This window comes from Amia ocellicauda, chromosome 14 (assembly GCF_036373705.1).
Source record: "Amia ocellicauda isolate fAmiCal2 chromosome 14, fAmiCal2.hap1, whole genome shotgun sequence".
NCBI classification, from domain to species: domain Eukaryota; kingdom Metazoa; phylum Chordata; class Actinopteri; order Amiiformes; family Amiidae; genus Amia; species Amia ocellicauda.
Window position 1 is genome coordinate 35,257,098 of NC_089863.1, and position 67,912 is coordinate 35,325,009.

The 67,912-nt window shown below is 44.0% G+C and overlaps 20 non-coding genes and 30 pseudogenes across 20 annotated transcripts; all 50 read left to right on the forward strand.

The window, feature by feature from the left end:
- The first annotated feature begins 24,967 nt into the window (after positions 1 to 24,967).
- On the forward strand, positions 24,968 to 25,086 carry LOC136768965 (uncharacterized; annotated as a pseudogene).
- Positions 25,087 to 25,304: 218 nt separating this feature from the next.
- Positions 25,305 to 25,422, forward strand: LOC136769530 (uncharacterized; annotated as a pseudogene).
- Positions 25,423 to 25,640: 218 nt separating this feature from the next.
- LOC136769615 (uncharacterized) lies at positions 25,641 to 25,759 on the forward strand (annotated as a pseudogene).
- A 215-nt stretch (positions 25,760 to 25,974) lies between these two features.
- LOC136769267 (5S ribosomal RNA) lies at positions 25,975 to 26,093 on the forward strand. The gene has a single exon (XR_010822224.1). It is a non-coding gene; the product is annotated as a 5S ribosomal RNA (ribosomal RNA).
- Positions 26,094 to 26,309: 216 nt separating this feature from the next.
- Positions 26,310 to 26,428, forward strand: LOC136769072 (uncharacterized; annotated as a pseudogene).
- A 221-nt stretch (positions 26,429 to 26,649) lies between these two features.
- On the forward strand, positions 26,650 to 26,768 carry LOC136769221 (5S ribosomal RNA). Its single transcript, XR_010822179.1, has one exon. It is a non-coding gene; the product is annotated as a 5S ribosomal RNA (ribosomal RNA).
- A 210-nt stretch (positions 26,769 to 26,978) lies between these two features.
- Positions 26,979 to 27,097, forward strand: LOC136768973 (uncharacterized; annotated as a pseudogene).
- A 224-nt stretch (positions 27,098 to 27,321) lies between these two features.
- On the forward strand, positions 27,322 to 27,440 carry LOC136769511 (uncharacterized; annotated as a pseudogene).
- A 210-nt stretch (positions 27,441 to 27,650) lies between these two features.
- LOC136769641 (uncharacterized) lies at positions 27,651 to 27,769 on the forward strand (annotated as a pseudogene).
- Positions 27,770 to 27,983: 214 nt separating this feature from the next.
- LOC136769679 (uncharacterized) lies at positions 27,984 to 28,102 on the forward strand (annotated as a pseudogene).
- A 209-nt stretch (positions 28,103 to 28,311) lies between these two features.
- LOC136769031 (uncharacterized) lies at positions 28,312 to 28,430 on the forward strand (annotated as a pseudogene).
- A 210-nt stretch (positions 28,431 to 28,640) lies between these two features.
- On the forward strand, positions 28,641 to 28,759 carry LOC136769435 (uncharacterized; annotated as a pseudogene).
- Positions 28,760 to 28,983: 224 nt separating this feature from the next.
- LOC136769030 (uncharacterized) lies at positions 28,984 to 29,102 on the forward strand (annotated as a pseudogene).
- Positions 29,103 to 29,317: 215 nt separating this feature from the next.
- Positions 29,318 to 29,436, forward strand: LOC136769293 (5S ribosomal RNA). The gene has a single exon (XR_010822248.1). It is a non-coding gene; the product is annotated as a 5S ribosomal RNA (ribosomal RNA).
- Positions 29,437 to 29,648: 212 nt separating this feature from the next.
- LOC136768975 (uncharacterized) lies at positions 29,649 to 29,767 on the forward strand (annotated as a pseudogene).
- A 210-nt stretch (positions 29,768 to 29,977) lies between these two features.
- On the forward strand, positions 29,978 to 30,096 carry LOC136769257 (5S ribosomal RNA). Its single transcript, XR_010822214.1, has one exon. It is a non-coding gene; the product is annotated as a 5S ribosomal RNA (ribosomal RNA).
- Positions 30,097 to 30,314: 218 nt separating this feature from the next.
- On the forward strand, positions 30,315 to 30,433 carry LOC136769584 (uncharacterized; annotated as a pseudogene).
- A 209-nt stretch (positions 30,434 to 30,642) lies between these two features.
- Positions 30,643 to 30,761, forward strand: LOC136769672 (uncharacterized; annotated as a pseudogene).
- A 224-nt stretch (positions 30,762 to 30,985) lies between these two features.
- On the forward strand, positions 30,986 to 31,104 carry LOC136769382 (uncharacterized; annotated as a pseudogene).
- A 226-nt stretch (positions 31,105 to 31,330) lies between these two features.
- Positions 31,331 to 31,449, forward strand: LOC136769362 (5S ribosomal RNA). The gene has a single exon (XR_010822262.1). It is a non-coding gene; the product is annotated as a 5S ribosomal RNA (ribosomal RNA).
- Positions 31,450 to 31,657: 208 nt separating this feature from the next.
- LOC136768971 (uncharacterized) lies at positions 31,658 to 31,776 on the forward strand (annotated as a pseudogene).
- A 224-nt stretch (positions 31,777 to 32,000) lies between these two features.
- On the forward strand, positions 32,001 to 32,119 carry LOC136769489 (5S ribosomal RNA). The gene has a single exon (XR_010822274.1). It is a non-coding gene; the product is annotated as a 5S ribosomal RNA (ribosomal RNA).
- A 210-nt stretch (positions 32,120 to 32,329) lies between these two features.
- On the forward strand, positions 32,330 to 32,448 carry LOC136768878 (uncharacterized; annotated as a pseudogene).
- Positions 32,449 to 32,672: 224 nt separating this feature from the next.
- Positions 32,673 to 32,791, forward strand: LOC136769222 (5S ribosomal RNA). The gene has a single exon (XR_010822180.1). It is a non-coding gene; the product is annotated as a 5S ribosomal RNA (ribosomal RNA).
- A 208-nt stretch (positions 32,792 to 32,999) lies between these two features.
- LOC136769621 (uncharacterized) lies at positions 33,000 to 33,118 on the forward strand (annotated as a pseudogene).
- Positions 33,119 to 33,332: 214 nt separating this feature from the next.
- LOC136769360 (uncharacterized) lies at positions 33,333 to 33,451 on the forward strand (annotated as a pseudogene).
- Positions 33,452 to 33,669: 218 nt separating this feature from the next.
- LOC136769373 (5S ribosomal RNA) lies at positions 33,670 to 33,788 on the forward strand. The gene has a single exon (XR_010822263.1). It is a non-coding gene; the product is annotated as a 5S ribosomal RNA (ribosomal RNA).
- A 208-nt stretch (positions 33,789 to 33,996) lies between these two features.
- Positions 33,997 to 34,115, forward strand: LOC136769210 (5S ribosomal RNA). Its single transcript, XR_010822168.1, has one exon. It is a non-coding gene; the product is annotated as a 5S ribosomal RNA (ribosomal RNA).
- A 226-nt stretch (positions 34,116 to 34,341) lies between these two features.
- LOC136769241 (5S ribosomal RNA) lies at positions 34,342 to 34,460 on the forward strand. The gene has a single exon (XR_010822198.1). It is a non-coding gene; the product is annotated as a 5S ribosomal RNA (ribosomal RNA).
- Positions 34,461 to 34,668: 208 nt separating this feature from the next.
- LOC136768879 (uncharacterized) lies at positions 34,669 to 34,787 on the forward strand (annotated as a pseudogene).
- Positions 34,788 to 35,011: 224 nt separating this feature from the next.
- On the forward strand, positions 35,012 to 35,130 carry LOC136769224 (5S ribosomal RNA). The gene has a single exon (XR_010822182.1). It is a non-coding gene; the product is annotated as a 5S ribosomal RNA (ribosomal RNA).
- Positions 35,131 to 35,338: 208 nt separating this feature from the next.
- On the forward strand, positions 35,339 to 35,457 carry LOC136769622 (uncharacterized; annotated as a pseudogene).
- Positions 35,458 to 35,671: 214 nt separating this feature from the next.
- LOC136769361 (uncharacterized) lies at positions 35,672 to 35,790 on the forward strand (annotated as a pseudogene).
- Positions 35,791 to 36,008: 218 nt separating this feature from the next.
- Positions 36,009 to 36,127, forward strand: LOC136769385 (5S ribosomal RNA). The gene has a single exon (XR_010822264.1). It is a non-coding gene; the product is annotated as a 5S ribosomal RNA (ribosomal RNA).
- A 208-nt stretch (positions 36,128 to 36,335) lies between these two features.
- LOC136769211 (5S ribosomal RNA) lies at positions 36,336 to 36,454 on the forward strand. The gene has a single exon (XR_010822169.1). It is a non-coding gene; the product is annotated as a 5S ribosomal RNA (ribosomal RNA).
- A 226-nt stretch (positions 36,455 to 36,680) lies between these two features.
- Positions 36,681 to 36,799, forward strand: LOC136769242 (5S ribosomal RNA). Its single transcript, XR_010822199.1, has one exon. It is a non-coding gene; the product is annotated as a 5S ribosomal RNA (ribosomal RNA).
- Positions 36,800 to 37,007: 208 nt separating this feature from the next.
- Positions 37,008 to 37,126, forward strand: LOC136768978 (uncharacterized; annotated as a pseudogene).
- Positions 37,127 to 37,350: 224 nt separating this feature from the next.
- Positions 37,351 to 37,469, forward strand: LOC136769220 (5S ribosomal RNA). The gene has a single exon (XR_010822178.1). It is a non-coding gene; the product is annotated as a 5S ribosomal RNA (ribosomal RNA).
- Positions 37,470 to 37,678: 209 nt separating this feature from the next.
- LOC136768939 (uncharacterized) lies at positions 37,679 to 37,797 on the forward strand (annotated as a pseudogene).
- Positions 37,798 to 38,004: 207 nt separating this feature from the next.
- LOC136769348 (uncharacterized) lies at positions 38,005 to 38,123 on the forward strand (annotated as a pseudogene).
- Positions 38,124 to 38,340: 217 nt separating this feature from the next.
- On the forward strand, positions 38,341 to 38,459 carry LOC136769260 (5S ribosomal RNA). The gene has a single exon (XR_010822217.1). It is a non-coding gene; the product is annotated as a 5S ribosomal RNA (ribosomal RNA).
- A 208-nt stretch (positions 38,460 to 38,667) lies between these two features.
- LOC136769482 (uncharacterized) lies at positions 38,668 to 38,786 on the forward strand (annotated as a pseudogene).
- Positions 38,787 to 38,994: 208 nt separating this feature from the next.
- Positions 38,995 to 39,113, forward strand: LOC136769073 (5S ribosomal RNA). The gene has a single exon (XR_010822068.1). It is a non-coding gene; the product is annotated as a 5S ribosomal RNA (ribosomal RNA).
- A 221-nt stretch (positions 39,114 to 39,334) lies between these two features.
- Positions 39,335 to 39,452, forward strand: LOC136768914 (uncharacterized; annotated as a pseudogene).
- A 544-nt stretch (positions 39,453 to 39,996) lies between these two features.
- LOC136768894 (uncharacterized) lies at positions 39,997 to 40,115 on the forward strand (annotated as a pseudogene).
- A 224-nt stretch (positions 40,116 to 40,339) lies between these two features.
- On the forward strand, positions 40,340 to 40,458 carry LOC136769403 (5S ribosomal RNA). The gene has a single exon (XR_010822266.1). It is a non-coding gene; the product is annotated as a 5S ribosomal RNA (ribosomal RNA).
- Positions 40,459 to 40,673: 215 nt separating this feature from the next.
- LOC136769600 (uncharacterized) lies at positions 40,674 to 40,792 on the forward strand (annotated as a pseudogene).
- Positions 40,793 to 41,004: 212 nt separating this feature from the next.
- Positions 41,005 to 41,123, forward strand: LOC136769396 (5S ribosomal RNA). The gene has a single exon (XR_010822265.1). It is a non-coding gene; the product is annotated as a 5S ribosomal RNA (ribosomal RNA).
- Positions 41,124 to 41,331: 208 nt separating this feature from the next.
- On the forward strand, positions 41,332 to 41,450 carry LOC136769450 (uncharacterized; annotated as a pseudogene).
- Positions 41,451 to 47,872: 6,422 nt separating this feature from the next.
- On the forward strand, positions 47,873 to 47,987 carry LOC136769184 (U5 spliceosomal RNA). The gene has a single exon (XR_010822142.1). It is a non-coding gene; the product is annotated as a U5 spliceosomal RNA (small nuclear RNA).
- Positions 47,988 to 67,912: the final 19,925 nt, after the last annotated feature.

Consider the following 67,912-nt stretch of genomic DNA (forward strand, 5'->3'; position numbering starts at 1 on the left):
ATACCTTTTGAAGCCATGGTCCGCAGTGGAATGGCTTCTGGGTACCTGGTGGCATAATCCAAAATAACCAGTATATACTGATGCCCTCTGGCTGATTTCGGGAGAGGTCCCACCACATCCATAGCTATCCTAGCAAAGGGGGTCTCTATGATGGGCAAAGGGACCAGTGGGCTTCTGAAGGCTGGTTTAGGAGCATGTAGTTGACATTCAGGACATGAGCTACAATGTTCTGTCACGTCTGCATGTACGCCTGGCCAGTAAAACCTCCTCAGGAGTCTATCCTTGGTTTTGTCCATCCCCAGATGTCCCCCCAGGATATGCCCATGTGCCAGATTGAGAACTGTTCGTCTGAATGGGGTGGGAACTAGCAATTGCTCCACAATGTCCACCCCTATCTTATTTACACGGTACAATAGGTCATTTTTTACCATAAAATAAGGATAAGCTGTTGGCGGGTCTGCAGTAGTCATAGGGGTCCCATTTACTACCTTCACATTTTCTTTAGCATAGTGTAGAGTGAGATCTCGCACCTGTGCGCTGCCAAAATCAGTGGGGAGTCCCTCTAACACTGACACTTCTACATTGTCAGCTTCAGGGGTCTCTATGAATGGATTCTCACCCACCCTGCTAGTGCTGGGTTCCTCACCCTCCATAGGGTCATCTACGTCACTACATTCCACCCCTATGTTTTCAGTTTAATTTTCCCCAACCAAAACCTTCACTGTCGACTCAACTGGAACCAGGTCTACTTTTAGCTCTAGTTGTGGGATCGAGGCAACTTCTGGCTTACAGTTTTCAGTGTGCATTTCCAATTTACTATGTTTTCTATCTAGTTTTCCAAAATTAGGAAAATATCGTCCCAGTATCACATCATATGGCATGTTGGGTACCACACCGACTTCGTAATCTAGTTTCCCGGCCTCTGTCTGTATGTTTACAAGGGCTGTGGGATAGGGGCGTGTGTCACCATGTGTGCATGTGATACTGAGCTCCTGATGTCTATCCAGCTTGTTGGTCGCTACTAATTTTTCTGTGACCAGTGTAACCATACTGCCAGAGTCGAGTAGAGCAGCCACTTCTTTCTCATCGACTATCACTGTACACATGTGTTTTGGATTAGGTACTCCGCCTATGAAAACATCCGTCCCAACAGGGCAGGCATAAAATACCGGTTTCTCTTTCCCCATATCACACACATTACATTGCATTGGTTCCTCTCTACCTGGGCAGTGGGCCGCAATATGTCCTACTTTGTCACAATTGTAGCAGACAATTGGTTGTGATGGTGACCCCCTATAACCCTTAGTCTCGGCTTTAGGCCCCACCTTTGCCCCCCCCAGTCTTGCTCTTTTCTTCCAATCCAGCGCGTCATGTTTCCCAGAGTACTTTGGAACCATCTTACCCGGTCCGCTGGTTCGTCATGGCCTGGGGAACGAGTTTTTAACCTCCGGTACATGCTCTGCTGCTCCGGCTGTATAGAACCGCTCTACAATGGCCACCAAGGTGTCAGCGGACAGCACCTCATTCTGGCCAACCCAGCGTCGAACGTCCTTGGGCAAACAGCGTTGGTAGTTGTCAAGGACTATGGCCTCCACCACCTCGGCTGATGAATGGACCTCTGGCTGTAGCCATTTCCTGGCCAGATGGATCAGATCAAACATCTGCGTTCGGATTGGTTGTCCTGGTTGGTAGGCCCACTGCTGAAACCGATGTGCCCTCACTGCGGTGGTCACGCCCAATCGGGTCATTATCTCCGCTTTCAATTTATCATAGTCCTGGGCGTCCTTCAGCTCCAGATCAAAGTACGCTTTCTGTGCATCCCCTGCCAGATAAGGTGCCACAAGCCCTGCCCAGGAATCTTTTGGCCATCCCTCTCTCTGCTGTCCTCTCAAAGGTCATAAGGAAGGCCTCAACATCGTCCTGTTTTGTCATTTTCTGCAGAAAGTGATTGGTGCGGGGAGTGGAATGGGTTGCAGCCCCCTGTGGCCCAATCCTGGTTGCAAGTGCTTCAACACTCTCTTTCAGCTCTTTAGTCACCTTTTCCTGCTCTTCTCTAAACATTTTATTTGTATCATGCTGGACCTGCAGTGCTTCCTGATGCATCCGCATAGCATCCTGGTGAGCCACCTGCTGCACCCTGGTCGCTTCCTGTTGGGCTATTACAGCCTGTAGTTTTTTTTTTTTTTGATAAAAAAATTCACTCAGCCAGTCTGGGTTTCATGAGGTGCTGCCCGCATTCTACACCAAATGTGACAAAACGCCTTGGCTGTACACATGTGCGGGTCTTCTCTGTGATCTTCTTAGGAGTAAAAACCAGTCATGACCCAGGGAGGAGGTTGCAAATACAGGGCTGTGCCTGTATGTTTACTTCAAACAAAACAAATCTGAAAACAAAACCTAACTCACACTGGAGTTGTAACTAATCTTACATAATCATTCTATTTTAAACAAAGTCTGGAATAAATAAGTCTTGGCTTTCTCCTTATGAGCTACCTCTGTTTTCCAGATAACTCACCCTATTGTCTCTCACTTCTCTCTCTCTCAGGCCCGCCTTATATACCTGGTGAATAATTGAGGAAGTAACACCAAGTGACCACATTAGGTGCTAGAATGGCTGCCTGAGGGTTTCTGGGGAGTGTAGTTGCCTAGGGTCGGTATTCTACCCTAGAGTACACACCTTGCAGCAGACCTGGCCTGACATATCTGCCATGTATGACCCTGCCCCTTGGTTTGTCACATTACATACATACATACATATACACGGAAAATAAATAATAGAATTATGAATCACAATAAGATGTAATGAAGTACAGAAAAAGAAAATGTAATAAAATGTGATCTTTAATACATACAAATAAAGAAAATAGGTATACCATTTCCAGATTCCTTTTTTGAAATACAATGACATGCATTACAAACGAGTATTTACATTATATTTACAGCCGGTGCTCGTGTGTCACTGTGTCCCTCAGGCTGTGGTTGGCGCTGACATATTGGGCAGAATGTGTCCCTTATTTTGGGCTAAAGCTTTCTGTGGAGGGGAACGTGGATCAGTTTGTACCATTTTTGGGAGGATCTGCCTTGTTGGGGCGGAGCTGTGATCCATGTGAACAGCAGATCGGGCATAGGTGGGCATGTGGGCAGAGGAGTAGGAAGGCCGGTCAAGCAAATAAGCTTGCTAAGGTACACAGCAGCAGCAAGCAGCCCCCCCATCCAGCCAGCCAGCCAGTCTGGCTAGCAGTGACTGAGTGGTTGACAGACGGCAAGCAACGGAATGTTCATGCTCTGTGATGTCATAGCAGTCAGCTGAGAGAGGCTTGTGATGTCATCGCTGAGCTGGCTGGCTGGCTGGCTGGCTGGCTGTGTGTATGTCTGTGTGTGTGTGTGTGTGTGTGTGTGTGTGTGTGTCTGTTTGTGTTTGTCAGTCTGTCTGTCTGTCTGTCTCTCTCTCTCTCTCTCTCTCTCTCTCTCTCTCTCTCTCTCTCTCTCCCTCTCAATTCAATTCATTTGTATTGTCAAAGCAATTGGACATACATACATACATACATACATGCTAGAAAATCATTACTATGTTATCTTAAAGGCTAACTAAGCAGAACATATTTCATTATAGAACAGAGTTCATAGATCTTCACATGGTTTTAAGGAACAGGCACGTAGGTCATACCGTTTGACATTGTCTCCAAGGTTCTCATCGTAAATAACAAACAGAAATCAAACTACCTTATGGCCTCCTGACCTTCTAGCTTGACCTTATCTTTCTTAAGTATACAAGAGAGAAAAACAGGTTTGAGAAAATCATTTCTAACTTTCCTTCCATACAATAATACATACATACATACATACGGAAAATAAATAATAGAATTATGAATCTCAATATAATGTAATGAAGTACAGAAAAAGAAAATGTAATAAAATGTGATCTTTAATACATTCAAATAAAGAAAATAGTTTTACTATTTCCAGATTCCTTTTTGAAATACAATGACATGCATTACAAACGAGTATTTACATTATATTTACAGCCGGTGCTCGTGTGTCACTGTGTCCCTCAGGCTGTGGTAGGCGCTGACATATTGGGCAGCCAGGGTGGCTGTGTGTCCCTCCACCAGGAGGACTGAGCTTTTTTCTTTTTTCTCAGTTTTGTCACAGGTTGGGTGGGCATTCGTTATGTTGTTACAGAATGTGTCCCTTATTTTGGGCTAAAGCTTTCCGTGGAGGGGAACGTGGATCAGTTTGTACCATTTTTGGGAGGATCTGCCTTGTTGGGGCGGAGCTGTGATCCAGGTGAACAGCAGATCGGGCTTAGGTGGGCATTTGGGCATAGGAGTAGGAAGGCCGGTCAGGCAAATTAGCTTGCTAAGATACGCAGCAGCAGCAAGCAGCCCCCCCATCCAGCCAGCCAGCCAGTCTGGCTGGCAGTGACTGAGTGGTTGACAGACGGCAAGCAACGGAATGTACGTGCTCTGTGATGTCATAGTAGTCAGCTGAGAGAGGCTCGTGATGTCATGGCTGAGCTGGCTGGCTGTCTGGCTGGCTGGCTCTGTGTGTGTGTGTGTGTGCGTGTGTCTGTCTGTCTGTCAATTCATTTCAATTCAATTCAAAGGTGCTTTATTGGCATGATCTATAACAATATTGCCAAAGCAGATACAAATGTTCTATCAATCAAGACAAAACATTGCAATACAAGATTCAGTGGAACAAATATAGTACACATTGAAATAAAATTAAGTAGGATATAAACCATATTTGTTGTTTGTATCAAAATGTGTGTCATGACATCAGAAAAATCACTGTTTTTATTTTGTTTTGCAAATGGAGTGCCACAGGCTGGTGTCTACACACTGTCTCGCAGGCTGTGGCAGGTGGATACATATTGCGCTGCTAAGAAGGCAGTGCGCTCCTCCTCTCCCAGCAGGACGGGGAGTTTGCAGCAATCGGGGATCATGCTGAACTCAGGGATATGCATTTTTAATATTTTAAAGTATGTCTCCCTGATTTTTGTGTATTTAGGGCAGGACAGCAGGAAATGCGCCTGTGTTTCGACCTCCCCTAGGTCACACTGGCTGCACAGCCGCTCTTCTCTGGCAACCCAGAATTTTCTGTAGCGGCCTTTTTCAATGGCGAGGCTGTGGTCACTGAGCCTGTATTTAGTTAGATTTTGTCTCTCTTTTATATTTTGGATTTTTAAGTATTCAGCCAATGTAATGTTTCTATTCAGGGCCCGGTAGCATTCCAATTTGTTTTGTAATTCTAATTCGTGTCTCTAATCTTTTGTGTATTTGCTTTTCAGGTACATGTCAATTTTCCCAATTGTTGTTGTTTTGGTCATTGTGTGTTCGGGCTCTGTGAGCCTCAGAGCCGTGGGGGCGTTTCTGTGTACGTGTAAGATGTTTTTATTAAATTCTAGGTGGAATATTTCCATGGGGCTTTTGTCCCAATTGTTGTTATTGAGGTTCATGAGGGGACCCCACACTTCGCTCCCATATAGCAGGATTGGTTGGATGATGGAGTTTAATATTTTAATCCAAATAGTTATTGGTATTGTTGTTTTCCCAAATTGTGTCTTTATGGCATAAAATGCCTGGCGTGCCTTGTCTTTTAATGCGTTTATAGCCAGGCTGAAGCTCCCTGACGCACTGATGGTCAGGCCAAGGTAGTTGTATCTGGTGCAGTGCTCTAATCCAGTGCTGCCCAGAGTGAAGCGGTACCTGTTTCCCTGAGATGGGGCTTTTTTCTGGAAAACCATAACTCTGGTCTTGTCCAGATTGACTGCCAGGGCCCATTTCTGACAGTACTGCTCTAGCAGCGCCAGGTTCTGCTGAAGCCCCTGCTCTGTGGGCGACAGCAGCACCAGGTCGTCTGCGTAGAGCAGGAACTTGATCTCTGTGTCATGGAGAGTTAGGCTGCGGGCGTCAGACTGCTCCAACACTGTGGCCAACTCGATGATGTAGATGTTGAACAGTGTTGGACTCAGACTGCAGCCCTGTCTCACTCCCCGCCCCTGAGTGAAGAACTCTGTTCTTGAGTTGCCAATTTGAACTCCGCATTTGTTTTCAGAATACATTGGTTTAATGATGTCATAAACTTTACCCCCTACACCACTCTGTAGAAGTTTATAAAATAATCCCTTGTGCCAGATTGAGTCAAATGCCTTTCTAAAGTCTACAAAACAGGCAAATATTTTTCCTTTATTGTTTTGGGTATATTTATTTATGAGGGTGTGTAGAGTGTAAATATGATCGGTTGTGCTGTGTTTTGGTAGGAAGCCAATCTGACTCTTATTCAGGACACTGTGCTTGGTAAGGAAGGCCAGTATCTGGGCGTTGATGATACTGCAGAACACCTTCCCCAGGTTACTGCTCACACAGCTGCCCCAGTAGTTATTGGGGTCTAATTTGTCTCCACTTTTAAAAATCGGGGTGATCAATCCTTGATTCCCGACCTCAGGGAAACACCCGGCTCTCAGCACCAGGTTAAAGAGTTTGAGCAGAGCCTCCTGCAGCTGCGGGCTGCTGTGCTTCAGCATCTCAGGGCTGATGCTGTCGGGGCCGCTGGCTTTCCTGGGTTTGAGGATTTTGAGTTGATGTTTTAGTTCCTGTATTGTAAATGGGTTATCTAAGGGATTTTGGTTATTCTTAATGATTTCTTCCAATTTATTTAGGTTTTTTAATATTTTAACCTGTTCTGGCTTTGGATTGTTTTCAACATTTTGGTAAAGTTTTTCAAAGTGTGTTTTCCAGATTTCTCCATTTTGAATTGGTATTTCATTTTTTGTTTTTGGGGTATTTATTCTGCCCATATAGTGGTCTTTTTTCTTACTGAGGAGTTGCTTGTAGTGCCGCAGGGCCTGGCAGTAGCTGAGGCGAGCCTCCTGGTTGTCGGGCTCTCTGTGTTTAGTGTTGGAGAGATGTCTCAGGTGTTTCCTAGAAGTTTCACACTCCTGGTCACACCACTGTTCTTTTTTTCTTTTAGACGATTTCATATTTTGGTTTTTAATTGTTTTAATGTTTGATTTTAAAGCCAGTCTCTCAAATATTTCATTCAGTGTTTTGGTGGCTGAGTTTATTCCGTTTTGGTTTATTTGATAGTGTGAGGATTGATATCTGTCTAACATGTTTTCAATCTCATCACTATTCAGGGCTCTTGTGTAGTTCTCTGTGCTGGGCTCTGACCATCTCTAACTGGGTGGCAGGGAGACCAGTTTTGTGGGAAGTTTGGCTCTGACTTGTGGCTGCGCTGATCTTTTTAGGTAAAGTGTTATTTGGCTGTGGTCTGATAGTGGAGATTGTTGTCTGACTATAAACGCATTGTTGGCTTGTGGGTCCAGGTCAGTTATGGCATAGTCCACCACACTGCTGCCCAGAGCCGAGCAGTATGTGAATCTCCCCAGAGAGTACCCCCTGGTCCTGCCATTGATGATATATAGACCCAGGCTTTTACATAGGCGCACTACCTGCTTCCTGCTCTTGTTTACCACGCTGTCGTGGCTGTGTCAGTGTGGAGGTGTGTGTGTGGCACAGCGGGGAATCTCCGAACAGGTGTGTGTTCCCCTCTGTATTGATGTAGTCCATCTCTCTGCCAGTCCTGGCATTGAGATCGCCACACAGCAGTACAGAGCCCAGGGTCTGGAAGTGGCAGATTTCGTTTTGAAGCTCATGAAAGCCTTCCTCATTATAGTAGGGGGAGTCTGCGGGTGGCATATAAATTGCACATAGGTATATATCTGTGTTATTTTGTAGGGTGTCTTTTCTGATTTTCATCCACAGGTGTGTGTCTCCTCTCTGTACTGGGCATAGGGCTGCTCGGAGCTCCTCCCTGTACCACACGATAATCCCCCACGAGGCCCTGCCACACCTGACTTTGGGTTTTTTATAGGAGGGCACAATCAGCTCCCTGTATCCATTGTATCCATCCAGTGTATAGACATATCTGCACAGCACCAAGTCTCTACAAGAATGAAAACATCTGAACTATTTACAGTGTTGATCAGTTCAGGGCCTGTGCTCTTCATTCCAAAAGTTGAGGAGCGTAAACCCTGCATATTCCAACTGCTTATTTTAAAGGACATGTTAATATATTTTATTATACTTGTCTCTTCTACATAAGAAAGTTTAATTTGTGGTCTACAACTGATATTATATTACTATTAATAATTATATATGGATATACATAATAATCACTCAAAGATTTTATGTTTGCATCAAAATATCAGAATAATTAAATCACATTTTTTCTTACTCTCCATCTCCACAACCATATATATGTGTGTTGAGGCTCAGTTAACTCAGCAGTGTGGAACAGATGACACTGAGGAGTTGCCTTATCTGGACCAGCTGGGCAGCATCGGGCCTCCAGGCTCTGGAAGCCGCTGCTGCGTGGCTGTGTGGCTGTGCTGGTCCCCGGCTGTCCGCTCTGCTGTGCTGGACGGGCCCTCTGGGGATGGGGGGGTGGGGAATGGGGCCGCGGGGTCTCAGGGGCTGGGGCTGGGGTGGAGCCGGTGGCTGGGGATGTGGCCGGGGGCTGGGGGGTTTGCTCCTGGTCTCGAGGTGGGGGTGTGTGGGGTTTCGGCCCAGGGTTGTGTCCTTGAGGACCTTTGAGATGATCCTCACACCCGTCTTGTTGAGGTGGACGTGGTCATACAGGTGATGTGGCTGGACGTCTCAGTGGTGTGCCAGGTGGACGTTGGGGAGGAGGGCACATCTTCGGGACACTTCTGCGTTGATGGCCTGGATGATGTGCAGGGGCACGTCTGTGCGGGGCAGCAGTGTGGAGATGGAAATTTTGGCAGTTGGGAATTCCTCTGTGGCTTTCGTTGCTACCTGTCTCAGGGCTGAGGCCACATCGCCCCTGCGGGCACTCAGGTCGTTAGTGCCGGTGTGGATGAGGATGTGTTTGACTTGGCAAAGCCTCCTCTTGGAGAGCAGCTCCAGGGCTCTCTGTGCTGTGGAGCACCAAAGCTTTTTCACTTTTCGCCCAGGGAAGAGGCGCCTCTCAACCACGAACTTCCCATTGGATTCGCTCAGAATGACCACCTCTGCGTTGACCTGCCACTCCGGGTTTGCGTCGGGAGTGGTGGGGGCAGCGGGTGTGTTTTGGGGGAGTGGCGTTTCAGGGGGTTGTGTATTAGTGGCAGGTCTGGTGATAGTGGGTGTGTCAGGAGTGGTGGGGAGTGTGGGTGGATCAGTGGGTGCGTCAGGGGTTGGAGGTGTTGTGAGGTCAGTGCAGTGCAGTCTCTGTGCTCCAGTGATGTGTAGCTCCTCTCTTAGCTCCTCCAGCTGGCTCTGCAGGCTCCTCAGCTAGCTGTGCTGGGGTGTCCAGGTCAGCTCCTCCCTCGCTCTGCGCAGCTCCGTCCTCAGGGTTTGGCTCTGCTCCTCCAGGTCTCTCACTGCTGCTCTCAGCTCATGGATCTCAGCCTTGTGCTGCATCTTTAGTCTGTGCGTCTCATCCCGGAGCTGATCACACAAGGAGGTCTGGGCCAGGGTGCTCAAGGTCTGCTCCCTGAACTCCGCAAACTCCAGCTCCAGCACTGATAGGCATTCCTTTAGTGTTTTAATGTTGCTGGAGAGTTTTGGGGAGACAGGGGGGCAGTCTGTGGGAGATGGGGCACTGTCTGGCTCCGTGTGGCTGGGGGCAGACTGCAGGGTGGCCGGCTCTGGCTCTTGTTTCTCTACCTCAGTCTGCTGCTTTGAGGTGTGGAAGCCGAGAGCTAATTGGTCCAGGCTGCTCTCGCTGCCCTGCACCATGATGGTCCCGTTGTGGTATACATTAAAAGTGAGCATCACACTGTCTGTGTCTTTCTCTACCAGCACTGAGATCTGCCTGCCTCTGCTAATGCCCCTCTTGTTGTTATTGGGGTATGTCTGGCACAGGGTTTTGTGAAAGGCGGTGTAGAACAGTAGATTGTTCTTGACCCTGTTTTCTCCTTTACCAGTGTAGTCTAGGATGAGGGTCTCAGGAGATGCTCTCATCACAGCTTGTTTGTAGTCCTTCTTAGCCTGTGCAGAGCGAATGTCTTCAGGGTATCGGATTTCAAAAGGCAGCTCTGCAGTCAGACTGCTGTTCGATAGATTTCTATCAGTCTCAGTGGCAGTTGGGCTCTCTCCTACTGTCACTCTATTCAAATCGGAGCTCTGCATTTTCATTGGCTGAGTCAACTACTGAGAATGCTTATTTATTTTATTAATACATATTTTTTTGTTTAATTATTTGTCTCTTACCTCCAATTCTTGTCTTCAGCTTTTCTTTTCTGACTTTTCTTCCTGAACTGTCTCTCTGCTTTCTTCTTTTTGTGTTTCTCTTAAAATTATTATTTTTTGAATACTTTTTCTTCTGAATTTCTATTCCATGTCTTCTGTGTATGTTTATAGTGCTATATATTCATTTGTAAATCACAAATTAAATCCGCTTATGTATAAAAACAAATGTTTTTTAGGAGCTCATATTCCTCTCTCTCTCTCTCTCTCTCTCTCTCTCTCTCTCTCTCTCTCTCTTTCTCTCTCTCCCTCTCAATTCAATTCATTTGTATTGTCAAAGCAATTGGACATACATACATATACATACATACATACATACATACATACATACATCTACACGGAAAATAAATAATAGAATTATGAATCACAATAAGATGTAATGAAGTACAGAAAATGAAAATGTAAAAAAATGTGATCTTTAATACATACAAATAAAGAAAATAGGTTTACTATTTCCAGATTCCTTTTTTGAAATACAATGACATGCATAACAAACAAGTATTTACATTATATTTACAGCCGGTGCTCGTGTGTCACTGTGTCCCTCAGGCTGTGGTAGGCGCTGACATATTGGGCAGCCAGGGTGGCTGTGTGTCCCTCCCCCAGGAGGACTGGCGTTTTTCTTTTTTCTCAGTTTTGTCACAGGTTGGGTGGGCATCCATTATGTTGTTACAGAATTTGTCCCTTATTTTGGGCTAAAGCTTTCCGTGGAGGGGAACGTGGATCAGTTTGTACCATTTTTGGGAGAATCTGCCTTGTTGGGGCGGAGCTGTGACCAGGTGAACAGTAGATCGGGCATAGGTGGGCATGTGGGCAGAGGAGTTGGAAGGCCGGTCAAGCAAATAAGCTTGCTAAGGTACGCAGCAGCAGCAAGCATCCCCCACATCCAGCCAGCCAGCCAGTCTGGCTGGCAGTGACTGAGTGGTTGTCAGACGGCAAGCAACGGAATGTACGTGCTCTGTGATGTCATAGCAGTCAGCTGAGAGAGGCTCGTGATGTCATCGCTGAGCTGGCTGGCTGGCTGGCTCTGTGTGTGTGTGTGTATGTCTGTGTGTGTGTGTGTGTGTCTGTTTGTCTGTTTTTCAGTCTGTCTGTCTCTCTCTCTCTCTCTCTCTCTCTCTCCCTCTCAATTCAATTCATTTGTATTGTCAAAGCAATTGGACATACATACATTCATACATACATATATATATATATATATATATATATATATATATATATATATATATATACATACATACATGCATACATGCTAGAAAGTCATTACTATGTTATCTTAAAGGCTAACTAAGCAGAACATATATCATTATAGAACAGAGTCCATAGGTCTACACATGGTTTTAGGGAACAGGCACGTAGGTCATACCCTTTGACATTGTTTCCAAGGTTCTCATCGTAAATAACAAACAGAAATCAAACTAGCTTCTGGCCTGACCTTCTAGCTTGACTCTATCTTTCCGCCTTATATACTTGGTGAATAATTGAGGAAGTAGCACCAAGTGACCACATTAGGCTGCCTGAGGGTTTCTGGGGAGTGTAGTTGTCTAGGGTCGGTTTTCTTCCCTAGAGTGCAGACCTTGCAGCAGACCTGGCCTGACATGTCTGCCATGTATGACCCTGCCCCTTGGTTTGTCCCACATCCTCCCCCCCAGCTGCGACCCCATAGGTCGAGCGACAGCCGCAAAAAAGCATGCACCCGGGACAGCCCATCAACATTCCCCATGGCCTTCCCTGGCCTGTGCTGCAGGGTGAAATGAAAATGTTGGAGACTCAAAAACCACCTCATCACACGGGCATTCCTGTCTTTCGAACGATGCATCCAAGTGAGGGGGGCATGGTCAGTGATCAGGGTGAAGTGCCTGCCCAACAAATAGTATCGAAGACTGTCCAAAGCCCACTTCACTGCCAAACATTCTTCTTCAACTACCAAATAATTTATTTCATTGGATTCCAACTTTCTGCTAAGGAACAACACCGGGTGTTCGTGATCACCCATTCTTTGGGACAAAACCACTCCGATCCCCACCTCAGAGGCGTCTGTCTGGACTATAAATTCTTTCTGAAAGTCTGGTACCATTAAAACGGGGTTGCGGCAGAGCGCCTCCTGTAGGCTCCGGAAAGCCGGTTTGCTGTATCACCCCATCTAACCATATTGGGTTCTGTAGCCTTAGTCATATCAGTCAGAGGTGCCGCTAAGGTAGCATAGTTGGGAATAAACCTCGGGTAATACCCAGTTAACCCTAAAAATGCCCTAACCTGCTTTTTATTGACAGGCCTAGGCCAAGAGTTTATGGCTTCAACCTTGGATATTTGGGGTTTCACCATACCCCTCCCTACTTTATAGCCCAAGTATTTGGCCTCTTCCAACCCCAAATTGTATTTGGTTGGATTAGTCATCAGGCCTGCTGCATGTATTGAATCCAATACCGCTTGGAGCTGAGACAAATGTGATTCCCAATCTGGACTGTGAATGACCACATCATCTAAATATGCTGCCGCATACGTCCTGTGTGGTCTAAGTATGTGGTCCATCAACCTTTGAAAGGTGGCAGGAGCACCATGCAGGCCAAAGGGCATCACTGTGTAGTGAAACAGACCATCTGGGGTTGCAAAGGCTGTTTTTTCTTTGGCACCCGGGGTCAAGGGAATCTGCCAGTAGCCTTTGGCTAAGTCAATAGTTGAAATATAGTGAGCATTCCCAATATTCTCTAACAATTCATCTACTCGGGGCATTGGGTATGCATCAAACTTTGAAATTTCATTAACCTTTCTAAAATCATTACAGAATCTCCAGGAGCCATCAGGTTTGGAAACCATGACTATAGGGCTGGACCACTCACTGTGGGATTCTTCAATAACCCCTGCCTCCAGCATTTCCTTAACCTCATTTCTAATAGTGTTCCTGCGAGCTTCTGGTACCCTGTAAGGCCTCATATTTACCTTCTTTCCTGGGAGAGACACAATGTTGTGAGAGACTAAATGGGTACGCCCCGGTATGCCTGAGAAAACTTCCCTATTACGTATTATCAAGTCGTTCACCTCCTTCAACTGGTCAGGTGACAAGGCAGCTGCAATATTCACCTTCGGTGTCCCTAGTGGCTGAGGGGGGTAAGTCAACATCAACACTTCCCTGTCCTTCCAGGCTTTTATTAAGTTAACATGATATATTTGTTCTGGGGGTCGGCGGCCGGGTTGCTGAACCTTATAGTTCACTTCCCGTATTCGCTCTATAATCTCATAAGGTCCCATCCACGTAGCCAGAAATTTACATTCTACAGTGGGAACCAACACCAACACCCTATCACCAGGCTGGAACACCCTCAGTGTAGCCTGACGATTATAGGCGAATTGTTGGTGTTCCTGTGCCTGCCTTAGGTGCTCTCTCACAATGGGAGTGACTGTGGCTATTCTCTCTTGCATAGCATTGATGTGCTCGACTACACTCCGGAAAGGAGTGGACTCGTGTTCCCACGTTTCACGGGCTATGTCTAATATCCCCCTGGGGTGCCTCCCATATAACAGTTCAAAAGGCGAAAAGCCCAGGGAAGCCTGTGGGACTTCCCTAATGGCAGACATCAAGTAGGGCAGCATGAATTCCCAATTTTTCCCATCCTTATCGATTACCTTTCTTAGCATGGACTTCAGGGTCCTATTAAATCTCTCAACCAACCCATCTGTTTGTGGGTGGTAGACTGATGTTCTCAACTGCTTAACCTGCAACAATTTACACAGATCGGTCATAACCTTAGACATAAAGGGTGTGCCCTGATCTGTTAATATCTCCCTCGGTATCCCCACCCTACTACACATCAACATTAGCTCTTTTGCAATACCTTTTGAAGCCATGGTCCGCAGTGGAATGGCTTCTGGGTACCTGGTGGCATAATCCAAAATAACCAGTATATACTGATGCCCTCTGGCTGATTTCGGGAGAGGTCCCACCACATCCATAGCTATCCTAGCAAAGGGGGTCTCTATGATGGGCAAAGGGACCAGTGGGCTTCTGAAGGCTGGTTTAGGAGCATGTAGTTGACATTCAGGACATGAGCTACAATGTTCTGTCACGTCTGCATGTACGCCTGGCCAGTAAAACCTCCTCAGGAGTCTATCCTTGGTTTTGTCCATCCCCAGATGTCCCCCCAGGATATGCCCATGTGCCAGATTGAGAACTGTTCGTCTGAATGGGGTGGGAACTAGCAATTGCTCCACAATGTCCACTCCTATCTTATTTACACGGTACAATAGGTCATTTTTTACCATAAAATAAGGATAAGCTGTTGGCGGGTCTGCAGTAGTCATAGGGGTCCCATTTACTACCTTCACATTTTCTTTAGCATAGTGTAGAGTGAGATCTCGCACCTGTGCGCTGCCAAAATCAGTGGGGAGTCCCTCTAACACTGACACTTCTACATTGTCAGCTTCAGGGGTCTCTATGAATGGATTCTCACCCACCCTGCTAGTGCTTGGTTCCTCACCCTCCATAGGGTCATCTACGTCACTACATTCCACCCCTATGTTTTCAGTTTAATTTTCCCCAACCAAAACCTTCACTGTCGACTCAACTGGAACCAGGTCTACTTTTAGCTCTAGTTGTGGGATCGAGGCAACTTCTGGCTTACAGTTTTCAGTGTGCATTTCCAATTTACTATGTTTTCTATCTAGTTTTCCAAAATTAGGAAAATATCGTCCCAGTATCACATCATATGGCATGTTGGGTACCACACCGACTTCGTAATCTAGTTTCCCGGCCTCTGTCTGTATGTTTACAAGGGCTGTGGGATAGGGGCGTGTGTCACCATGTGTGCATGTGATACTGAGCTCCTGATGTCTATCCAGCTTGTTGGTCGCTACTAGTTTTTCTGTGACCAGTGTAACCATACTGCCAGAGTCGAGTAGAGCAGCCACTTCTTTCTCATCGACTATCACTGTACACATGTGTTTTGGATTAGGTACTCCGCCTATGAAAACATCCGTCCCAACAGGGCAGGCATAAAATACCGGTTTCTCTTTCCCCATATCACACACATTACATTGCATTGGTTCCTCTCTACCTGGGCAGTGGGCCGCAATATGTCCTACTTTGTCACAATTGTAGCAGACAATTGGTTGTGATGGTGACCCCCTATAACCCTTAGTCTCGGCTTTAGGCCCCACCTTTGCCCCCCCCAGTCTTGCTCTTTTCTTCCAACCCAGCGCGTCATGTTTCCCAGAGTACTTTGGAACCATCTTACCCGGTCCGCTGGTTCGTCATGGCCTGGGGAACGAGTTTTTAACCTCCGGTACATGCTCTGCTGCTCCGGCTGTATAGAACCGCTCTACAATGGCCACCAAGGTGTCAGCGGACAGCACCTCATTCTGGCCAACCCAGCGTCGAACATCCTTGGGCAAACAGCGTTGGTAGTTGTCAAGGACTATGGCCTCCACCACCTCGGCTGATGAATGGACCTCTGGCTGTAGCCATTTCCTGGCCAGATGGATCAGATCAAACATCTGCGTTCGGATTGGTTGTCCTGGTTGGTAGGCCCACTGCTGAAACCGATGTGCCCTCACTGCGGTGGTCACGCCCAATCGGGTCATTATCTCCGCTTTCAATTTATCATAGTCCTGGGCGTCCTTCAGCTCCAGATCAAAGTACGCTTTCTGTGCATCCCCTGCCAGATAAGGTGCCACAAGCCCTGCCCAGGAATCTTTTGGCCATCCCTCTCTCCGCTGTCCTCTCAAAGGTCATAAGGAAGGCCTCAACATCGTCCTGTTTTGTCATTTTCTGCAGAAAGTGATTGGTGCGGGGAGTGGAATGGGTTGCAGCCCCCTGTGGCCCAATCCTGGTTGCAAGTGCTTCAACACTCTCTTTCAGCTCTTTAGTCACCTTTTCCTGCTCTTCTCTAAACATTTTATTTGTATCATGCTGGACCTGCAGTGCTTCCTGATGCATCCGCATAGCATCCTGGTGAGCCACCTGCTGCACCCTGGTCGCTTCCTGTTGGGCTATTACAGCCTGTAGTTTTTTTTTTTTTGGATAAAAAAATTCACTCAGCCAGTCTGGGTTTCATGAGGTGCTGCCCGCATTCTACACCAAATGTGACAAAACGCCTTGGCTGTACACATGTGTGGGTCTTCTCTGTGATCTTCTTAGGAGTAAAAACCAGTCATGACCCAGGGAGGAGGTTGCAAATACAGGGCTGTGCCTGTATGTTTACTTCAAACAAAACAAATCTGAAAACAAAACCTAACTCACACTGGAGTTGTAACTAATCTTACATAATCATTCTATTTTAAACAAAGTCTGGAATAAATAAGTCTTGGCTTTCTCCTTATGAGCTACCTCTGTTTTCCAGATAACTCACCCTATTGTCTCTCACTTCTCTCTCTCTCAGGCCCGCCTTATATACCTGGTGAATAATTGAGGAAGTAACACCAAGTGACCACATTAGGTGCTAGAATGGCTGCCTGAGGGTTTCTGGGGAGTGTAGTTGCCTAGGGTCGGTATTCTACCCTAGAGTACACACCTTGCAGCAGACCTGGCCTGACATATCTGCCATGTATGACCCTGCCCCTTGGTTTGTCACATTACATACATACATACATATACACGGAAAATAAATAATAGAATTATGAATCACAATAAGATGTAATGAAGTACAGAAAAAGAAAATGTAATAAAATGTGATCTTTAATACATACAAATAAAGAAAATAGGTATACCATTTCCAGATTCCTTTTTTGAAATACAATGACATGCATTACAAACGAGTATTTACATTATATTTACAGCCGGTGCTCGTGTGTCACTGTGTCCCTCAGGCTGTGGTTGGCGCTGACATATTGGGCAGAATGTGTCCCTTATTTTGGGCTAAAGCTTTCTGTGGAGGGGAACGTGGATCAGTTTGTACCATTTTTGGGAGGATCTGCCTTGTTGGGGCGGAGCTGTGATCCAGGTGAACAGCAGATCGGGCATAGGTGGGCATGTGGGCAGAGGAGTAGGAAGGCCGGTCAAGCAAATAAGCTTGCTAAGGTACACAGCAGCAGCAAGCAGCCCCCCCATCCAGCCAGCCAGCCAGTCTGGCTGGCAGTGACTGAGTGGTTGACAGACGGCAAGCAACGGAATGTTCATGCTCTGTGATGTCATAGCAGTCAGCTGAGAGAGGCTTGTGATGTCATCGCTGAGCTGGCTGGCTGGCTGTGTGTGTGTGTGTGTGTGTGTGTGTGTGTGTGTGTCTGTTTGTGTTTGTCAGTCTGTCTGTCTGTCTGTCTCTCTCTCTCTCTCTCTCTCTCTCTCTCTCTCTCTCTCTCTCTCCCTCTCAATTCAATTCATTTGTATTGTCAAAGCAATTGGACATACATACATACATACATACATACATGCTAGAAAATCATTACTATGTTATCTTAAAGGCTAACTAAGCAGAACATATTTCATTATAGAACAGAGTTCATAGATCTACACATGGTTTTAAGGAACAGGCACGTAGGTCATACCGTTTGACATTGTCTCCAAGGTTCTCATCGTAAATAACAAACAGAAATCAAACTACCTTATGGCCTCCTGACCTTCTAGCTTGACCTTATCTTTCTTAAGTATACAAGAGAGAAAAACAGGTTTAAGAAAATCAATTCTAACTTTCCTTCCATACAATAATACATACATACATACATACGGAAAATAAATAATAGAATTATGAATCTCAATATAATGTAATGAAGTACAGAAAAAGAAAATGTAATAAAATGTGATCTTTAATACATTCAAATAAAGAAAATAGGTTTACTATTTCCAGATTCCTTTTTGAAATACAATGACATGCATTACAAACAAGTATTTACATTATATTTACAGCCGGTGCTCGTGTGTCACTGTGTCCCTCAGGCTGTTGTAGGCGCTGACATATTGGGCAGCCAGGGTGGCTGTGTGTCCCTCCACCAGGAGGACTGAGCGTTTTTCTTTTTTCTCAGTTTTGTCACAGGTTGGGTGGGCATTCGTTATGTTGTTACAGAATGTGTCCCTTATTTTGGGCTAAAGCTTTCCGTGGAGGGGAACGTGGATCAGTTTGTACCATTTTTGGGAGGATCTGCCTTGTTGGGGCGGAGCTGTGATCCAGGTGAACAGCAGATCGGGCTTAGGTGGGCATTTGGGCATAGGAGTAGGAAGGCCGGTCAGGCAAATTAGCTTGCTAAGATACGCAGCAGCAGCAAGCAGCCCCCCCATCCAGCCAGCCAGCCAGTCTGGCTGGCAGTGACTGAGTGGTTGACAGACGGCAAGCAACGGAATGTACGTGCTCTGTGATGTCATAGCAGTCAGCTGAGAGAGGCTCGTGATGTCATGGCTGAGCTGGCTGGCTGTCTGGCTGGCTGGCTCTGTGTGTGTGTGTGTGTGTGTGTGTGTGTGCGTGTTTCTGTCTGTCTGTCAATTCATTTCAATTCAATTCAAAGGTGCTTTATTGGCATGATCTATCACAATATTGCCAAAGCAGATACAAATGTTCTATCAATCAAGACAAAACATTGCAATACAAGATTCAGTGGAACAAATATAGTACACATTGAAATAAAATTAAGTAGGATATAAACCATATTTGTTGTTTGTATCAAAATTTGTGTCATGACATCAGAAAAATCACTGTTTTTATTTTGTTTTGCAAATGGAGTGCCACAGGCTGGTGTCTACACACTGTCTCGCAGGCTGTGGCAGGTGGATACATATTGCGCTGCTAAGAAGGCAGTGCGCTCCTCCTCTCCCAGCAGGACGGGGAGTTTGCAGCAATCGGGGATCATGCTGAACTCAGGGATATGCATTTTTAATATTTTAAAGTATGTCTCCCTGATTTTTGTGTATTTAGGGCAGGACAGCAGGAAATGCGCCTGTGTTTCGACCTCCCCTAGGTCACACTGGCTGCACAGCCGCTCTTCTCTGGCAACCCAGAATTTTCTGTAGCGGCCTTTTTCAATGGCGAGGCTGTGGTCACTGAGCCTGTATTTAGTTAGATTTTGTCTCTCTTTTATATTTTGGATTTTTAAGTATTCAGCCAATGTAATGTTTCTATTCAGGGCCCGGTAGCATTCCAATTTGTTTTGTAATTCTAATTCGTGTCTCTAATCTTTTGTGTATTTGCTTTTCAGGTACATGTCAATTTTCCCAATTGTTGTTGTTTTGGTCATTGTGTGTTCGGGCTCTGTGAGCCTCAGAGCCGTGGGGGCGTTTCTGTGTACGTGTAAGATGTTTTTATTAAATTCTAGGTGGAATATTTCCATGGGGCTTTTGTCCCAATTGTTGTTATTGAGGTTCATGAGGGGACCCCACACTTCGCTCCCATATAGCAGGATTGGTTGGATGATGGAGTTTAATATTTTAATCCAAATAGTTATTGGTATTGTTGTTTTCCCAAATTGTGTCTTTATGGCATAAAATGCCCGGCGTGCCTTGTCTTTTAATGCGTTTATAGCCAGGCTGAAGCTCCCTGACGCACTGATGGTCAGGCCAAGGTAGTTGTATCTGGTGCAGTGCTCTAATCCAGTGCTGCCCAGAGTGAAGCGGTACCTGTTTCCCTGAGATGGGGCTTTTTTCTGGAAAACCATAACTCTGGTCTTGTCCAGATTGACTGCCAGGGCCCATTTCTGACAGTACTGCTCTAGCAGTGCCAGGTTCTGCTGAAGCCCCTGCTCTGTGGGCGACAGCAGCACCAGGTCGTCTGCATAGAGCAGGAACTTGATCTCTGTGTCATGGAGAGTTAGGCTGCGGGCGTCAGACTGCTCCAACACTGTGGCCAACTCGATGATGTAGATGTTGAACAGTGTTGGACTCAGACTGCAGCCCTGTCTCACTCCCCGCCCCTGAGTGAAGAACTCTGTTCTTGAGTTGCCAATTTGAACTCCGCATTTGTTTTCAGAATACATTGATTTAATGATGTCATAAACTTTACCCCCTACACCACTCTGTAGAAGTTTATAAAATAATCCCTTGTGCCAGATTGAGTCAAATGCCTTTCTAAAGTCTACAAAACAGGCAAATATTTTTCCTTTATTGTTTTGGGTATATTTATTTATGAGGGTGTGTAGAGTGTAAATATGATCGGTTGTGCTGTGTTTTGGTAGGAAGCCAATCTGACTCTTATTCAGGACACTGTGCTTGGTAAGGATGGCCAGTATCTGGGCGTTGATGATACTGCAGAACACCTTCCCCAGGTTACTGCTCACACAGCTGCCCCAGTAGTTATTGGGGTCTAATTTGTCTCCACTTTTAAAAATCGGGGTGATCAATCCTTGATTCCCGACCTCAGGGAAACACCCGGCTCTCAGCACCAGGTTAAAGAGTTTGAGCAGAGCCTCCTGCAGCTGCGGGCTGCTGTGCTTCAGCATCTCAGGGCTGATGCTGTCGGGGCCGCTGGCTTTCCTGGGTTTGAGGATTTTGAGTTGATGTTTTAGTTCCTGTATTGTAAATGGGTTATCTAAGGGATTTTGGTTATTCTTAATGATTTCTTCCAATTTATTTAGGTTTTTTAATATTTTAACCTGTTCTGGCTTTGGATTGTTTTCAACATTTTGGTAAAGTTTTTCAAAGTGTGTTTTCCAGATTTCTCCATTTTGAATTGGTATTTCATTTTTTGTTTTTGGGGTATTTATTCTGCCCATATAGTGGTCTTTTTTCTTACTGAGGAGTTGCTTGTAGTGCCGCAGGGCCTGGCAGTAGCTGAGGCGAGCCTCCTGGTTGTCGGGCTCTCTGTGTTTAGTGTTGGAGAGATGTCTCAGGTGTTTCCTAGAAGTTTCACACTCCTGGTCACACCACTGTTCTTTTTTTCTTTTAGACGATTTCATATTTTGGTTTTTAATTGTTTTAATGTTTGATTTTAAAGCCAGTCTCTCAAATATTTCATTCAGTGTTTTGGTGGCTGAGTTTATTCCGTTTTGGTTTATTTGATAGTGTGAGGATTGATATCTGTCTAACATGTTTTCAATCTCATCACTATTCAGGGCTCTTGTGTAGTTCTCTGTGCTGGGCTCGGACCATCTCTAACTGGGTGGCAGGGAGACCAGTTTTGTGGGAAGTTTGGCTCTGACTTGTGGCTGCACTGATCTTTTTAGGTAAAGTGTTATTTGGCTGTGGTCTGATAGTGGAGATTGTTGTCTGACTATAAACGCATTGTTGGCTTGTGGGTCCAGGTCAGTTATGGCGTAGTCCACCACACTGCTGCCCAGAGCCGAGCAGTATGTGAATCTCCCCAGAGAGTACCCCCTGGTCCTGCCATTGATGATATATAGACCCAGGCTTTTACATAGGCGCACTACCTGCTTCCTGCTCTTGTTTACCACGCTGTCGTGGCTGTGTCAGTGTGGAGGTGTGTGTGTGGCACAGCGGGGAGTCTCCGAACAGGTGTGTGTTCCCCTCTGTATTGATGTAGTCCATCTCTCTGCCAGTCCTGGCATTGAGATCGCCACACAGCAGTACAGAGCCCAGGGTCTGGAAGTGGCAGATTTCGTTTTGAAGCTCATGAAAGCCTTCCTCATTATAGTAGGGGGAGTCTGCGGGTGGCATATAAATTCCATAAATTGCTGGATGATGTGCAGGGGCACGTCTGTGCGGGGCAGCAGTGTGGAGATGGAAATTTTGGCAGTTGGGAATTCCTCTGTGGCTTTCGTTGCTACCTGTCTCAGGGCTGAGGCCACATCGCCCCTGCGGGCACTCAGGTCGTTAGTGCCGGTGTGGATGAGGATGTGTTTGACTTGGCAAAGCCTCCTCTTGGAGAGCAGCTCCAGGGCTCTCTGTGCTGTGGAGCACCAAAGCTTTTTCACTTTTCGCCTAGGGAAGAGGCGCCTCTCAACCAGGAACTTCCCATTGGATTCGCTCAGAATGACCACCTCTGCGTTGACCTGCCACTCCGGGTTTGCGTCGGGAGTGGTGGGGGCAGCGGGTGTGTTTTGGGGGAGTGGCGTTTCAGGGGGTTGTGTATTAGTGGCAGGTCTGGTGATAGTGGGTGTGTCAGGAGTGGTGGGGAGTGTGGGTGGATCAGTGGGTGCGTCAGGGGTTGGAGGTGTTGTGGGGTCAGTGCAGTGCAGTCTCTGTGCTCCAGTGATGTGTAGCTCCTCTCTTAGCTCCTCCAGCTGGCTCTGCAGGCTCCTCAGCTAGCTGTGCTGGGGTGTCCAGGTCAGCTCCTCCCTCGCTCTGCGCAGCTCCGTCCTCAGGGTTTGGCTCTGCTCCTCCAGGTCTCTCACTGCTGCTCTCAGCTCATGGATCTCAGCCTTGTGCTGCATCTTTAGTCTGTGCATCTCATCCCGGAGCTGATCACACAAGGAGGTCTGGGCCAGGGTGCTCAAGGTCTGCTCCCTGAACTCCGCAAACTCCAGCTCCAGCACTGATAGGCATTCCTTTAGTGTTTTAATGTTGCTGGAGAGTTTTGGGGAGACAGGGGGGCAGTCTGTGGGAGATGGGGCACTGTCTGGCTCCGTGTGGCTGGGGGCAGACTGCAGGGTGGCCGGCTCTGGCTCTTGTTTCTCTACCTCAGTCTGCTGCTTTGAGGTGTGGAAGCCGAGAGCTAATTGGTCCAGGCTGCTCTCGCTGCCCTGCACCATGATGGTCCCGTTGTGGTATACATTAAAAGTGAGCATCACACTGTCTGTGTCTTTCTCTACCAGCACTGAGATCTGCCTGCCTCTGCTAATGCCCCTCTTGTTGTTATTGGGGTATGTCTGGCACAGGGTTTTGTGAAAGGCGGTGTAGAACAGTAGATTGTTCTTGACCCTGTTTTCTCCTTTACCGGTGTAGTCTAGGATGAGGGTCTCAGGAGATGCTCTCATCACAGCTTGTTTGTAGTCCTTCTTAGCCTGTGCAGAGCGAATGTCTTCAGGGTATCGGATTTCAAAAGGCAGCTCTGCAGTCAGACTGCTGTTCGATAGATTTCTATCAGTCTCAGTGGCAGTTGGGCTCTCTCCTACTGTAACTCTATTCAAATCGGAGCTCTGCATTTTCATTGGCTGAGTCAACTACTGAGAATGCTTATTTATTTTATTAATACATATTTTTTTGTTTAATTATTTGTCTCTTACCTCCAATTCTTGTCTTCAGCTTTTCTTTTCTGACTTTTCTTCCTGAACTGTCTCTCTGCTTTCTTCTTTTTGTGTTTCTCTTAAAATTATTATTTTTTGAATACTTTTTCTTCTGAATTTCTATTCCATGTCTTCTGTGTATGTTTATAGTGCTATATATTCATTTGTAAATCACAAATTAAATCCGCTTATGTATAAAAACAAATGTTTTTTAGGAGCTCATATTCCTCTCTCTCTCTCTCTCTCTCTCTCTCTCTCTCTCTCTCTCTCTCTCTCTCTCTCTCTCTCAATTCATTTCATTTGTATTGTCAAAGCAATTGGACATACATACACATACATACATATACACTCACCTAAAGGATTATTAGGAACACCTGTTCAATTTCTCATTAATGCAATTATCTAATCAACCAATCACATGGCAGTTGCTTCAATGCATTTAGGGGTGTGGTCCTGGTCAAGACAATCTCCTGAACTCCAAACTGAATGTCTGAATGGGAATGAAAGGTGATTTAAGCAATTTTGAGCGTGGCATGGTTGTTGGTGCCAGACGGGCCGGTCTGAGTATTTCACAATCTGCTCAGTTACTGGGATTTTCACGCACAACCATTTCTAGGGTTTACAAAGAATGGTGTGAAAAGGGAAAAACATCCAGTATGCGGCAGTCCTGTGGGCGAAAATGCCTTGTTGATGCTAGAGGTCAGAGGAGAATGGGCCGACTGATTCAAGCTGATAGAAGAGCAACTTTGACTGAAATAACCACTCGTTACAAACGAGGTATGCAGCAAAGCATTTGTGAAGCCACAACACGTACAACCTTGAGGCGGATGGGCTACAACAGCAGAAGACCCCACCGGGTACCACTCATCTCCACTACAAATAGGAAAAAGAGGTGAGACATTCAGATGGTAGAGTCAGAATTTGGCGTAAACAGAATGAGAACATGGATCCATCATGTCTTGTTACCACTGTGCAGGCTGGTGGTGGTGGTGTAATGGTGTGGGGGATGTCTTCTTGGCACACTTTAGGCCCCTTAGTACCAATTGGGCATTGTTTAAATGCTACGGCCTACCTGAGCATTGTTTCTGACCATGTCCATCCCTTTTTGACCACCATGTACCCATCCTCTGATGGCTACTTCCAGCAGGATAATGCACCATGTCACAAAGGTCGAATCATTTCAAATTGGTTTCATGAACATGACAATGAGTTCACTGTACTAAACTGGCCCCCACAGTCACCAGATCTCAACCCAATAGAGCATCTTTGGGATGTGGTGGAACGGGAGCTTCGTGCCCTGGATGTGCATCCCACAAATCTCCATCAACTGCAAGATGCTATCCTATCAATATGGGCCAACATTTCTAAAGAATGCTTTCAGCACCTTGTTGAAGCAATGCCACGTAGAATTAAAGCAGTTCTGAAGGCGAAAGGGGGTCAAACACAGTATTAGTATGGTGTTCCTAATAATCCTTTAGGTGAGTTCATCGTAGCTCTTAATACTCTCTTTCTGTCTGGAGAAGATATAATTGAAGAATTGTACACGTACCCGGCTACTTTCAACACCCATTGCTGCACTGATATTTTTCCCTCCATTTTTCTTTATCCATTTTTTTTTTGCTGGAAGTTCCGTCAATAGCCGTCAGCCTTTAAGAGACATCATGCAGCCAGGCCTCTTGGCTTGCGGCCACACCGTCCTGAACGCGCCCAATCTCATCAGATCTCGGAAGCTAAACGGGGCAAGGGCTCGTCAGTACTTGGATGGGTGACCTCCTGGAGATATCAGGTGCTGCAAGTTATTTCGTCTCCTGGGTAACTTTATCGTAGCTCTAAATACTCTCTTTCAGTCTGGAGGAGATATTATTGAAGAATTCTACACGTACCCGGCTACTTTCAACACCCTTTGCTGCACTGATATTTTTCCCTCCATTTTCCATTTTTTTTTTTTTTTTTTTTGCTGAAAGTATTGTCAATACCCGCCAGCCTTTAAGAGACATCATGCAGCCAGGCCTCTTGGCTTGCGGCCACACCGTCCTGAACGCGCCCGATCTCATCAGATCTCGGAAGCTAACGGGGCAGGACCTGGTCAGTACTTGAATGTGAGACCTCCTGGAAATACCAGGTGCTGCAAGCTTTTACGTCTCCTGGGTAACTTTATCGTAGCTCTTAATACTCTCTTTCAGTCTGCAGGAGATATAATTGAAGAATTGTACACGTACCCGGCTACTTTCAACACCCTTTCCTGCACTGATATTTTTCCCTCCATTTTTCTATTTTTTTTTTTTTTTTTTTGCTGGAAATTCCGTCAATACCCGCCAGCCTTTAAGAGACATCATGCAGCCAGGCATCTCGGCTTGCGGCCACACCATCCTGAACGCGCCCGATCTCGTCAGATCTCGGAAGCTAAACGTGGCAGGACCTGGTCAGTACATGAATGTGAGACCTCCTGGAAATACCTGGTGCTGCAAGCTTTTACGTCTCCTGGGTAACTTTATCGTAGCTCTTAATACTCTCTATCTGTCTGGAGGAGATATAATTGAAGTATTGTACACGTACCCAGCTACTGTCAACACCATTTGCTGCACTGATATTTTTCCATCCATTTTTCTTTTTTTTTTTTTTTTTTGCTGGAAGTTCCGTCAATACCCGCCAACCTTTAAGAGACATCATGCAGCCAGGCCTTTCGGCTTGTGGCCAAACCGTCCTGAATGCGCCCGATCTCGTCAGATCTCAGAAGTTAAACGGGGCAGGGCCTGGTCAGTACTTGGATGGGAGACCTCCTAGAAATACCAGGTGCTGCAAGCTTTTTACGTCTCCTGGGTAACTTCATCGTAGCTCTTAATACTCTCTATCTGTCTGGAGGAGATATAATTGAAGAATTGTACACCTACCCGGCTACCTTCAACACGCTTTGCTGCACTGATATTTTTCCCTCCATTTTTCTTTTTTCTATTGTTTCTTGCTGGAAGTTCCATCAATACCCTCCAGCCTTTAAGAGACATCATGCAGCCAGGCCTCTTGGCTTGAGGCCACACCGTCCTGAAGACGCAAGATCTCGTCAGATCTCGGAAGAAAAACTGGGCAGGGTCTGGTCAGTAATTGGATGGGTGACCTCCTGGAAATACCAGGTGCTGAAAGCTTTTTACATCTCCTGGGTAACTTCAGCGTAGCTCTTAATACTCTCATTCAGTCTGGAGGAGATATAATTGAAGAATTGTACATGTACCCGGCTACTTTCAACACCCTGTTCTGCACTGATATTTTTCCCTCCATTTTTCTATTTATTTATTTTTTATTTTTTGCTGGAAGTTCCGTCAATACCCGCCAGCCTTTAAGAGACATCATGCAGCCCGGCCTCTTGGCTTGCGGCCACACCGTCCTGAATGCGCCCGATCTCGTCAGATCTTGGAAGCTAAACGGGGCAGGGCCTGGTCAGTACTTGGATGGGAGACCTCCTAGAAATACCAGGTGCTGCAAGCTTTTTACGTCTCCTGGGTAACTTCATCGTAGCTCTTAATACTCTCTTTCTGTCTCCAGGAGATATAATTGAAGAATTGTACACGTACCAGGCTACTTTCAACACCCTTTGCTGCACTGGTATATTTCCCTCTATTTTTCTTTTTTTTTTTTGCTGGCAGTTCCGTCAATACCCGCCAGCCTTTAAGAGACATCATGCAGCCAGGCATCTCGGCTTGCAGCCACACCATCCTGAACGCGCCCGATCTCGTCATATCTCGGAAGCTAAACGGGGCAGGACCTGGTCAGTACATGAATGTGTGACCTCCTGGAAATACCTAGTGCTGCAAGCTTTTACGTCTCCTGGGTAACTTTATCGTAGCTCTTAATACTCTCTCTCTGTCTGGAGGAGATATAATTGAAGTATTGTACACGTATCCAGCTACTGTCAACACCCTTTGCTGCACTGATATTTTTCCATCCATTTTTCTTTTTTCTTTTTTTATTTTATTTTTTTGCTGGAAGTTCCGTCAATACCCGCCAACCTTTAAGAGACATCATGCAGCCAGGGCTTTTGGCTTGTGGACACACCGTCCTGAATGCGCCCGATCTCGTCAGATCTCGGAAGCTAAACGGTGCAGGACCTGGTCAGTACTTGGATGGGAGACCTCCTAGAAATACCAGGTGCTGCAAGCCTTTTACGTCTCCTGGGTAACTTCATCGTAGCTCTTAATTCTCTCTTTCTGTCTCCAGGAGATATAATTGAAGAATTGTACACGTACCCGTCTACTTTCAACACCCTTTGCTGCACTGGTATATTTCCCTCTATTTTTCTTTTTTTTTTTTGCTGGCAGTTCCGTCAATACCCGCCAGCCTTTAAGAGACATCATGCAGCCAGACATCTCGGCTTGCGGCCACACCGTCCTGAACGCGCCCGATCTTGTCAGATCTCGGAAGCTAAACGGGGCAGGACCTGGTCAGTACTTAAATGTGAGACCTCCTGGAAATACCAGGTGCTGCCAGCTTTTTACGTCTCCTGGGGAACTTCATCGTAGCTCTTAATACTCTCTTTCTGTCTGGAGAAGATATAATTGAAGAATTGTACACGTACCCGGCTACTGTCAACACCCTTTGCTGCACTGATATTTTTCCATCCATTTTTTTTTTTTTTTTTTTTTTGCTTGAAGTTCTGTCAATACCCGCCAACCTTTAAGAGACATCATGCAGCCAGGCGTCTCGGCTTGCGGCCACACCATCCTGAACGCGCCCGATCTCGTCAGATCTTGGAAGCTAAACGGGGCAGGACCTGGTCGGTACATGAATGTGAGACCTCCTGGAAATACCTGGTGCTGCAAGCTTTTACGTCTCCTGGGTAACTTTATCGTAGCTCTTAATACTCTCTGTCTCTCTCCAGGAGATATAATTGAAGAATTGTACACGTACCCGGCTACTTTCAACACCCTTTGCTGCACTGGTATATTTCCCTCTATTTTTCTTTTTTTTTTTTGCTGGCAGTTCCGTCAATACCCGCCAGCCTTTAAGAGACATCATGCAGCCAGACATCTCGGCTTACGGCCACACCGTCCTGAACGCGCCCGATCTTGTCAGATCTCGGAAGCTAAAGGGGGCAGGACCTGGTCAGTACTTAAATGTGAGACCTCCTGGAAATACCAGGTGCTGCCAGCTTTTTACGTCTCCTGGGGAACTTCATCGTAGCTCTTAATACTCTCTTTCTGTCTGGAGAAGATATAATTGAAGAATTGTACACGTACCCGGCTACTTTCAACACCCTTTGCTGCACTGGTATTTTTCCCTCTATTTTTCTTTTTTTTTTTTGCTGGCAGTTCCGTCAACACCCGCCAGCCTTTAAGAGACATCATGCAGCCAGGTGTCTCGGCTTGCGGCCACACCATCCTGAACGCGCCCCATCTCGTCAGATCTCGGAAGCTAAACGGGGCAGGGCCTGGTCAGTACTTGGATGGGAGACCTCCTAGAAATACCAGGTACTGCAAGCTTTTTACATGTCCTGGGTAACTTCATCGTAGCTCTTAATACTCTCTATCTGTCCGGAGGAGATATAATTGAAGTATTGTACACGTACCCAGCTACTGTCAACACCCTTTGCTGCACTGATATTTTTCCATCCATTTTTTTTTTTTTTTTTTTTTTTTTTTTTTTTGCTTGAAGTTCTGTCAATACCCGCCAACCTTTAAGAGACATCATGCAGCCAGGCGTCTCGGCTTGTGGCCACACCATCCTGAACTCGACCGATCTCGTCAGATCTTGGAAGCTAAACGGGGCAGGACCTGGTCGGTACATGAATGTGAGACCTCCTGGAAATACCTGGTGCTGCAAGCTTTTACGTCTCCTGGGTAACTTTATCGTAGCTCTTAATACTCTCTATCTGTCTGGAGGAGATATAATTGAAGTATTGTACACGTACCCAGCTACTGTCAACACCCTTTGCTGCACTGATATTTTTCCATCCATTTTTCTTTTTTTTTTTTTTTTTTGCTGGAAGTTCCGTCAATACCCGCCAACCTTTAAGAGACATAATGCAGCCAGGCCTCTCGGCTTGCGGCCACACCGTCCTGAATGCGCCCGATCTCGTCAGATCTCGGAAGCTAAACGGGGCAGGGCCTGGTCAGTACTTGGATGGGAGACCTCCAGGAAATACCTGGTGCTGCAAGCTTTTAACGTCTCCTGGGAAACTTCATCGTAGCTCTTAATACTCTCTATCTGTCTGGAGGTGTTATAATTGAGGAATTGTACATGTACCCGGCTACTTTCAACAGCCTTTGCTGCACTGGTATTTTTCCCTCTATTTTTCTTTTTTTTTTTTTTGCTGGCAGTTCCGTCAATACCCGCCAGCCTTTAAGAGACATCATGCAGCCAGACATCTCGGCTTGCGGCCACACCGTCCTGAACGCGCCCGATCTTGTCAGATCTCAGAAGCTAAACGGGGCAGGACCTGGTCAGTACTTAAATGTGAGACCTCCAGGAAATACCAGGTGCTGCCAGCTTTTTACGTCTCCTGGGGAACTTCATCGTAGCTCTTAATACTCTCTTTCTGTCTGGAGAAGATATAATTGAAGAATTGTACACGTACCCGGCTACTTTCAACACCCTTTGCTGCACTGGTATTTTTCCATCTATTTTTCTTTTTTTTTTTTGCTGGCAGTTCCGTCAATACCCGCCAGCCTTTAAGAGACATCATGCAGCCAGGTATCTCGGCTTGCGGCCACACCATCCTGAATGCGCCCGATCTCGTCAGATCTCGGAAGCTAAACGGGGCAGGGCCTGGTCAGTACTTGGATGGGAGACCTCCTAGAAATACCAGGTGCTGCAAGCTTTTTACGTCTCCTGGGTAACTTCATCGTAGCTCTTAATACTCTCTTTCTGTCTCCAGGAGATATAATTGAAGAATTGTACACGTACCCGGCTACTGTCAACACCCTTTCCAGCACTGATATTTTTCCCTCCATTTTTCTTTTTTTTTTTTTTTTTCTTGCTGGAAATTCCGTCAATACCCGCCAGCCTTTAAGAGACATCATGCAGCCAGACATCTCGGCTTGCGGCCACACCATCCTGAACGCGCCCGATCTTGTCAGATCTCGGAATCTAAATGGGGCAGGGCCTGGTCAGTACTTGGATGGGTGACCTCCAGGAAATACCAGGTGCTGCCAGCTTTTTACGTCTCCTGGGGAACTTCATCGTAGCTCTTAATACTCTCTTTCTGTCTGGAGAAGATATAATTGAAGAATTGTACACGTACCCGGCTACTTTCAACACCCTTTGCTGCACTGGTATTTTTCCCTCTTTTTTCTTTTTTTTTTTTGCTGGCAGTTCCGTCAATACCCGCCAGCCTTTAAGAGACATCATGCAGCCAGACATCTCGGCTTGCGGCCACACCGTCCTGAACGCGCCCGATCTTGTCAGATCTCGGAAGCTAAACGGGGCAGGACCTGGTCAGTACTTAAATGTGAGACCTCCTGGAAATACCTAGTGCTGCAAGCTTTTACGTCTCCTGGGTAACTTTATCGTAGCTCTTAATACTCTCTCTCTGTCTGGAGGAGATATAATTGAAGTATTGTACACGTATCCAGCTATTGTCAACACCCTTTGCTGCACTGATATTTTTCCATCCATTTTTCTTTTTTCTTTTTTTCTTTTTTTTTTTTGCTGGAAGTTCCGTCAATACCCGCCAACCTTTAAGAGACATCATGCAGCCAGGCCTTTCGGCTTGTGGCCACACCATCCTGAACGCGCCCGATCTCGTCAGATCTCGGAAGCTAAACGGGGCAGGGCCTCGTCAGTACTTGGATGGGAGACCTCCTAGAAATACCAGGTGCTGCAAGCTTTTTATGACTCCTGGGTAACTTCATCGTAGCTCTTAATACTCTCTTTCTGTCTCCAGGAGATATAATTGAAGAATTGTACACGTACCCGGCTACTGTCAACACCCTTTGCTGCACTGATATTTTTCCATCCATTTTTCTTTTTTCTTTTTTTTATTTTTATTTTTTGCTGGAAGTTCCGTCAATACCCGCCAACCTTTAAGAGACATCATGCAGCCAGACATCATGGCTTGCGGCCACACCATCCTGAACGCGCCCGATCTCGTCAGATCTCGGAAGCTAAACGGGGCAGGGCCTGGTCAGTACTTGGATGGGAGACCTCCTAGAAATACCAGGTGCTGCAAGCTTTTTACGTCTCCTGGGTAACTTCATCGTAGCTCTTAATACTCTCTTTCTGTCTCCAGGAGATATAATTGAAGAATTGTACACGTACCCGGCTACTTTCAACACCCTTTGCTGCACTGGTATATTTCCCTCTATTTTTCTTTTTTTTTTGCTGGCAGTTCCGTCAATACCCGCCAGCCTTTAAGAGACATCATGCAGCCAGGCATCTCGGCTTGCGGCCACACCATCCTGAACGCGCCCGATCTCGTCAGATCTCGGAAGCTAAACGCGGCAGGACCTGGTCAGTACATGAAAGTGAGACCTCCTGGAAATACCTAGTGCTGCAAGCTTTTACGTCTCCTGGGTAACTTTATCGTAGCTCTTATTACTCTCTCTCTGTCTGGAGGAGATATAATTGAAGTATTGTACACGTATCCAGCTACTGTCAACACCCTTTGCTGCACTGATATTTTTCCATCCATTTTTCTTTTTTCTTTTTTTCTTTTTTTTTTTTGCTGGAAGTTCCGTCAATACCCGCCAACCTTTAAGAGACATCATGCAGCCAGGCCTTTCGGCTTGTGGCCACACCATCCTGAATGCGCCCGATCTCGTCAGATCTCGGAAGCTAAACGGGGCAGGGCCTGGTCAGTACTTGGATGGGAGACCTCCTAGAAATACCAGGTGCTGCAAGCTTTTTACGACTCCTGGGTAACTTCATCGTAGCTCTTAATACTCTCTTTCTGTCTCCAGGAGATATAATTGAAGAATTGTACACGTACCCGGCTACATTCAACACCCTTTGCTGCACTGGTATATTTCCCTCTATTTTTCTTTTTTTTTTTTGCTGGCAGTTCCGTCAATACCCGCCAGCCTTTAAGAGACATCATGCAGCCAGGCATCTCGGCTTGCGGCCACACCATCCTGAACGCGCCCGATCTCGTCAGATCTCGGAAGCTAAACGGGGTAGGACCTGGTCAGTACATGAAAGTGAGACCTCCTGGAAATACCTAGTGCTGCAAGCTTTTTCGTCTCCTGGGTAACTTTATCGTAGCTCTTAATACTCTCTCTCTGTCTGGAGGAGATATAATTGAAGTATTGTACACGTATCCAGCTACTGTCAACACCCTTTGCTGCACTGATATTTTTCCATCCATTTTTCTTTTTTGTTTTTTTCTTTTTTTTTTTTGCTGGAAGTTCCGTCAATACCCGCCAACCTTTAAGAGACATCATGCAGCCAGGCCTTTCGGCTTGCGGCCACACCATCCTGAACGCGCCCGATCTCGTCAGATCTCGGAAGCTAAACGGGGCAGGGCCTGGTCAGTACTTGGATGGGAGACCTCCTAGAAATACCAGGTGCTGCAAGATTTTTACGTCTCCTGGGTAACTTCATCGTAGCTCTTAATACTCTCTTTCTGTCTCCAGGAGATATAATTGAAGAATTGTACACGTACCCGGCTACTTTCAACACCCTTTGCTGCACTGGTATATTTCCCTTTATTTTTCTTTTTTTTCTGCTGGCAGTTCCGTCAATACCCGCCAGCCTTTAAGAGACATCATGCAGCCAGGCATCTCGGCTTGCGGCCACACCATCCTGAACACGCCCGATCTCGTCAGATCTCGGAAGCTAAACGAGGCAGGACCTGGTCAGTACATGAATGTGAGACCTCCTGGAAATACCTGGTGCTGCAAGCTTTTACGTCTCCTGGGTAACTTTATCGTAGCTCTTAATACTCTCTATCTGTCTGGAGGAGATATAATTGAAGTATTGTACACGTACCCAGCTACTGTCAACACCCTTTGCTGCACTGATATTTTTCCATCCATTTTTCTTTTTTTTTTTTTTTTTGCTGGAAGTTCCGTCAATACCCGCCAACCTTTAAGAGACATCATGCAGCCAGGCCTTTTGACTTGTGGCCAAACCGTCCTGAATGCGCCCGATCTCGTCAGATCTCGGAAGCTAAACGGGGCAGGGCCTGGTCAGTACTTGGATGGGAGACCTCCTAGAAATACCAGGTGCTGTAAGCTTTTTACGTCTCCTGGGTAACTTCATCGTAGCTCTTAATACTCTCTTTCTGTCTCCAGGAGATATAATTGAAGAATTGTACACGTACCCGGCTACTTTCAACACCTTTTCCTGCACTGATATTTTTCCCTCCATTTTTCTTTTTTTTTTTTTTTTTTTTGCTGGAAATTCCGTCAATACCCGCTAGCCTTTAAGAGACATCATGCAGCCAGACATCATGGCTTGCGGCCACACCATCCTGAACGCGCCCGATCTCGTCAGATCTCGGAAGCTAAACGGGGCAGGGCCTGGTCAGTACTTGGATGGGAGACCTCCTAGAAATACCAGGTGCTGCAAGCTTTTTACGTCTCCTGGGTAACTTCATCGTAGCTCTTAATACTCTCTTTCTGTCTCCAGGAGATATAATTGAAGAATTGTACACGTACCCGGCTACTTTCAACACCCTTTGCTGCACTGGTATATTTCCCTTTATTTTTCTTTTTTTTCTGCTGGCAGTTCCGTCAATACCCGCCAGCCTTTAAGAGACATCATGCAGCCAGGCATCTCGGCTTGCGGCCACACCATCCTGAACGCGCCCGATCTCGTCAGATCTCGGAAGCTAAACGGGGCAGGGCCTGGTCAGTACTTGGATGGGAGATCTCCTAGAAATACCAGGTGCTGCAAGCTTTTTACGACTCCTGGGTAACTTCATCGTAGCTCTTAATACTCTCTTTCTGTCTCCAGGAGATATAATTGAAGAATTGTACACGTACCCGGCTACTGTCAACACCCTTTGCTGCACTGATATTTTTCCATCCATTTTTCTTTTTTCTTTTTTTTATTTTTTTTTTTTGCTGGAAGTTCCGTCAATACCCGCCAACCTTTAAGAGACATCATGCAGCCAGGCCTTTCGGCTTGTGGCCACACCGTCCTGAATGCGCCCGATCTCGTCAGATCTCGGACGCTAAACGGGGCAGGGCCTGGTCAGTACTTGGATGGGAGACCTCCTAGAAATACCAGGTGCTGCAAGCTTTTTACGTCTCCTGGGTAACTTCATCGTAGCTCTTAATACTCTCTTTCTGTCTCCAGGAGATATAATTGAAGAATTGTACACGTACCCGGCTACTTTCAACACCCTTTGCTGCACTGGTATATTTCCCTCTATTTTTCTTTTTTTTTTGCTGGCAGTTCCGTCAATACCCGCCAGCCTTTAAGAGACATCATGCAGCCAGGCATCTCGGCTTGCGGCCACACCATCCTGAACGCGCCCGATCTCGTCAGATCTCGGAAGCTAAACGGGGTAGGACCTGGTCAGTACATGAAAGTGAGACCTCCTGGAAATACCTAGTGCTGCAAGCTTTTTCGTCTCCTGGGTAACTTTATCGTAGCTCTTAATACTCTCTCTCTGTCTGGAGGAGATATAATTGAAGTATTGTACACGTATCCAGCTACTGTCAACACCCTTTGCTGCACTGATATTTTTCCATCCATTTTTCTTTTTTGTTTTTTTCTTTTTTTTTTTTGCTGGAAGTTCCGTCAATACCCGCCAACCTTTAAGAGACATCATGCAGCCAGGCCTTTCGGCTTGCGGCCACACCATCCTGAACGCGCCCGATCTCGTCAGATCTCGGAAGCTAAACGGGGCAGGGCCTGGTCAGTACTTGGATGGGAGACCTCCTAGAAATACCAGGTGCTGCAAGATTTTTACGTCTCCTGGGTAACTTCATCGTAGCTCTTAATACTCTCTTTCTGTCTCCAGGAGATATAATTGAAGAATTGTACACGTACCCGGCTACTTTCAACACCCTTTGCTGCACTGGTATATTTCCCTTTATTTTTCTTTTTTTTCTGCTGGCAGTTCCGTCAATACCCGCCAGCCTTTAAGAGACATCATGCAGCCAGGCATCTCGGCTTGCGGCCACACCATCCTGAACACGCCCGATCTCGTCAGATCTCGGAAGCTAAACGAGGCAGGACCTGGTCAGTACATGAATGTGAGACCTCCTGGAAATACCTGGTGCTGCAAGCTTTTACGTCTCCTGGGTAACTTTATCGTAGCTCTTAATACTCTCTATCTGTCTGGAGGAGATATAATTGAAGTATTGTACACGTACCCAGCTACTGTCAACACCCTTTGCTGCACTGATATTTTTCCATCCATTTTTCTTTTTTTTTTTTTTTTTGCTGGAAGTTCCGTCAATACCCGCCAACCTTTAAGAGACATCATGCAGCCAGGCCTTTTGACTTGTGGCCAAACCGTCCTGAATGCGCCCGATCTCGTCAGATCTCGGAAGCTAAACGGGGCAGGGCCTGGTCAGTACTTGGATGGGAGACCTCCTAGAAATACCAGGTGCTGTAAGCTTTTTACGTCTCCTGGGTAACTTCATCGTAGCTCTTAATACTCTCTTTCTGTCTCCAGGAGATATAATTGAAGAATTGTACACGTACCCGGCTACTTTCAACACCTTTTCCTGCACTGATATTTTTCCCTCCATTTTTCTTTTTTTTTTTTTTTTTTTTGCTGGAAATTCCGTCAATACCCGCTAGCCTTTAAGAGACATCATGCAGCCAGACATCATGGCTTGCGGCCACACCATCCTGAACGCGCCCGATCTCGTCAGATCTCGGAAGCTAAACGGGGCAGGGCCTGGTCAGTACTTGGATGGGAGACCTCCTAGAAATACCAGGTGCTGCAAGCTTTTTACGTCTCCTGGGTAACTTCATCGTAGCTCTTAATACTCTCTTTCTGTCTCCAGGAGATATAATTGAAGAATTGTACACGTACCCGGCTACTTTCAACACCCTTTGCTGCACTGGTATATTTCCCTTTATTTTTCTTTTTTTTCTGCTGGCAGTTCCGTCAATACCCGCCAGCCTTTAAGAGACATCATGCAGCCAGGCATCTCGGCTTGCGGCCACACCATCCTGAACGCGCCCGATCTCGTCAGATCTCGGAAGCTAAACGGGGCAGGGCCTGGTCAGTACTTGGATGGGAGATCTCCTAGAAATACCAGGTGCTGCAAGCTTTTTACGACTCCTGGGTAACTTCATCGTAGCTCTTAATACTCTCTTTCTGTCTCCAGGAGATATAATTGAAGAATTGTACACGTACCCGGCTACTGTCAACACCCTTTGCTGCACTGATATTTTTCCATCCATTTTTCTTTTTTCTTTTTTTTATTTTTTTTTTTTGCTGGAAGTTCCGTCAATACCCGCCAACCTTTAAGAGACATCATGCAGCCAGGCCTTTCGGCTTGTGGCCACACCGTCCTGAATGCGCCCGATCTCGTCAGATCTCGGACGCTAAACGGGGCAGGGCCTGGTCAGTACTTGGATGGGAGACCTCCTAGAAATACCAGGTGCTGCAAGCTTTTTACGTCTCCTGGGTAACTTCATCGTAGCTCTTAATACTCTCTTTCTGTCTCCAGGAGATATAATTGAAGAATTGTACACGTACCCGGCTACTTTCAACACCCTTTGCTGCACTGGTATATTTCCCTCTATTTTTCTTTTTTTTTTGCTGGCAGTTCCGTCAATACCCGCCAGCCTTTAAGAGACATCATGCAGCCAGGCATCTCGGCTTGCGGCCACACCATCCTGAACGCGCCCGATCTCGTCAGATCTCGGAAGCTAAACGCGGCAGGACCTGGTCAGTACATGAAAGTGAGACCTCCTGGAAAAACCTAGTGCTGCAAGCTTTTACGTCTCCTGGGTAACTTTATCGTAGCTCTTATTACTCTCTCTCTGTCTGGAGGAGATATAATTGAAGTATTGTACACGTATCCAGCTACTGTCAACACCCTTTGCTGCACTGATATTTTTCCATCCATTTTTCTTTTTACTTTTTTTCTTTTTTTTTTTTGCTGGAAGTTCCGTCAATACCCGCCAACCTTTAAGAGACATCATGCAGCCAGGCCTTTCGGCTTGTGGCCACACCATCCTGAATGCGCCCGATCTCGTCAGATCTCGGAAGCTAAACGGGGCAGGGCCTGGTCAGTACTTGGATGGGATACCTCCTAGAAATACCAGGTGCTGCAAGCTTTTTACGTCTCCTGGGTAACTTCATCGTAGCTCTTAATACTCTCTTTCTGTCTCCAGGAGATATAATTGAAGAATTGTACACGTACCCGGCTACTTTCAACACCCTTTGCTGCACTGGTATATTTCCCTCTATTTTTCTTTTTTTTTTTGCTGGCAGTTCCGTCAATACCCGCCAGCCTTTAAGAGACATCATGCAGCCAGGCATCTCGGCTTGCGGCCACACCATCCTGAACGCGCCCGATCTCGTCAGATCTTGGAAGCTAAACGGGGTTGGACCTGGTCAGTACATGAAAGTGAGACCTCCTGGAAATACCTAGTGCTGCAAGCTTTTTCGTCTCCTGGGTAACTTTATCGTAGCTCTTAATACTCTCTCTCTGTCTGGAGGAGATATAATTGAAGTATTGTACACGTATCCAGCTACTGTCAACACCCTTTGCTGCACTGGTATATTTCCCTTTATTTTTCTTTTTTTTCTGCTGGCAGTTCCGTCAATACCCGCCAACCTTTAAGAGACATCATGCAGCCAGGCCTTTTGACTTGTGGCCACACCGTCCTGAATGCGCCCGATCTCGTCAGATCTCGGAAGCTAAACGGGGCAGGGCCTGGTCAGTACTTGGATGGGAGACCTCCTAGAAATACCAGGTGCTGTAAGCTTTTTACGTCTCCTGGGTAACTTCATCGTAGCTCTTAATACTCTCTTTCTGTCTCCAGGAGATATAATTGAAGAATTGTACACGTACCCGGCTACTGTCAACACCCTTTGCTGCACTGATATTTTTCCCTCCATTTTTTTTTTTTTTTTTTTTTTTTTGCTGGAAATTCCGTCAATACCCGCTAGCCTTTAAGAGACATCATGCAGCCAGATATCTCGGCTTGCGGCCACACCATCCTGAACGCGCCCGATCTCGTCAGATCTCGGAAGCTAAACGGGGCAGGGCCTGGTCAGTACTTGGATGGGAGACCTCCTAGAAATACCAGGTGGTGCAAGCTTTTTACGTCTCCTGGGTAACTTCATCGTAGCTCTTAATACTCTCTTTCTGTCTCCAGGAGATATAATTGAAGAATTGTACACGTACCCGGCTACTTTCAACACCCTTTGCTGCACTGGTATATTTCCCTTTATTTTTCTTTTTTTTCTGCTGGCAGTTCCGTCAATACCCGCCAGCCTTTAAGAGACATCATGCAGCCAGGCATCTCGGCTTGCGGCCACACCATCCTGAACGCGCCCGATCTCGTCAGATCTCGGAAGCTAAACGGGGCAGGACCTGGTCAGTACATGAATGTGAGACCTCCTGGAAATACCTGGTGCTGCAAGCTTTTACGTCTCCTGGGTAACTTTATCGTAGCTCTTAATACTCTCTATCTGTCTGGAGGAGATTTAATTGAAGTATTGTACACGTACCCAGCTACTGTCAACACCCTTTGCTGCACTGATATTTTTCCATCCATTTTTTTTTTTTTTTTTGCTGGAAGTTCCGTCAATACCCGCCAACCTTTAAGAGACATCATCCAGCCAGGTCTTTCGGCTTGTGGCCACACCGTCCTGAATGCGCCCGATCTCGTCAGATCTCGGAAGCTAAACGGGGCAGGGCCTGGTCAGTACTTGGATGGGAGACCTCCTAGAAAAACCAGGTGCTGCAAGCTTTTTACGTCTCCTGGGTAACTTCATCGTAGCTCTTAATACTCTCTTTCTGTCTCCAGGAGATATAATTGAAGAATTGTACATGTACCCGGCTACTTTCAACACCCTGTCCTGCACTGATATTTTTCCCTTCATTTTTCTATTTATTTATTTTTTATTTTTTGCTGGAAGTTCCGTCAATACCCGCCAGCCTTTAAGAGACATCATGCAGCCAGGTCTCTTGGCTTGCGGCCACACCGTCCTGAACGCGCCCGATCTCATCAGATCTAGGAAGCTAACGAGGCAGGGCCTGGTCAGTACTTGGATGGGTGACCTCCTAGAAATACCAGGTGGTGCAAGCTTTTTACGTCTCCTGGGTAACTTCATCGTAGCTCTTAATACTCTCTTTCTGTCTCCAGGAGATATAATTGAAGAATTGTACACGTACCCGGCTACTTTCAAAACCCTTTGCTGCACTGATATTTTTCCCTCCATTTTTCTTTTTTCTTTTTTTTTTGGCTGGAAGTTCCGTCAATACCCGCCAGCCTTAAAGAGACATCATGCAGCCGGGCCTCTCGGCTTTCGGCCACACCGTCCTGAATGCGCATGATATCGTCAGATCTCGGAAGCTAAACGGGGCAGGACCTTGTCAGTACTTGAATGTGAGACCTCCTGGAAATACCAGGTGCTGCAAGCTTTTACGTCTCCTGGGTAACTTTATCGTAGCTCTTAATACTCTCTTTCAGTCTGCAGGAGATATAATTGAAGAATTGTACACGTACCCGGCTACTTTCAACACCCTTTGCTGCACTGGTATATTTCCCTCTATTTTTCTTTTTTTTTTTTGCTGGCAGTTCCGTCAATACCCGCCCGCCTTTAAGAGACATCATGCAGCCAGGCATCTCGGCTTGCGGCCACACCATCCTGAACACGCCCGATCTCGTCAGATCTCGGAAGCTAAACGGGGTAGGACCTGGTCAGTACATGAAAGTGAGACCTCCTGGAAATACCTAGTGCTGCAAGCTTTTTCGTCTCCTGGGTAACTTTATCGTAGCTCTTAATACTCTCTCTCTGTCTGGAGGAGATATAATTGAAGTATTGAACACGTATCCAGCTACTGTCAACACCCTTTGCTGCACTGATATTTTTCCATCCATTTTTCTTTTTTGTTTTTTTCTTTTTTTTTTTTGCTGGAAGTTCCGTCAATACCCGCCAACCTTTAAGAGACATCATGCAGCCAGGCCTTTCGGCTTGCGGCCACACCATCCTGAACGCGCCCGATCTCGTCAGATCTCGGAAGCTAAACGGGGCAGGGCCTGGTCAGTACTTGGATGGGAGACCTCCTGGAAATACCAGGTGCTGCAAGCTTTTTACATCACTTGGGTAATTTCATCGTAGCTCTTAATACTCTCTTTCTGTCTGGAGGAGATATAATTGAAGAATTGTACACGTACCCGGCTACTTTCAACATCCTTTGCTGCACTGATATTTTTCCCTCCATTCTTCTTTTTTCTTTTTTATTTTGCTGGAAGTTCCGTCAATACCCTCCAGCCTTTAAGAGACATCATGCAGCCAGGCCTCTTGCTTGCGACCACACCGTCCAGAGCGCGACCGATCTCATCAGATCCCGGAAGCTAAACGGGGCAGGGCCTGGTTAGTACTTGGATGGGAGACCTCCTAGAAATACCAGGTGCTGCAAGCTTTTTACGTCTCCTGGGTAACTTTATCGTAGCTCTTAATACTCTCTTTCTGTCTGGAGGAGATATAATTGAAGAATTGTACACGTACCCGGCTACTTTCAACACCCTTTGCTGCACTGATATTTTTCCATCCATTTTTCTTTTTTTTTGTTTTGCTGGAAGTTCCGTCAATACCCGCCAACCTTTAAGAGACATCATGCAGCCAGGCCTTTCGGCTTGCGGCCACACCATCCTGAACGCGCCCGATCTCGTCAGATCTCGGAAGCTAAACGGGGCAGGGCCTGGTCAGTACTTGGATGGGAGACCTCCTAGAAATACCAGGTGCTGCAAGCTTTTTACGTCTCCTGGGTAACTTAATCGTAGCTCTTAATACTCTCTTTCTGTCTCCAGGAGATATAATTGAAGAATTGTACACGTACCCGGCTACTTTCAACACCCTTTGCTGCACTGGTATATTTCCCTTTATTTTTCTTTTTTTTCTGCTGGCAGTTCCGTCAATACCCGCCAGCCTTTAAGAGACATCATGCAGCCAGGCATCTCGGCTTGCGGCCACACCGTCCTGAACGTTCCCGATCTCGTCAGACCTTGGAAACTAAACGGGCCAGGGCCTGGTTAGTACTTGGATGGGTGACCTCCAGGAAATACCAGGTGATGCAAGCTTTTTACGTCTCCTTGGTAACTTCATCGTAGCTCTTAATACTCTTTATCTGTCTGGAGGAGATATAATTGAAGTATTGTACACTTTGTCTTAGGGACAGTCTGGCTAGCAGTGACTGAGTGGTTGACAGACGACAAGCAACGGAATGTACGTGCTCTGTGATGTCATAGCAGTCAGCTGAGAGAGGCTCGTGATGTCATCGCTGAGCTGTCTGTCTGTCTGTCTCTCTCTCTCTCTTTCTCTCTCTCTCTCTCTCTCTCTCTTCCTCTCAATTCAATTCATTTGTATTGTCAAAGCAATTGGACATACATACATACATATATATATATATATATATATATACATACATACATACATCCATACATGCTAGAAAGTCATTACTATGTTATCTTAAAGGCTAACTAAGCAGAACATATATCATTATAGAACAGAGTTCATAGGTCATACCGTTTGACAATGTCTCCAAGGTTCTCATCATAAATAACAAACAGAAATCAAACTATCTTCTGGGCTGACCTTCTAGCTTGACCGTATCTTTCTTAAGTATACAAGAGAGAAAAACAGGTGTAAGAAAATAATTTCTAATTTTCCTTCTACACATATATACATACATACATACATATGTAGCTTTATGTTGGGTGTATTTGGATAAGAGCATTTGGGCTCTGAGCTGAAGCACTGATCTAAAGAAGACCTCTCCCCCCCCAAAGTTATCAGATTTCCTTAGCTCATCAGCTTGGAACTGGTTTGCATCAAAGTGACAGTTTTGGGGAGGATGGCACCGAGAAGAGGCCAAATAGTTTGGAATTCTGCTATGAGATGTCTGGAGAAAGGGGCCTGTAGGTGATAAAAACTCTTTGAAGTGGATGAGAGCCGAAATCCCGACATAGAGCTACGAACCCAGGCCAACCGGCATTTCCAAAAGATGGCATGGATTGACATCAGTCATAAATAAAGCCTCCCTCCAATAGGACACTGGGGGCTGAAACCGAAATCCAATCTCAAGAACTCAGGGACCAATCACCTACTGATCTGACAGACTATAAGGAACAGCGGACAGTCTTTCTCTCTCTCTCTCTCTCACCTGAACCAGAAACTCGCTGCCACAGCTCAACCTGTAGCTCTGTTGCCAGAACCGGAATCAGAAACCAACCAAGTCTTTGCCGGCAACAGAAGAGTTAAACTGGGAGAAGGAGATTGAGCCGTACGAAGAATTCTTTTAAAGGACTTTATTAAATAAATAACTTCACAGACCCACCTGATCAGTGGAGTTTTACAGCTGGACAATTGACTAAGTCGACTGAATACGAAAGTGTCAGTCACTTAAATAGCTATTTGAGTTTTAAGAAACTTGACCCTTGGAACAAACAGGGCCCTGCTTTCCTCAAAGACTTCGTCTTCAAGTAACTACGGTGGAACCATGCTTACAAAGAAGATTTTGTGCACAACCTTGGAGCCTTCAAACCAATGGAAAATCTGTTTGGAAAAGACTCTACATTCGCGAAACCCCAACTTCCAGGTGCATCGACTGAGTGGAAGTTCTTGCACAAAGCCGAACCGGACTGCCTTTGTTCCAAACCACACGGACCTCGTGCCGTGTGCTGTTATCTGAGCCCGAAGCCAGAGAGGCCTCTCTGCGACGAAGTTCACATAAGTTTAACAGTTTGGAGTTTGTGATTCATGACATTTGAGAAATCAATTAGAAATGTTAATCTGTGATTCATAACTCTAGAATGTGTAATATCATTTAGTTTTCTTAAATATAAATGTGAGTTGCATTAAACTGTTTTGTTGATAATTTTAGAAATAAAATCTGTCAACGCCGAGAAATATCTTCTCATTCCTGTTTAACTGTTTAGTCTGAAATTGACACAAGTTAATAGACATTAGATTATTGGTGGCCCTGCCTATCCTTAATCATTGAATAATAATCAGTTAAGGGAAATTGTGGTAACAAATAGGATCTTTCTAGGCACCTAAACGTAAATGAGACTGATATATATATAACGAGAAGTTACCTGACATAAATACTAACCTGCGTAGTTATTTAATGTCTGACTAATAATACTAACGAGAGACTCACCTTCGTCTTACTAACCGGTATTGTAGTCAATGTGTTTATAACCTTTTTTGTTTAACGATTTGTTAAACGGAATGTACGTGCTCTGTGATGTCATAGCAGTAAGCTGAGAGAGGCTCGTCATGTCATCGCTGAGCTGGCTGGCTGGCTCTCTGTGTGTGTGTGTGTGTGTGTGTGTGTGTGTCTCTGTCTGTCTGTCTCTCTCTCTCTCTCTTACTCTCTCTCTCTCCCTCTCAATTCAATTCATTTGTATTGTCAAAGCAATTGGACATGCATACATACATACATACATATATATGGAAAATAAACAATATGTGTACATCTCTTTCTGCATTAGTGGTGCCCTCACAGATGTGCAAGTTACATGACAGACAGACAGACAGACACACACACACTTTCACACACAGACAGACAGACACAGACACACACAGACACACACACACATACTTTGACAGACAGACAGACAGACACACGCATATTATGGGTCTTTGTTGGGTAGTGAAATGGGTAGCATCAGTCGCAGTGTGGGTAATGTCAGGGAGCCAATCATAGTCCCCGTTATTTGCATATTGTGGCGCAAAGCATTCTGGGAAAAGCAACTAAACACGTTTAGTCATGTATTTGTCCATAGTTTACACATGAGATGAAAGAGACAGTATGACGTGTTGAGCACCTAGGATTCCTCATGTGTATGTGAGGGGCAGAGGAACCGGATCCCAAGTGTGCGTCCCAGGTGCTATAGGTTTCAAAGCATGCAGGGGAATAGGCACCCCACCCTGACACGTAAAGAAGACTGGATAGGGAGATATAAATAGCAATGGGGAGACTCTTGTACTTGGTGTGGCTCTATCCATATAGTGGGGCCAGCAGGTGCAGCAATAGAAGCTCAGCCTGGGGAGACTGGATTTAGCATTTCCTCTCCATTTTGATAACTATCCATAATCATTTCTGCAAAATACTTCTATGATACCTATGTATGTTTTTTACTTGTACTATATTATACTATCAAGTATCAGTGTACACATACAATGTGACCTGTTACATTAATACAGAGGCCACGGAAGGCCAGATCACTAATAGCCACTGTCCCCTGATATTACACTTTTTTACAATCACTTTGGCACTCATTTCAGAATCTTGATGTCATTTTTCAAAACTCTAGACACTAAACTCACACCCGATGATCAAAATGCACATTTTTCAAAACTCTAACACTTTTTTACAATTGCTTGGATACAATACACATCAACCTCAGATCATTTGTTCATTGAACTAAAATGACACAACTTAACATCAAAGTATTACCATTTCAAAATGCAATTCACACATTACATCTGAGATCACTGTCTATTCATTTCATTACAAAGATCTAACTATCAATTGATACAGCTGCTCAAAATGATAAGTGACTGTTGCATTACTCTTAATGCATAATTTTATGGAAACTGACAAACAATATTCCATGTTTCGATCATGAAAGTTTCAGGATAATGAGATCCATTGACATCAATAAACGAGGAGCATGAACCAGTTGGACTACATTATCTATGGATGTAATATTTCATCATCATTCATCATCATGTAGCACTTTTCCACACCATGTTTGCAGTGTGGAAGGAAAGTTAGAAATTTTTTCTCTAATACCTGTTTTTCTCTCTTGTATACTTAAGAAAGATAAGGTCAAGCTAGAAGGTCAGGCCAGAAGGTAGTTTGATTTCTGTTTGTTATTTACGATGAGAATCTTGGAGACAATGTCAAACAGTATGATTGAAGTGCCTGCTCCCTAATCCATGTGTTGATCTATGAACTCTGTCCTATAATGATATGAATTCTGCTTAGCTAACTTTTAAGATAACATAGTAATGACTTTCTGATTATAACCAGCTCTTTGATTTTTGTGTATAAAAGCTCTGACTGTTAAAATGAAGGCAGAGCGACTTTGGGATCTACTTGAGTCACTGTTCCTCTCCACGCTGCGTGTATTAAAGGCATTGCAACTAACGCTCCAACCTGGTTGAAGATGATTGTTCTTCCACATCAGATTTGACATTACTGTATGTATGCAGGCCCTTGTAATTGCTTTTCCAATACTGCCAACTGGTTATTGATGATTGATTTCACATTGTGGTACGAGTATCGAGTGAAATGAGTGCTATCCACCCCAGCAACACAGTGATAACATGGAGCCGGCAAGTCATCCAGGTCACAATAGAGGTCAAGCAGTGGGAGGAGGAAGACGTGGTGGTCAAAGGAATGGAAGGGGACATGCACCCCTTCTGAGAGGTGGTCGTGGGCCTCGTCATAGAGGAGGGCTTAGGCCTCACCAGAGAGGCAGCCATGGGCCTCATTTGAGAGGTGTTGGGGGAACGTGGTAGAGGACAAGGCCACGGACCAGACAGCGGCAGCAACAGCAAATAGTGTCCAGTGAAATCCGAGAAATAGTTGTAGAGCATGTTGTAAATCATGGCATGACCATGACTGAGGCAGCTACAATGATTCAATCAAACCTCAGAATCAACTCAGGATCAACTGTAGCCTCAATCATCAGAAATTTCCGTACTGAGAAGCGGCAAGTCTTCAGCATGCACTAAACATTAGGCTACTCTCAATTGTCAAATGACTGTATACTGCATACCAATGTGTAGCACAGAGTATAGTGTGCCTTTTGAAAGAAATGCAGACAGAGTGAAGCAGCTGATGACTGAGTATGTTCAGGTATGTTCAGTTTCAAGATGCCTCTTGTGAAAAATGGTTGTGAGAACCTGAACCTGAACACAGGGCTGATGGAAATTCAGAAGTACAGTAATCAATCCTTTGTTTTACACTAAGCCAGTTGAGGAACACTGCAGTTGACATTTTACTGTAGTTTTGTTCTTTTTTGTAGCTAATTATTGTTGCATGGCTTCAAAGAAACCTATGGTGTGATTTGATTGTATTGCATCAATACATTTCAGATTTTGTTCAATGATTCCACTGTGTCTGTAGTATTCTCTCTACTAGTCCTTTTACAGTGATGTATTTATGTGTAGTACCATAATGAAACATGTATCACATATTTTGTACTACAATATTTAATGATTGTACGAACAACTACACAGTGAAACTATCGGTATCTTCTGTGTGGGTGATCTAAATAAATGTTACTATGGTATTTCATGATAAATGAATTATTTGAACCAACAAGTCTGCAAGTGCAAGGTTTCTTTAAAGATATGAATGCACAATGCAATGTTTTGAACATTGGACAGCCTGTGTTACAAGTGATGACCGTTTTGAGTTTTGTGTCTAGAGTTTTGAAAAATGACATCAAGGTTCTGAAATTAGTGACAAAGTGATTGTAAAAAACTGTATATTCATCCTATTTAATGTGCTCTTTTAAAATGTACTTTTCTTTTTTATGTTGCCATTTCTGTTCTACCAATGTTTCAGTTGTTAGCCAAAGATTGACAGAGTACATCTCATACACACAGGCCAGACAGCAAGGATTTCTTTTTGAAATTCAATTACAAATGCTGCATGAACTCATCAATACGATTAGAGCTCCTGAAAGCAATATAACTAACTCACTCTACAGCATCTCATTAGCAGTGAAAAGAAACCAAGAAAGTTGGGACAGTCGACTGTTTACCACTATGTAACATCACCTTTTCTTTTAATAACACTTATTAAGCACTTGGGCACTGAAGACACCACTTGGTTAAGTTTAGCAAGTGGGATTTCCCCCCATTCATCCATTATGCATTTCCTCAGCTGCGCAACTGCACAGGGCCTTCGTTGTCTTAATTTGCACTTCATAGTGCGCCACACATTCTCAATTCGGAGACAGGTCAGGACTGCAGGCAGGCCATGCTAGCACCCGCACTCTCTGCCTACGCAACCATGCGCTTGTAATCTGGGCAGAATGTGGTTTGGCGTTATCCTGCTGAAAAATGCAGGGATGTCCCTGGAAAAGACGATGTCTGGATGGCAGCATATGTTGCTCCAAAATGTGTACATCTCTTTCTGCAAAAATGGTGCCCTCACAGATGTGCGAGTTACATGACAGACAGACACTCATACACACTGTCACACCCACACACACACACACACACTTTCACAGACAGACACACGCACACACACTCACTTTCACACAGAGACAGACACACAAACACAGAGACAGACACACACACACTCACTTTCACACAGACACACACACACATACATACATACATACATACATATATAAGGAAAAGAAACAATACATTTAAAAATCACAAAAATATGTAATAAAGTACAGAAAATCTAAATGTAATAAAATGTGATCTTTAATACACACAAATATGTATGGCTGGTCGGATGCGTCTTGGACTCGGGTTCCTCTTCATTACGTATAATGCTTTTGCCTTTTGCTATAGCTTTCCGTGGAGGGGATCGTGGGTGAGTTTGTACCATTCTTGGGAGGCTCTGCCTTGTTGGGGCGGAGCTGTGATCCAGGTGAACAGCAGATCGGACATAGGTGGGCATGTGGGCGGAGGAGGAAGGCCGGTCAAGCAAATAAGCTTGCTAAGGTACGCAGCAGCAGCAAGCAGCCCCACCATCCAGTCAGCCAGCCAGTCTGGCTGGCAGTGACTGAGTGGTTGACAGACGGCAAGCAACGGAATGTACGTGCTCTGTGATGTCATAGGAGTCACCTGAGAGAGATGTTTGTGATGTCATCGCTGAGCTGGCTGGCTCTGTGTGTCTTGCTGGCTGTGTGTGTGTGTGTGAGAGAGAGAGAGACTTTTTGACTTTTATCAGACTTCATTGCCTGTTTGCAACACGCAATAATTCATACAAAAGAAAATAAATAAATAAATAAAAAATAGTGTTCCCCTTTGTTTGTCTCCCCCCAACAAGCATTAACTCCGCCACTGATCTGTACACTTTTAAAGAAAGCAACCCAATACACACAACAAAACAACCATCAAATACTAAACCCTATAAATGAATTACATAATAAAAACCAACTCCCCGTCATACAATTCACAAAGGGCATCATTAATACACCAGACCTGTTCAAAACTCTCCAAATCATTCATCAGCCTGTAATAGTTAAACTCTAGTCTGACTCTGCACTTGACCAGCATGGCAAACACTCTCACTGCATCCTCACTGCCCTCCCCACACACTCTGTTCTTCCTAGTCTTATAGACGGCCATTTTAGCCTGGCCCAGCAAGAAGTTTACCAGCTGGTCCACATGTTTGGTCTTTCTGGTGTATCGCGCCCCTAAAATAAAAACCTTTGTGTTAAAAATCAGGTTAAGATCAGTAAAAAGACGAGTTAAAAGACTAAAAATGGGTGACAACCGAGAGCAAGTGCTGAAACAGTGAAACACGGTCTCTCTCTGAGCACAGAATGGGCAGGCGTCGGACACAGCAGGGTTAAGAACAGTAATAAAAGAATTGACAGCAATAATGGTGTGTAACACCCTCCACTGCAGATTGCCAGCTCTCTTATTGAGGGGGGCTTGTACAGGCTTCTCCAGGCGGGCGCAGTGTCTTCCCCCAGCCCCAGCCTGTAAAGTAATTTTAGGAATCACAAAGAAACAGTTGAAAGTGCTAAATAAGTATTTTGATGCACCATATTAATTTAGGAAATTTACATGTTGTTTTTCATCAGCTTCTGTATCTGATGGCTCCACATCACTGGCTGGATTGACAGCAACGACACTCTAAAAAAAGAAGTGTTAAGTTTGAGCATTCAGGACTTGTTTTGAAGATCCTGAATATCACTGGTCCACAATTTATCTGTGAAACTATGGGTTAATCTCCATATACAAAATACTTTTCACACACACTTTAAATTTACAACTAAATTTACATGTTGATGTCTTTCGTCAGCTTCTGTATTTGATGGCTCAATATAACTGGTTGCATTAACAGCAACGGCACACTACAAGAAAATAACATTATATTTAAACATTCAGGACTGGTTTAGCATCACCTCGAATATCCCTAGCCCTTGAGGTCGATTGTTATTGTGGTCTTCAAGACCAGTGCTTCTCAACCTTAGTCCTGGAGGAGGCCCACTGTCTGCTGATTTTCATTACAACAACATTGTAGGTTATATCAGTGACTGTGGTCCTAAAGTACCCCTATGCCTGCTGTTTTTTTTCCAGTTGAGCTCTTAATTACCTAATTGGCTTAACTGAAGCCATTTAACCCTTTTCCCAGGTCTTTGGTTGTTGATGAGTTACAAAGAGCTGGATTGTGGCCCGCCATGACTGGAAGTGAAGAACACTCACTCTAGGCCTTTAACTTAATGTTCATATGTAGGGGCCTATCCATCTGATTTGTTTTTGCACATTTATTAACAGAAAAATTTATGGTACGTGAAATCATCTGAGCTGAAAAATATAATGTTCCACCAATAATAAAATAAATGTATTAATTAAAATTATAGAGATAATAGAATGTTCACAGATTATTAGTTCAGAAAATAAAATGTTTTTTTATATCTTAAATAGAATTAACACTCAAATCAGTTGTAGGGTAAACAAGGTCTATTTTTTGGATTGATTTTATAATTATACATGTATGGCTGCATGAAGCTTACCTGAGAATCTGATATTTTAGTAACTTTGTTGCTTCTTGTTGGGTAGTCCACGTTTGCCGCCGTTCTTTTTCTGTAAATGTAAATCAAAAGGCAATAATTACATACTGTAATTAAAATACAAAAAGTATAAACATTGTATTATTACTTTTGTATCCTGTTTCTCCATCTCGATGCTGTTCTTTTTGGAATTGCATATCTAGGTTTACTTAAATACTGTTTATAAGATTGTAAAGTCATCATCCAAATTTCTTCATTTGCCAAACTTTATGTAGTGCGCTTGCAGTTTCAGAAGAAGAAAAAAAACTGTAACAGATGGGATATGTAGTACTTTATACTCGAGTGGTCTATGCGATTACACCCTGTTGGTGTTATTAAGAACGCCAAGTACCAGAATGCAGAGCGGGACTGTTTTTTGTGCCGTGACTTGTTGGGGGAAAAAGGCGCAGAAAAAACGGACGAGAAGGTGAAGGTAGTATGGCGGTGATGCACGCGTTGGTGAAGTGGGAAAGCGGGGTCGACAAAGACTCTTACAGCGTGATTCCCACTGCTTGCTTTCGCAATTTTGATTTATTCAGCATTGCTGATGATGACGAAGAGACGACTCGAAACTTCAGAGCAGAGTGGAGAGACACGAACAAACCTCCAAAAGGTGGATGGCCTGTCCATGAAGCGCAGATCATTATGACTGGTAACAATGTTTATTTAAAAAAAAAAAAACATTAAAGTCTTTACATGCTATTTGATATATACAATCACAGTATATTTGAAATGAATGTTTAAGTTATTAATGTGTTGTACGTCTAACATACTCTTATAACATGGTAGGTGGTGGTGAGGGCGCTAAAAACTCGTCATACTTGACTGGCATTTGTAAGAACGATTTATTGTGTGTTGTGCTTTACAATAAAATCCCCCAAATCACAAAATAAATTAAACCAGATATAATTTAACTTCAGTTTTGATTCAGTGTTGGCTGTTCATCTTAATTTGTATGGTCAAAGCACAGTATTTTTATGACAAATAAATATAATCCCCAAATATCTGTGGACATAATGCAGGGTTTTATTTATTTTATTTTTATTTTAGGAAAAGAAGGCGAACTAAGAAGAAAACTTAATGACCTAACAAAAATGCCCTGTCCTAAAATGAAGAGAGTACCTAAACCAAACAAAAAACTTCAAATTTCAGATGATAGTGACCTTGATGAACCACAGTTACCGGTGAGATAATTACTGCAAATATTAAATAAATGTATTGCAGGATTGTTTTTTTTTAATCATATTCATATATATATATATATTTTTTCATTTTAAACTCTTTTCCTCTCTGAATACAGCACAAAATAAGAAAGAAAACCGATGGAGCTTCAAGAATTAGATCCCGTCATATTCTACAGACATTTAAAGAGTCCAGTGAAGTTGAGCTACAGCAAAACGTTAAGCTGCTCGAAAAGGAAAACACAAGACTTAAAAATGAAAACCAATGTCTTCGAAACCGTATGGTTGATGGTAAGTTTTTTTATTTATAGCAAATAATTCCTTACCTTGATAAATGTTATTCTTCAGTAATTTAGATTCCAGAGTAATGTATTATAGTTGATCATACTGAAGTAATCTAGAACCACAATACAGACTCTTAATGTGCACTGTCTAATAGTTTAATAATACTGATTATTAAATAAAGTTTTTCAACATAACTTCATAATCCTACATTAATGACTATATGCATTACATTAGACCTGGAAATTCTTGTATTTTATCTTTTTTATTTTTTTTGTAGCTAATGTTAATGACCCACAAAAAGGTCAGTTTGCCAATAACATAGAGCAAGTCTCTCAAGTATAATTGCAGGCATTGATGGTTTTGTTTTCACTTTGCATTAAATATATTACTAGAAATGATTATCATTTAATACTAAGGTTTTTTTCTCCAGAGATTCCAGACCTTTTGGACAATCTGAAAAAAATTGTAACAAAAGCCACATTTATCAGCAATGAAGACAAAAGTGTGTCACCATCAAGTGGTTCTGACAGCCCCACAGCAAATTGTTCTGAATCTGACAAAGAATCACCAAAACAGGTATAACACTCTTGGTCTACAATATTACAAAGACAAGGTAAAAATATATATATTGAAAACAAATATTGGTTGTAAACAATCTAATGATGCTACATTATCAGTTATATTCATAGTTATAGTTGATAATAAGAATGTAATTGAATTATGGGTGTCACAGATTCACTGACTTTATTATGTCTGTAAATTAATAAACTTAGAATTGAGACATACTGTGGTCTTTAATAACACATTTCTGTAACAAAATCACAGCCTTACTGATAATGTATTCCACTTAACATAATATAAGAATAGTTTGGGGATAAACTTGTTTTTTATTTACCATTGTCTTTTAGGTGGAAATATTCCCAGGCACTGGAGTTTACATTGACAAACTGTCCTGGATCCTTGCAGAGAGGTGCAGCACGAATACGTCATATGCAAGAACCCTGACGGTTGCTGTCTTTGACTTTCCAACATTACTAAAGAGCAATCTTCGTGGTGGTGGCAGCAAGAGAGATCCAACTTCGGAGACATTAAGATCCTCATTGATGTTATTGAGGATCATATACAGCTGCCTTCGGAAGGACACGACGTGTTTCAGTTGCGGGGCTTTGCAGCCCAGCGGGACCCTCTTAATGCCGGACATCAGCTGCCCGAGCCGGTGCGGATGAACGGAGGGACGTTAGACAGCGTTACCTTCCGGGCAGGAGCAGCGAGCGGCAACACCGGGGTGAAAGTGTCGTCTAACACTGTGCCATTAGCCACTAGCTGATTGAGCAGATCAGTGGTTTTTAAGAAGATAACAATGGCAGCAGACTTGATATTTTCACACCCTGCTACCTCCCCAACCGCTAACACACACTGCTCTAGGGGGCAGAACTGCACCGGAGCGATCTTGACTCCATGGCGTCGGGTCAGTTTTTCAAAAGACGCATTCAGGGGGTCCGACCCCCCGACCCGGGAAGAACTACCGGTACTCCCCCCTCCCCTCCCCTGTTCCCCCACAATAAGAAAAGCACTGAAAACAGAAGACAAAATAAACAAACTGAAAAAAGTAAAGCAACAAAAAAACGCAGCCAAAGGACAGAGCTCTCAGCAGCACTCCCGCTCACTGCAGACCCCTCCCACACACTCCCAGCTGAGAGAGAGAGAGAGAGAGAGAGAGAGAGAGAGTTAGTGTCTGTCTGTCTCTCTCTCTCTGTAGATGCATCATAGGGAACATATGTAACAATCTCTCTTTTTGTTTACCAAAAATGAGAATGAACGTATTTCAAGTGGGTGTTGCCTTGGTTGGAAACGTTTTAAGATTATTTATGAAGTGTAAAGTGGATTTGTCTCAGTTCTCCGTAGTTTTCAATGTATGTGCCATTCAGTAGCGTTCATGTTACAGATGTGCCCTATGCAGTGGTAGGGTCAATAAAATGTCAGTAAAACTTTATTTTAGCAATTATGGAGGGGAAGAACTGCAAATAGCGGGTCCCCACTAATTATCTAACTTACCAACAACGTTTCAAATTAGGTCTTGCGAAGCTGCCAAATAATGCTGTATAATCGTATGTGTCTTCATACACCGGCTGCTATAGTCTGATAGCTTTGATTATATATACATATTTTCTCGTGAACCACAAATGCTATTTGCTTGATTTTTACAGAGTATGTTATAAATACCATTGTTATGAAGCCTGACAAATTGTATGCTGTAATTATGAATATTTTCAAATCATTTGTTTGTTTTTCCTAACATGTTACAAATGTTCCCTATGTGAAAGATGCATTATATCTTAATAACGTCTAAACAATTAAAGATATACAGATTATTATTTTCGGTAAAGTTATAACACATTGCTATTAACTATGTGTGTCAGTAAAAGTTTAAAAAATCCTAATAATTTTTTATTGATCCTGCAAAATAGGTGTTTAGGGAACATTTGTAACATTAGGGTTACGATTTGCCATAGACGCGGAATGAGTTTGATTGTGATGTTAAATGGGGTTTAAAGACGCAGTCGCCTCGGTGCTGATTACTATTGCTGTGTTTCTCCACTTCTACTCCATGCTTGGGAATGCCCACATCCAGTGACGTCAAAACCGTTGGAAAAGCGGGCCGGTTCAAAAAAGATCAGCTGGATCCCAGGCCGAGCAGCAGCTCCGGCTCCAGCACCGGCACCATGTCGCTGGAAAAGCGCTAAGTGAGCTCACAGTGAGCTCAGTGTAATGTCTGCTCTGGTGAGCTCACAGTGTGACCTAGTCGTTAGTTCACGTCTTCACTGGGTAGTCCATGACAACTTAATTGACTCAATTCTTGGGCTTAATTGGTCAAAATGACCATTGGTTGAAGGTACTCAGGGACTGATGTGTAGAGAGACTTATTAAACCTGCAGGATTGTGGTTTTCCCAGAACAGAATTAACCAGTGTAGCGTTATGTTGGGTGTATTCTGATAAGAGCATTTTAGCTCTGAGCTGAAGCACTGATCTAAAGAAGACCTCTCCCCCCCAAATTTATCAGATTTCCTTAACTCATCAGCATGTGAACTGGTTTACATCAAAGTGACAGTCTTGGGAGGATGGCACCAAGAATGGGCCAAATAGCTTGGAATCCCTGCTGTGAGATGTCTGGGGAAGGGGGCCTGTAGGAAATAAAAACTCTTTGAAATGGACGAGAGCCGAAATCCCGACACAGAGCTACGAACCCGTGCCAACCGGCATTTCCAATAGATGGCATGGATTGACATCAGTCATAAATCAAGCCCCCCTCCAATAGGACACTGGGGGCTGAAGCCGAAATCCAATCTCACAAACTAAAGAACCAATCACCTATTGATCTGACAGGCGTATAAAGGGTAACGCACGGCATCTCTCTCTCTCTCTCACCTAAACCAGTAACTCGCTGCCACAGCTCAACTTGTATCTCTGTTGCCAGAACCGGAACCAGAGACCAACTAAGTCTTTACCAGCAACAGAAGGGTTAAACTGGGAGAAGGAGATTGAGCCGTACGAATAATTCTTTTAAAGGACTTTATTAAATAAAGAAATTTACAGACTGCGCTGCCCGCCTGTGCCCAGCCATCCAGCTGGACAATTGACTAAGTCGACTGAATACGAAAGTCATTTAAATAGCTATTTGAGTCTTAAGAAACTTGACCCTTGGAACGAACAGGGCCCTGCTTTCCTCAAAGACTTTGTCTTCAAGTAACTACGGTGGAACCCTGCTTACAAAGAAGATTTTGTGCACAACCTTGGAGCCTTCAAACCAGTGGAAAATCTGTTTGGAAAAGACTCTACATTCGCGAAACCCCAACTTCCAGGTGCATCGACTGAGTGGAAGTTCTTGGACAAAGCCGAACCGGACTGCCTTTGTTCCAAACCACACGGACCTCGTGCCGTGTGCTGTTATCTGAGCCCGAAGCCAGAGAGGCCTCTCTGTGACGAAGTTCACATAAGTTTAACAGTTTGGAGTTTGTGATTCATGACATTTGAGAAATCAATTAGAAATGTTAATCTGTGATTCATAACTCTAGAAAATTGTGGTAACAAGTAATGATAGGATCTTTCTCTGTACCTAAACGTTAATGAGACTGATATATATATAACGAGAAGTTACCTGACATAAATACTAACCTGCGTAGTTATTGAATGTCTGACTAACAATACTAATGAGAGACTCACCTTCGTCTTACTAACCGGTATTGTAGTCAATGTGTTTATAACCTTTTTTGTTTAATGATTTGTGTGTTATCATATGCGATCCCATGGTCTTTGATTTGGTCACGGAAGTGATTTGTCTTTGATTTGTTGATCTAGAGTTGAATTTTAATTAGTTTTTCCCTTTTGTATAATTAGTGTAGTGCTACATTTAGTCTTTGTTTTTGAATAAATTTGACAATTTATATCTTTGGAATTGGTGTCTGCGTCCAATTATTACAGAAAATGAGTTCTACAAGATTCCAGGATTCGTGATAAGGTGATACTATAAATTCACTTCTTTAATTGAATTTTATAAGTGTACCTTACGCTACACCTTTGACCACCACGTCTTCCTCCTCCCACTGCTTGACCTCTATTGTGACCTGGATCACCTGCCGGCTCCATGTTATCGCTGTGTTGTTGAGGTGGATAGCACGCATTTCACTCGATACTCGTACCACAATGTGAAATCAATCATCAATAACCAGTTGGCAGTATTGGAAAAGCAATTACAAGGGCCTGCATACATACAGTAATGTCAAATCTGATGTGGAAGAACAATTCCTTTATCCCTCTGTTCTCCACCAGGGTTGTGCTGATCGCCTCGATTGGCAAGTTTGCAGTGTGAGGAGTGGATCCATGTCGTCGTTCCTAGGCACTTCACAGCTGTGTGGGTGGTCAGGAGCACCTGGTAGGGCCCTGTCCACCTGGGCTGTTGGGAGGACTTTCTCTTGTGTGCTTTGATATACACAGTCATCTTGCTGGAAGGGGTGGTAAACCTGCTGGGATGGTTCAGTCTGGGCGGCTTTCATCTGTGAATGGACAGCTTCGAAAGCACGTGTTAGTCCCATACAAAAAGACAACATAGCATCATCCATCAAGTGGATGTCCATTTCCCTTACAGACAATGGAGGAGTGATGGAGAGTCTCATAAGTCATCCCATAATAATCTCACACGGAGAAAGACCTGTTTTTCTCAATTTGCTGACGATTTCATTGTCATTAGGACTATAGGAAGGGGATCTGGACGTTTGAGTCCTGTTTGTTTGCATATATTAGACAGCTTATTCTTTAATATCCCATTTTGTTTCTCCACTGCTCCAGCTGACTGAGCCTGATGGGGCAGTGAAAATGTTGATTACCTCGCAGGGCTTTGCATAGTTCCTGCACTATTGTCCCAGTGAAGTGAGTGTTCCTATCACTGGAAATTTCCCTGGAATGCGAAATCTACATATAACATCCCTTAACTGTATTTTTGCTACTTTTACTACTTCAGCCTTCCTACGGGATAGGCTTCAACCCATTTAGAACACCTATATATTATTACAAGTATATATTCATATCCACAACATTTAAGCTCTTGAACACAATCTATTTGCATATTGCAGGATTATGAGCTTGACAAATGTGGCAAGTTCTACAATATTGCTAAGCTGTTACTATAAAACCTGGGGCAAACCAATTTAAAAGACTGATGCACACATCCCCCCTTTGCCCGTGTGGCCAACACCATGCGCCACATGGGCAAACCAGGGAAAGAGTGCCTGTGAGGCAACCAATGCATTAGCAAATGTTTGAGCTCTCTTATGGAAGGTGCAGTGGCCAGTTGCAATTTCCTGGAGCTTTTACAGTGCATCTCAAATTAAATTTCATCCAGCCCCAGGTCATAAAAGTCAAACCCTAGTTACGACATACATAACACATACATTTTGTTGCTTCAAAGAGAATACAAAAGTCAGCAAAACATTCTTTTTTACAAATTCAGTTTGTAAACTGTATTGTACATATATTTGTTGCGTTTTGATTTATAAACATTATACATTGTACAAATCTTAAGTGAAGGGCAATGGACTGATTCTGACTTCATGGCTGTCATTCTATTCATTTGAATAATGTGACATCTCCACTAATAGTACATTATAAATTAAACTATCAATAGAAGAATATGTGCTACTGCGGACGTCATCTGAGCAGTTTCACAATATATTGTAGATTCCTATAATCTGGAAAACCTTTAATTATAGTATTTTAACTTATTTCTCCACTGAGTCAAGCATCACTTCAGCGTAGTGGACCTCAGCATTGGTCTGTTCAAGTTGCTGTGAGGCTGTCTTTAAAGCCGCGCCCTCGGCCTACTGTGTCTCAACAAGAACACCAGCATCTTCTCCATATGGGTCAGACATCGGTTCCTTCAGGACACGATTCATAATATGCATATCTGCCATGTGGAATAAATCAGTCTGAAGACACAATGTGTGGTTCACACAACATCAGAGATCGTCCTTATAAAAGGCATCTCTATCACATTAGTTGACATTCGCACAATCTATAAGGTTTCTAGTAAAGGGACAATTCAAAATAATAATAATCTTGATTCCAATTTATCTCATTTATCAAATTATTTCAGTACAGCACTCAGCTGTCGTCAGCAGCATCATATCTCCTGTGTTTATTGAATCAGCTTTACTTCCTAGTGTAGATACTCTTTTTGTGTGGAGTTGTCAAAGTTTCAAAACAATGTGCTTATCTTTGTCCTTTTATCTAACTTAAATACCTGAGAACATTACAATAACTATTACAGCAGCTCCTTCAACACCATAGTTAATAGTAGTTGGGTAAATGATGGCAGTTATTAATCTTTGTTTCTCAATTCATTTTTTACCAATAAACCATAATTTGAAATTATTTCCATACTCCTATTATTCCTATTTTCATTATTATTAGTTTTATGCGGTTGTCATCTAGTATGTGATGTATTCGTCTGTATCAACATCAATATTATTATCATTATTAATACAAGCAGTGTAAATTACAATTCATTACACTCTTGCTCTGTTTGTAATAAGTTATGAACCATTACACGTACTTACAGTCTCTGCCTTGTCTCTCTCTCTCTCTCTCTCTCTCTCTCTCTCTCTCTCTCTCTCTCTCTCTCTCTCTCTCTCTCTCTCTCTCTCTCTCTCTCTCTCTCTCTCTCTCTCTCATCTCAGGCTGCTTGTCTGCTCAGGCGAACAGGGGGAGCAGAGGAGCACATACGGTCCTTGCCCCCTGCCCCCCTCTTCCTAATTGATAGGGTATTTCTGTTTGTGAAAGGACTATTTCCAAACAGTTTTATAACTTGCCATGACTATGTTTCATTAAATTAGTTATGTTACACCTTTAGTTATACCTGTAGTAACTTCATTATTTTCCCTCATATTCCAGTCAATCACCATCAGAGTCTCTCGTGGCAGTACATTTGTCTCACACAGAACAAACTCTCCTTTCTCAACCGCTTTCAATTTTGGATAACATCGCACTGCATCCCAACAGCTGTTCTTTCTCCTATTCCTAATTTCTTACAAGAAAATGCAAGTTATATTTGATCGATTTGTATTATTACTATTTATATACATTTCACTACATTATTGTAGTTAATGAATGTATTTAATCTTTGGAAAATAAGCCTTTTCATTGATCTCAATAATGATGTCCAGGTACTTCAGGAAAGCACATTTTCAAAAAATGTGTCCAGTCAATGATTTCCCCAACTAAGAACCTGCGTGGGCACTAAGACTGTCCTCCTGCGCGGCTCATGTCTTTATTGTGTCACTTCCTCCTATTGAAGTCCAATCTACACCAGTACAGGTTCAGAAGAACTGTTCCCGAATCCAGATTGAACTGATCAATAGTTAATTTCTTACCTACACATTGTATTTAGGGATCTATTTCTAGGGATTTAAAAACTCTTCATTGTGGAACTCATAGCTTCCAAATGAGCACATCGTTAATTTCCTGGAGTATCTGGTTATCTATTTATCAATATGTAAGAAACCTTCACCGAATGTTTGTGGTTGCCTCGGATTCCTATTTCTAAATTTGGCTCTAATTCCATTTCTAACATGTTACTTTTAACTTCTGTATTCGTAAGACCTATTTAAATAACTTAATTTTGTATTATTATTTCTGTTTGCAATAGCATTCTGTGTACAGTTAAATGCTGACTTTCTTGTAGGTCTGTTATTACAACATATTTAACTGGCGTTTTTTAGCTATCATTCTGTAACTATTTGTGACTTATGACTCTCTTAGTCATATTCTGGACTATACAGTACATGAAAAAGTAAAAATATGGACATTTACCTTGCGCAAACTGAAAACGTACAAACATACAAAGAGACACATATTAATTTATATCCATAGTAAATTCAGATACCATGGTTTTGGTTGGCATGTTATATTGACCTGCAGTGTCTCAAACTACCCTTATTTATTACTTATCTAGTAATTTTCCTTCAGTATCTTGAGGACTGTCATTTATACTGAAAAACATATATATATATTTTTAATTTGTCTTCGGGGCATTCAGATTGAATTATGCCTGTTGTCTTTTCTTTCTTTTCTCTAACAAATGTTTTAAGATAGCTAGCTTTGGTTTCTCATTTCTTAATGCTTTGTATTCCTATTTTGCAAAACCGTTTTTAGGTGCTCAAGTCTATCTGAATCAAAAGTCCCATCTTCTGGAAACCTTAATTTTCTGTCACCTATTGTCCAGTCAAACGCACCGCTTCACTCCATAGTTATCATACATGTACCTTACATGTGTACCTTTAAGTGGCGGGTCGCCCGTCTTACTAGAGCTGTTCCCACACAGTAACACGTTTTCCCATTTTCTATGTATCGTTTTGTACACAACAACCAAGGCGTGCAAGCCCGCAAAATAACAATAAACGACAGGGGAGAAAACATAGCAAAAAACAAGAAAACACAAATAATACTAAATCCTATATAGGAATAACAACAAACATGCTTTTCAATGTTTGCATTTATAGAACTTGTATATAACTTAATGACTTTTCTTCATTTACCATAAACACTATAAACTTCTATAAACTATAAACACGTTATTTTATATTATCACCGGCGTATCAGATATTGAACAATTAATTAGCGCTCCTTTTTTTTTTTTTTTCTAATAGTAGGTCAAACCTACGCTGCAGTTTACAAACACACTTAAGCCTGCGGGAACCCAGACAGGAAAACACAGTCCTGTTCCTTCACAAACAAGAAGACACAGTCAAGTCTATGGTAACCCTAAGAAACCATGCTCCTCGGATATTGGTGTCAATGGATCTCATTATCCTGAAACTTTCATGATCGAAACATGGAATACTGTTTGTCAGTTTCCATAAAACTATGCATTAAGAGTAATGCAACAGTCACTTATCATTTTGAGCAGCTGTATCAATTGATAGTTAGATCTTTGTAATGAAATGAATAGACAGTGATCTCAGATGTAATGTGTGAATTGCATTTTGAAATGGTAATACTTTGATGTTAAGTTGTGTCATTTTAGTTCAATGAACAAATGATCTGAGGTTGATGTGTATTGTATCCAAGCAATTGTAAAAAAGTGTTAGAGTTTTGAAAAATGTGCATTTTGATCATCGGGTGTGAGTTTAGTGTCTAGAGTTTTGAAAAATGACATCAAGGTTCTGAAATGAGTGCCAAAGTGATTGTAAAAAAGTGTAATATCAGGGGACAGTGGCTATTAGTGATCTGGCCTTCCGTGGCCTCTGTATTAATGTAACAGGTCACATTGTATGTGTACACTGATACTTGATAGTATAATATAGTACAAGTAAAAAACATACATAGGTATCATAGAAGTATTTTGCAGAAATGATTATGGATAGTTATCAAAATGGAGAGGAAATGCTAAATCCAGTCTCCCCAGGCTGAGCTTCTATTGCTACACCTGCTAAGTGGCTGCTGGCCCCACTATATGGATAGAGCCACACCAAGTACAAGAGTCTCCCCATTGCTATTTATATCTCCCTATCCAGTCTTCTATATGTGTCAGGGTGGGGTGCCTATTCCCCTGCATGCTTTGAAACCTATAGCACCTGGGACGCACACTTGGGATCCGGTTCCTCTGCCCCTCACATACACATGAGGAATCCCAGGTGCTCAATACGTCATACTGTCTCTTTCATCTCATGTGTAAACTATGGACAAATACATGACTAAACGTGTTTAGTTGCTTTTCCCAGAATGCTTTGCGCCACGATATGCAAATAACGGGGACTATGATTGGCTCCCTGACATTACCCACACTGCGACTGATGCTACCCATTTCACTACCCAACAAAGACCCATAATATGCATGTGTCTGTCTGTCTGTCTGTCAAAGTATGTGTGTCTGTGTCTGTTTGTGTGTGTTTGTGTGTCTGTCTCTGTGTGAAAATGTGCCTGTCTCTGTGTGAAAGTGAGTGTGTCTGTGTCTGTGTCTGTCTGTCTGTGAAAGTGAGTGTGTGAAAGTGTGTGTGAGTGTCTGTCTGTCTGTCTGTCTTTGAAAGTGTGTGTGAGTGTCTGTCTGTCATGTAACTTGCACATCTGTTAGGGCACCATATGCAGAGATGTACACATATTGTTCCTTTTCCATATACACTCACCTAAAGGATTATTAGGAACACCATACTAATACTGTGTTTGACCCCCTTTCGCCTTCAGAACTGCCTTAATTCTACGTGGCATTGATTCAACAAGGTGCTGAAAGCATTCTTTAGAAATGTTGGCCCATATTGATAGGATAGCATCTTGCAGTTGATGGAGATTTGTGGGATGCACATCCAGGGCACGAAGCTCCCGTTCCACCTGTAGCGTAAGGTACACTTATAAATTTCAATTAAAGAAGTGAATTTATAGTATCACCTTATCACGAATCCTGGAATCTTGTAGAACTCAATTTCTGTAATAATTGGACGCAGACACCAATTCCAAAGATATAAATTGTCAAATTTATTCAAAACAAAGACTAAATGTAGCACTACACTAATTATACAAAAGGGAAAAACAAATTAAAATTCAACTCTATATCAACAAATCAAAGACAAATCACTTCCGTGACCAAATCAAAGACCATGGGATCGCATATGATAACACAAATCTTAAACAAAAGAGGTTATAAACACATTGACTACAATACCAGTTAGTAAGATGAAGGTGAGTCTCTTGTTAGTATTATTAGTCAGACATTAAATAACTACGCAGGTTAGTATTTATGTCAGGTAACTTCTCGTTATATATATATCAGTCTCATTAACGTTTAGGTACAGAGAAAGATCCTATCATTACTTGTTACCACAATTTCCCTTAACTGATTATTATTCAATGATTAAGGATAGGCAGGGCCACCAATAATCTAATGTCTATTAACTTGTGTCAATTTCAGACTAAACAGTTAAACAGGAATGAGAAGATATTTCTCGGCGTTGACAGATTTTATTTCTAAAATTATCAACAAAACAGTTTAATGCAACACACATTTATATTTAAGAAAACTAAATGATATTACACATTCTAGAGTTATGAATCACAGATTAACATTTCTAATTGATTTCTCAAATGTCATGAATCATGAACTCCAAACTGTTAAACTTATCTGAACTTCGTCGCAGAGAGGCCTCTCTGGCTTCGGGCTCAGATAACAGCACACGGCACGAGGTCCGTGTGGTTTGGAACAAAGGCAGTCCGGTTCGGCTTTGTCCAAGAACTTCCACTCAGTCGATGCACCTGGAAGTTGGGGTTTCGCGAAAGTAGAGTCGTTTCCAAACAGATTTTCCACTGGTTTGAAGGCTCCAAGGTTGTGCACAAAATCTTCTTTGTAAGCAGGGTTCCACCGTAGTTACTTGAAGACAAAGTCTTTGAGGAAAGCAGGGCCCTGTTTGTTCCAAGGGTCAAGTTTCTTAAAACTCAAATAGCTATTTAAATGACTGACACTTTCGTATTCAGTCGACTTAGTCATTTGTCCAGCTGTAAAACTCCACTGATCAGGTGGGCACAGGCGGGCAGCGCAGTCTGTAAAGTTCTTTATTTAATAAAGTCCTTTAAAAGAATTCTTTGTACGGCTCAATCTCCTTCTCCCAGTTTAACTCTTCTGTTGCCGGCAAAGACTTGGTTGGTTTCTGGTTCCGGTTCGGGCAACAGAGCTACAGGTTGAGCTGTGGCAGCGAGTTACTGGTTCAGGTGAGAGAGAGAGAGAAAGAAAGGCCGTGTTTGTCCTTTATAGTCTGTCAGATCAATAGGTGATTGGTTCCTGAGTTCTTGAGATTGGATTTCGGTTTCAGCCCCCAGTGTCCTATTGGAGGGGGGCTTGATTTATGACTGATGTCAATCCATGCCATCTTTTGGAAATGCCGGTTGGCCTGGGTTCGTAGCTCTATGTCGGGATTTCGGCTCTCATCCACTTCAAAGAGTTTTTATCACCCACAGGCCCCTTTCTCCAGACATCTCATAGCAGAATAACAAACTATTTGGCCTCTTCTCGGTGCCATCCTCCCCAAAACTGTCACTTTGATGCAAACCAGTTCCAAGCTGATGAGCTAAGGAAATCTGATAACTTTGGGGGGGAGAGGTCTTCTTTAGATCCGTGCTTCAGCTCAGAGCCCAAATACTCTTATCCAAATACACCCAACATAATGTTACACACCACATCCCAAAGATGCTCTATTGGGTTGAGATCTGGTGACTGTGGGGGCCAGTTTAGTACAGTGAACTCATTGTCATGTTCAAGAAACCAATTTGAAATGATTCGACCTTTGTGACATGGTGCATTATCCTGCTGGAAGTAGCCATCAGAGGATGGGTACATGGTGGTCATAAAGAGATGGACATGGTCAGAAACAATGCTCAGGTAGGCCGTGGCATTTAAACGATGCCCAATTGGCACTAAGGGGCCTAAAGTGTGCCAAGAAAACATCCCCCACACCATTACACCACCACCACCAGCCTGCACAGTGGTAACAAGGCATGATGGATCCATGTTCTCATTCTGTTTACGCCAAATTCTGACTCTGAAATCGAGACTCATCAGACCAGGCAACATTTTTCCAGTCTTCAACTGTCCAATTTTGGTGAGCTTGTGCAAATTGTAGCCTCTTTTTCCTATTTGTAGTGGAGATGAGTGGTACCCAGTGGGGTCTTCTGCTGTTGTAGCCCATCCGCCTCAAGGTTGTACGTGTTGTGGCATCACAAATGCTTTGCTGCATACCTCGGTTGTAGCGAGTGGTTATTTCAGTCAAAGTTGCTCTTCTATCAGCTTGAATCGAGTCGGCCCATTCTCCTCTGAGCTCTAGCATCAACAAGGCATTTTCGCCCACAGGACTGCCGCATACTGGATGTTTTTCCCTTTTCACACCATTCTTTGTAAACCCTAGAAATGGTTGTGCGTGAAAATCCCAGTAACTGAGCAGATTGTGAAATACTCAGAGGGGCCCGTCTGGCACCAACAACCATGCCACGCTCAAAATTGCTTAAATCACCTTTCATTCCCATTCAGACATTCAGTTTGGAGTTCAGGAGATTGTCTTGACCAGGACCACACCCCTAAATGCATTGAAGCAACTGCCATGTGATTGGTTGGTTAGATAATTGCATTAATGAGAAATTGAACAGGTGTTCCTAATAATCCTTTAGGTGAGTGTATATGTATGTATGTATGTATGCATGTCCAATTGCTTTGACAATTCAAATGCACTGAATTGAGAGAGAGAGAGAGAGAGAGAGAGAGAGAGAGAGAGAGAGAGAGAGAGAGAGAGAGAGAGAGAGTTGTAGTCCAGACCACTGCAAAATTCCTGCTGAAGTGATCTGGATCACCACACAATGGCCCAAGGACCACTGCAAACTTGGATTTCAATGTATTTGTGTAATCTGTGTTGCAATAGCACCTACCATGTTCCTTTGTGGTGATCTGGTTAATTCTGATCTGGGAAAACCACAATCCTGCAGGTTTAATAAGTCTCTCTACACATCAGTCCCTGAGTACCTTCAACCAATGGTCATTTTGACCAATTAAGCCCAAGATTTGAGTCAATTAAGTTGTCAAGGACTACCCAGTGAAGACGTGAACTCACGACTAGGTCACACTGTGAGCTCACCAGAGCAGACATTACACTGAGCTCACTGTGAGCTCACTTAGCGCTTTTCCAGCGACATGGTGCCGGTGCTGGAGCCGGAGCCGCTGCCCTTACTCGGTGGCTAACCCACCTCTATGTTACAAATGTTCCCTAAACACTTATTTTGCAAGATCAATAAAAATCCTTTAAGAAATTTAAACTTTTACTGACACACATAGTTAATAGCAATGTATTATAACTTTACCAAAAATAATAATCTGTATATCTTTAATTGTTTAGACGTTATTAAGATATAATGCATCTTTCACATAGGGAACATTTGTAACATGTTAGGAAAAACAAACAAATGATTTGAAAATATTCATAATTACAGCATACAATTTGTCAGGCTTCATAAGAATGGTATTTATAACATACTCTGTAAAAATCAAGCAAATAGCATTTGTGGTTCACGAGAAAATATATATATATATAATCAAAGCTATCAGACTATAGCAGCCGGTGTATGAAGACACATACGATTATACAGCATTATTTGGCAGCTTCGCAAGACCTAATTTGAAACGTTGTTGGTAAGTTAGATAATTAGTGGGGACCCTCTATTTGCAGTTCTTCCCCTCCATAATTGCTAAAATAAAGTTTTACTGACATTTTATTGACCCTACCACTGCATAGGGCACATCTGTAACATGAACGCTACTGAATGGCACATACATTGAAAACTACGGAGAACTGAGACAAATCCACTTTACACTTCATAAATAATCTTAAAACGTTTCCAACCAAGGCAACACCCACTTGAAATACGTTCATTCTCATTTTTGGTAAACAAAAAGAGAGATTGTTACATATGTTCCCTATGATGCATCTACAGAGAGAGAGAGACAGACAGACACTAACTCTCTCTCTCTCTCTCTCTCTCTCTCTCTCTCTCTCTCTCTCTCTCTCAGCTGGGAGTGTGTGGGAGGGGTCTGCAGTGAGCGGGAGTGCTGCTGAGAGCTCTGTCCTTTGGCTGCGTTTTTTTGTTGCTTTACTTTTTTCAGTTTGTTTATTTTGTCTTCTGTTTTCAGTGCTTTTCTTATTGTGGGGGAACAGGGGAGGGGAGGGGGGAGTACCGGTAGTTCTTCCCGGGTCGGGGGGTCGGACCCCCTGAATGCGTCTTTTGAAAAACTGACCCGACGCCATGGAGTCAAGATCGCTCCGGTGCAGTTCTGCCCCCTAGAGCAGTGTGTGTTAGCGGTTGGGGAGGTAGCAGGGTGTGAAAATATCAAGTCTGCTGCCATTGTTATCTTCTTAAAAACCACTGATCTGCTCAATCAGCTAGTGGCTAATGGCACAGTGTTAGACGACACTTTCACCCCGGTGTTGCCGCTCGCTGCTCCTGCCCGGAAGGTAACGCTGTCTAACGTCCCTCCGTTCATCCGCACCGGCTCGGGCAGCTGATGTCCGGCATTAAGAGGGTCCCGCTGGGCTGCAAAGCCCCGCAACTGAAACACGTCGTGTCCTTCCGAAGGCAGCTGTATATGATCCTCAATAACATCAATGAGGATCTTAATGTCATTTTTAAATTTAAGATCGACAATACCGACTACGTCGTGTTCGCTACTTCGGAGTCCATGAAGTGTTTCAGGTGTGGGAGCGAGGGGCATGTCGTGAGGAACTGTCCCGAGCAGGACAGGGAGCGGGAGGAGGAGCGGGGCGACGCGGGGAGGAATAGAGACACCGGCCCGCAGCCACAGATGCAGCGGGCAGACAGAGATCGAGCCCCGGCGGAGGAGACAGTCGCCGGTCGGACCGATGGTACCACTGATGCCGTGACGGGGGAAGAGCTGCCCGGAGGCGATGACGCACAGCTGGGGGACGGGGTCGAGGCAGCGGGGGATAGTGACGACCGAGACGCCGGGGGGAGATGGTGTTGAGGCGGTGCACGGGGCGCTGGTTAGTGACGAGGAACAACCTCAGCAGCCAGCAGACGGGCGGACAGACACACAGGGTGTAGCCGAGGAGGAGGCAGGGCCAGGCTCGGCGGTACAAGCCGAGGCGCCGGGTGGAAAAAACGCACTAAGAAGGTGCTGGGAGGGAGCACGGACGGTGTTGGTAAATAGTGGCAGTAAAAGAAGTGGTGGCACAGTAGTGAAGCTGGGGTAGCGAGCGGCTTGGTGGGGAAAGGTC